We start from the raw sequence: 72,089 nt of genomic DNA on the forward strand, positions 1-72,089 counted from the left end.
TTTTACGTTTTCCTTTTTGTGGAACAGGATATGTTTTTAGATTGGGGTGTAGAGTCAACGTAGTCTATTGTATTCCAAAATGCAAGGAATATCAGCGTTTACTTTACTTGCATCAAAGTTGATTAGAAATAGACCGTCAAGTGTACGTAAGCGTGATAGTGCTACGTAGCTCATGCCTTCTTTAAACACTGTGTTCCCAATATCTATCAATGCTTTGTCTATGGTAAGACCTTGTGATTTGTGAATAATGACTGCGTATGCTAGAGTTAGAGAAAATTGTTCTCTGCATACATACATGACTTTGAAGAGAAGGAATCGAGCTGTTGAGCGCCCTATCCTTTTCACTTCTGAAAGTTTGTCAAAGAGAATATTGACAAACTGAATGTTGTTGTCACGTGGGTATGTTTGAAAGCCAACAACTGTACCCAGTGCTCCATTAACTAGTCCTTGCTCCACGTCAAGGTTACGTTTAAGCATTACTCTACAGTTTAAGGATAATTTTAATATTTTCTCCAAACCAGCTGTGTTGGAGATAGAATTTTCACAGGTATTTAGTCTTGTTGTGGCTTGTTGACACATGGGTAGTGTCATACCATGTACGTCCAGTTTGTCTGTGGAGCAAATTTCAATTATGGGATGCATTTCTTTTTTCAACATTTTTCATTGAATTTGGAACAGCTTGCAAGAGTTGGCATTAAGGACATACAATTGACATTTTTTGTGTTCCATGACATCAGTAGCACATGAGTTATGGCCATAACGTGCATGGATGTGCCAGGTTTTTAATATTGCTTGTGCTTCTTGATATAGTAGACCAACTCTAATACTTTTTAAAATGTTGGAGTAAGTGAGGTCTGCAGATTGGCGCATGTTTGCTGTTAATTCTCTGTATTGGAAATGTTGCCAAAGGTTGACATTTCCTATGATACCAACAGTTTTACGGCAGAGTTTGTGTCCTAAGGTTTTAAAAATAGGTTCACCTTTCACTGGTGTGAATTGAAGAAGATCTCCGAAAACAATAATGTGTTTTCCTCCAAAGAGCTCTTCGTAGTTTGTTTTAAGTACTTCTTGCAATCTGAGGTGAATCAAAGCCAACATTAGGTTGGAGACCATGTTCACTTCATCTATTAGTAGCATTTTCATTTGTTTTAACACTCTGCATAATTCCATTGCAGCTTCTATAGAAAGTTTGTAATATTCTAATTTGTTTTGGTGTTCCACTGGAAGGAGTAGTAACCGGTGTAAAGTGACACCACCTATGTTGTAGGCAGCTAAACCTGTGGGCGCAGTTACAACAGCTGATAGTTTGTTGTTTGTCAGTTGTTGAAGGAACTTGATGATGATTTTAATTAAGAATGTTTTGCCTGAACCAGCTTCACCACTGACGTATAGTGGTACAGGTTTGTAATTTTGGCAGGTACATTCCTGAACCTGTGTGCTGTGTGTGTCTCCTGCAACAGACTGCTCAGCACACAGCACAGTGAGCAGCCATTGTGTTGCAGATACACCTTGAGCATCACATGAAAAGGACTAATCAAATAAATAACCAATTGACACATGTACAGGATCCCCAAATGATCATAGATCATGCGCTGCAGGGACACAGCGGGCCCCAGAAGGCAATCTGTGTGCATCTGTGGCCATGGAAGGGTGTTTGTACATGTGGTTGATCATTGTGCAACTGTGTGTGTCAGTAGGGACATGCACTCAATACATGCATGTGAAATCAAGTGACCCTTAGTGTCCTGTACACATCACATGTGAACATTGCCCATGTGTACACCCCAGCATGTCAAACCACACCAATCCCCTGACACCTGAAATGTAAAGACAACACAGCAACAGGCATTGACCAGCAGAACACATCATGTACATAGTACCCACAATTAAAATGCCAGAGTGCCCAAAACACTGTAGCCCAAGCCAACTATCCAACAAGCCTGTAGGCACCAAAAAACCCTGGAAGAGTCTCCAGTAGATGACTTGAAGTCGCAGAAAATGTCTGATGGGTAGTGTCACAGTTCCGGTGTCCAGACGCAGGAGTGGCACGAACCAACCACCCCCTCCGTGGTCTGGGTGCCTCCAAGGTCAAACTTACACAGGCCTCTGAGACTCCGGCGGGGAAGGAGGGTCAGGGATATGTTGTTCGGACAGGCATTGGTATTCAGGATAACCGGAAAGAGGGGCAGGCAAAATACAAAAAACAACAATTGATAATAACACATACTCAATCAGACAAAACATGTTCTTCATGCACATTGTACCAAAAGAGTCAAATGCAAGCCAAAGAGAGACTTATCTCTGGGGTGAGTGCTGGCCTCCTGCCTGCGCACTCTCAGGTCTGGTAACAGCAGCAGTTCAATGCTGCAAAGAGAGTGTGAGTTACTAATCTGTGTGTGTTTACAACATATACACACAACACCATTCATGCCCCAAAGTAAGTGACTCCTCCACAAACAAACACTCTTGTCTGCTGCTTTGTACCCATACGTTAGCTTGCCCTGTGATGGTTCATACACTGTCAATGCAGTAAGGGAGGCGCACGTGGGCACGCGGGAAATGGAACACCAATGCGTCAAGAATCACACATGATACAATGGTCCCTGGGTGAGCAGCTATACGCGTATAGCGAGGTGCAACTTCAGTACAAGTTGTGTTCTGGCATCCGCAGATTTCAATAGGTAGAGCACGTGTCAATTTGCACATGCAAATTATATGCACTGCACACAGGTCTGTGCATCACTGGGTGTCCTTGTGCGCTGCATCAGTTTCTGGCTAGGAACGCTACTGCGCTAATAACTCTGCTTCTATGAAGCAAGGGGGACCAGAGGATAGCTGCGACAGCCCCTGCGTGTGCCCCTGACAACTTGGAAAGCAACTTTCCATTTGTCCCCAACGCATCTTAGCTGTACTGTGCGCTTTAACAACAATATCTGTCCAAGCCCCCCATCAGTGGTGCTACTTAGCATGCATGTGCAAGTGGCCTGGTGGAAGGTTGGCTGCGGTGTGGCCCCCTTGTGCTGCTCACCTTGCTTGGAGCTCCTGGAAACACGTCTGCTTCTGTTGGACGTCTGAGCACAGACCTGTGCCACTGCTTGCGCACACATGCACATGTCTGCCCCACCGAATGTGGGCAGCTGTTTGTAGTACTATGCCCCATGTCTGCTTGCAAAGGTGGTCTGGAGGCTCATTCTCCTGCAGAAAGGGCACAAAACATATAATTAATGCAGGAAAGTTCCCTGTGTGTGTCTCTTCATGCTGGTTGTGACTGGGCCATGTCAGAGACCTACATCAGAATTCCTCCCACCATCGGTGTGACTTTGACAGGCAAAGGGTGCCGGCCACTGTCTACAGCATGAAGTGCATCAAGCACATGTACAGCAAAGAAAAGAAACATACATCACAATGTATATAAATTAATGGACACATCAATCATGTACCCACCCAAATCTAATACAGACATGCCGTGGATAAAACCCCCACAATCCCCACTAGGGGTGTTAACACAAGTAGTACAGCAGCAGACAGGCCACAGATATGACAGTCCAAAGCCCTTGTGTAAATGACTGCAACACCGAACCATCCTTGCGAGCCCATTGATAAGGGAAGCGGGAGTGGCCTATGTGATTCAGGACCCCAAGCTGCAAACACATACACGAAACAAGCTTGAAGGGCCCAGCTGGAACTGACAGTGGATGCTTTCAAACGCCACAAAGCACTACTCCGTCACATGAATGCACAATAGACAAGCAATTTTCAACTATTTAAACTAATTAAACTAACTATAAAAAAACCTATATTACCTAATTAAACTAACTATCAAAAACAATTTTAACTAACTAAACTAAAATGAAAAATCAAAAATGGCCACATACGACCCGGGGGGGGAGGCACTCAGGAGGGGGGAGGTACAGGGTGCTCCTCAACACCCACATGCGATGATGTTGAGACAACAAAAATAAACCTCCATGGGCTCAAGGCCTACACAGCCCGACCTGTGTGGGAGATATCTCGTCGTCCGAGTCATCCTCTTCCTGAAAAGGAAGACGTGGCACAGGAGCCTGACCATGCCTAGGCGCAGCTTGCCCTCGTCAGCCGGACGGGTGAGCCTGGTTCTGTGCAGCGATGAAACGTAAGTCTCTCATGATACGCGTCACCTCCAAGCAAGCACGTAGCTCAGCTGAGATGGTACGCTCAAGCTGTGCAAACCTCTCCTCTGACCGCTCACTCTGGGACATCAAGAGCACACCCAGAGAGGATCTGAGGGAATCATACTCAACCCTCAGGGCCTCCATGTGTGCCTCTGCGTGAGCAGCAATTGCTTGATGCAAAGACAGCATTTCAGCCCGGCGTGCCCTGTCTGATGCCGCCATGCCCAGCCTGAGCGAGCGGGCCGTGGACTTTGCCGCCCGCTGCTGGAGTTCCACCTGCCTAGCAGGGGGTAGCATGGATTGGGCCACACGCTCCATGTTCTCAGCGATGTTATCAATTGCTGCCCCCTGGTGTTCTGAATTGGCAGCCATGGCTTGCTCCCACTCAGTATATCCCAGTGGCGCCTAGTCACCGCGTTGCTGGGCTTGAAACCTGCAGGTCCCAAGGCGATGACGTCCTTGTTGGGTTGGCACCGCCCGCGGCTGCAGGACTACATTCCCCCGTCGACATTATGCCCCAGGCACATCAGCAACTGGTGTGGAGGGTGACCCTGCGTCCCGATCCATCACAGGCGGAGGTCCCACCACCTTCTGGCCCCTCAGTGCAGGTGTCGCGGACAGAGGAGCGTCCCCATCAGAATCACTCACCCCTGACGAATGGACCCGATGCACAACCAACTCGACATTGTCGTCAGAGTGATCATCTGGACTTGACTCATTGCCAGCCACAGACAAGATGGTCTGTAACACATGTGTGTTCTCGTGGTCTACCACCCCACGACACCCACTTGTGCCGGGTTGCTGGTGTGATATCAAATCTGTATCTGGCATGACAACACCATCCTCTGGCTCCATTGTGTCATCATCTGTAAAGTGGAGAAAAATGTACATTAGTACACATGTAAGAAATACATAACACATACACACACATAGACATCATACATACAGCCAGCACATGAAGCAGACATGTCACACACAAATGTGAACCTTGCATGCATGCCAGGTTACTTTGACATAGCATCAGGGAGTAGGCATGTAGAACAGTGTAACACGGCTCTGAAGTGCGTTGATGCAGTGCAGAACATGTGAACGTTATCCACTATCCACATGAACAAGTACATCATGATGTGTTTCAATTAACTTGAAGGCAGTGCAAGGGCAAGTTCAGGCATCACGTGCAATGTGCATGCTATGTGTTGCATGGCTACAAGCAACCCCCCCTAAGTGAAAATGCAGGGATGCATTGCATGGCAGCGAAAGGGCGACCAGATACCTGTGTATTGGCAGACAGTGGTAGCTAGCATCAATTATATCATCTGAGTCAACTGACAACACAGCACATTATGATGGGACAGAAAGCAGGACACATGATGAACCCTCAGTAGTACAGCCATGTGTGCAGAAGCTGCTACACCAGTTGAACAGAGTCAGTGGGCCTGAAACGGGGGGAGGCCTGTGCCCCACACAGACTGTGACACCCTAAACATGTGTGTGATGCAGGACTGAGCCAGAGTGGGCATGGAATGGATGATCAAATGCAAAGAAATGTAGGTCATCCTGGACACGTACTACAATGATTATCCAGTCAAGGACACATAGGGGCATGCATGGAATACACATGGAGCATGAATGGGAACTCATGTCCCTGCGGAGCATCTGTCATCTGCACAGTCCAAGTGAGACACCCTGCATGAAGTGAAGAGGATGTACCCCACTGCATGTGTCTGGCAGGTTGGCTGGTGGAAACGTGCATGTACACAGGAGTCTTGAACAGGCCATTGCAGTACGCCAACATGATGCACACCTGTGCAATGTTGAAATTGGGGTGCAGGGGTGGTGGAGGGACAAGGGAGCATGTCTACATAGAGTAACCGCATGCATGTTGAGGACACATGCACGTCTGTCTTGCAATGACATAGTCCCAGTGCTGAGAGGAAACACACCCCAGGCTACATGCAGAAGGGCCATTGAGCTGGAACATGGACTGTAGTGGCCGCTGGGTGACAAGCATGTGAGTAGGGTGCAAGTGTGCTGGTGAGGACAGTCCCCGTCTGCTGTACATGTCCACTATCCTGCACAGCAGGCATGCATCAGTGAAGCATTGCATGACTTGCACATGAGAACCATTTACACATGACATGCAGTGGCAGTCAAGCACAACACATAACACAAGCAAAACACACATGTCCTCGACGAACAGGCGACAACACTCACTGGACGGGGCATCAAAGTCATGCATCTCTCCCACTCCTTCGACCATTCCTGTTGGTATGAACTCGCAACGAGTGCCTCATGCGGAGTGAGGTATTTCTCCTCAGGTGGTGGCCCACCGCCAGTCACCAGAGTCATGTTGTAATTAGAGGCACGCTTCTCCTTAGTGCTGCGTTTGAGGTCATTCCAACACTTTTTGCATTCTTGCGCTGTGCGCACCTCATGTCCGAATGCACTCACATCATCCGCAACTTGCTTCCAGTGGGTATTACGATGGGCAGCCGTAGTTTGACAATTCGGCCCCACTAGCATGTCACGGTTGTGTTCCCGCACGTAGTCCACAAGGAAGTCCAGTTCCTGCTTGGAGAAAGGCTTCTTCCTCGACGTGCCGGATGCCGTAGCTGTGTCTGGGGTCCCAGTCTGTACTGCAGGTACAACCTTCCTCCCCTTGGATACTGGTCCAGACCCTGGCTTGCAAGTGCCGCCCTGATCAGTATGGGCCGTGGCGCTGGTGGAATGAGCCAAGGGTGTGGCAGGTGGAACATGGAGTGAATCCCTGACTTGCGTCAGTGGCTGCTGGGTGCCCTGGAATGGACCCTGCGCAGCAACATCCGCTGTGCCAGGGTCCATGACCGGGACTGTCCTGGATGGTAGACTCACAACTGGGGTGGTGTCGGCTGCATCTGCCCCAACACCCAGCTGGTCAGGGCAGCAGATGACATTACTGCCCCAGGGACACATGCCTCAGTCAGGGCAGCCCTGCGTGCACCTATGGTGTGCCTCCTGACCTCCTGGAAATCTTCCATGGACCCTTTAAGTGCCAATGCAGCCTGCGCTGGCAGACCCTGAGCCTGGGTGGTGGTGTCCACAGCTGCACCTGCAGATACCACTACCCTTGGGCCCATGGCAGTCGATGAAATGGACTGCCGGGTCACATGGGCACCAGTGCCAGATGCAAGAGCTGCATCTCCCAAAGCCGCAGGGGTGGTGTCATGACTGCACCAACATGTGGCACAACATCGTGCCGAGCTGGCGCAGCCCTACCTCTTCCCCCTCTGCAGCCACTCTGGACACCCCTACTCCCTGATCACCCCGGCCATGTCCCTGACCATGCCCGCCATGTGGAGTACGCCCAGCTGAGGCGCCCCTCACCTTTCTTGGCCTCCCAGCCATGGCACAAATGGAGTAGTGCCGGCACAGATGGAGTAGTGCCAATGGGAGGTGTACACGACAATTGTCCTGGGCAATTGGAGTGAAGGGGTGGGATACAAGATGTTAACAGCACCCCTGCACCTGCAAGGCTGTATGTGACCCCGGGGATAACGTGACGGGTCACGCAACGCTCAGTTTTACCCAAAACTGCAGTAAAACCATGCATGCAACCCCCAGTAGCCCACGTGTGTGGAATTAACCACCAGGGACATGAAAAACACGTACGCGTGGGACACACAGGCTACTATGACCTCAAAAGCGGGTACGCGATAGACAGGGGCACCCGCAGTGGGAAAAATAGCATGCGCGACTCACCATCAGACTAGCGTGATAATGAAAAACACGCGTAGCCAATACCCCCGCCAAAAGAAGAGATACGTCCTTGATTTGCAGTGAAGTTGTGATGGGGCGCGAAACAACACGAAGTAGCAACACACACGTCGGTCTCCACGAAAGGCACGTACAGTGAACTGCCGGGACCCGCTCACCTTTAATCCGTGCTGAGGGACACGCCCGCGCGTATCACTTCTCTTACGTGCTTAGTCCCTTAACTCGGATCACACTCATTCACACGCCGATGTGTATTTTTTTCACATGCTGAATCACTATGCACCTGTCACGAGGAAAACGTCTGCGCGCGTGATGTCACAGACGCGCTTACGCACTAAGGGTCTTCCCTCGAATTACATGCTGACGTGCAGTTTTTTCACATGCCAAATCACTCTGTATCAAGCTGGCCACGCAAGAACACACGGAAGACCACGCTCCTGCCCAGAAGGCCATTTTCCTGCCCCCCAGAGCCCTGAGCAGCCTCCCACAAGGCTTCTGCTGATGCATGCCTGCCTGCTGCCACCGTGCACTGCCATTTGGTGCCTGCACATCTGCCATCTCCAGGGGTCCAGTTGCTGTGACCACCCCTGCTGGAACAGAGGACTCCCGACTGGTATTCCATCGCTCCACAGCCCAGCCCCAGGACCCAGTTGCCCACCCACACCTGCCTCGGGGGTTGCCATGTCTGACACAACACCTTCCGGCACCAGTGCCAACCCCCAGCCAGAGAGTCAGAGGGCTGCCAGCTTCACTTCCAATGAAGTTGGCATCCTGGTGGAGCGAGTCCTGGGGCAGTATGAGGCCCTCTTCACACCATCGCGTGCCGACAAGGAAGGACGGAGGAGGATCTGGACGCATATAGTGGATGGCATCAACGCAGAAGGGGTGGCACCCCGCGACATCAAACACGTCCAGAAGTGCTGGGAGGACTACAAGTCCAGGACCCTCAAGAAGGCCCGGCACCTCTTAGATGCAGAGGATGCAGTGGGGCACCGGAGCCAGCTTACCAACCAGCAGATGAGGGTCCTGGAGCGCATTCGCCCAGTGCTTCACCACCAGATCCTCAGGATGCAGATCCGTCTGGAGTCGAGCGATAAGTGGCCATGCATTGCTGTGTGAAACAGGGCATGTTGCAGTGTCCTGGTAGTCAGCTACTTGCCTGTATGTGTGACATAGGCCATATATGGATGTGTGTGTGCAGGGACATCATGGTGCTGCATATGAGACCAGTCATGTGTGAACCACATGGATGGTGCATGTGTTACAATGCAACATGTGGAGGAGCATGCAGAATGCACACATTAATGCATGCCTGTCTCTGTTTTTGGACATGGATGGGGTGTGTGAGATGGGTGCTGCTTTCATGGACATGTATGGTGTACATGTCTGTGTGTCTGTATAGCGTGTGTGTGACTTGTACACACCATGGATGCATGACACATGTCCATGACAATGTTCTGATTCACTGATGCAGCCTAGTCATCCCTGTATCCACTGTGTCTGGGGTGTACGAGGTGCATGGTGACATGCGGGCTGCCTGCGGGGCATGCCCAGGGGTGATAGGCTGCCTGCGGGGCATGGCCAGGGGTGATGGGCTGCCTGCGGGACATGCCCAGGGGTCTATGGTGCTTTCCTGTAGTGTGGGTTGCCTGCAGGGCAAGGGGAGGGGGTTAGGGGCACACCAGGGAGGGCCCTCACTGCTTGAAAAAACACATGTGGAACTTTCTGCGCACCCCTCTGAATACACGTACCCCTCTTGCGCTAGCGAAAACGCATGTAAAACTCCCTGCACACCCCAGTAATACACGTACGCCACTCGCACAGGGCCTATCGTGTGTGAAAGTTCCCGCGCAACCCCCAAATACACGTACCCTGCTTGCGCCAGTGAAAATGTGTGTAAAGCTCCCCACGCACCGCAGTAATACACGTACCATGCTCGCACAGGGCCGATTGCATGTGAAACTTCCTGCGCAACTCCCAAATACACGTGCCCCACTCGCGCCATCAAAAACGTGTGTAAAACTCCAAACCCACCCCAGTAATACACGTACTCCGCTCGCACAGGGCCTATCACGTGTGAAACTTCCTGCGCACCACCCAAATACACATACCCCGCTCGTGTCTGCAAAAACGTGTGTAAAACTCTCCATGCACCCCTCTGAATACACGTACCCCGATCGCACTAGCGAAAACACGTGTAAACTCCCCACACACCCCAGTAATACACGTACCCCGGTCTCACAAGGCCTATCGCGTGTGAAACTTCCTGCGCACCCCCTAAATACACGTACCCCGCTCGCACAAGGCCTATCGTGTGTGAAAATTCCCATGCACCCCCCAAATACAGGTACCCTGCTCACACAGGGCCTATCGCATGTGAAACTTACCACGCACCCCCCAAATACACGTACCCAGCTCAGACAATGCCTATTGCATGTGAAACTCCATGCAGACTCCCCAAATACACATACCCTGCTCGCACAGGGCCTATCGTGTGTGATACTTCTCGCGCACCCCCCAAATACACATACCCCGCTCTTACAGGGCCTATCGCGTATGAAAATTCCTGCGCACCCCCCAAATACACATACCCGCTGGCACAGGCCTATCGCGTGTGAAACTTCCTGTGCACCCCCCAAATACACGTACCCTGCTCACACAAGGCCTATTGCGTGTGAAACTTCCTGCACACCCCCCAAATACACACAGGCACCCCATCCACCCTGGGCATGGCCCACAGGCACCCCACACCACAGAGGGGTGCTTTTTCTATGCAATTTACATGGCGCGAGTGGGGTACGTGTATTGTGGGGCGTGCGCAGGGAGTTTTACACGTGTTTTTGCTGGCGCGAGCAGGGTATGTGTATTCAGAGGGGTGCGCGGGGAGTTTTACATGCGTTTTCACTGGCGCGAGCGGGATACGTGTATTCAGAGGGGTGTGCGGGGAGTTTTACACGCATTTTCGCTGGCGCGAGCGGGGTATGGGTATTCTGGAGCGTGCGAGGGGAGTTTTACACGCGTTTTTGTGGTTGGGGGGCTGTATGCTGGTCCACTGGCCTTTGCACCATGTACTGGATTTGTGCGCTGTTCATGGTGCACGGGGCAGGGTTGGGGGTGTAACTGGCGCTGCTGTAGGGTCGCTGCGCCACTCTGCACCACGGCTGGTTATGGATGTTGAAATCCATGAATACGCTGTGCGCTGAAATGGGTTTTGGCTCACACGGCTGGCGCAGGCTCCTGCACGCGAACACTGTGCGCCAGCGCGTATGCGCCACTTGTGCACAGATTTCTATGAATTACGTCCTTAATGTCAAAAACCAAGTGGGTGGGCCAAGGTTTCTTATCATACAACGTACATCTCCGTGACGTCGGACCCAGTACTCTTTCATACCACACATGTTTGCTGACAGATTTGTAATGCTTGATTGTAAAACCTCATCTTTTTCTTGCACTTTTTGTATTGTGTAGCTGACATATTTTGAAAGTGGGTTCCTGATTTAAATGTGTGTACAACTCCACAACATAGAATTGCTAGTTCACTTTCAAAGAGTAGGTGGGATATTTATTCCACATTTTGTCTAAATCTGGGTTCTTCAGAATACATTTGTAACAACCTGTATTCTGATGCTGTTATCTGAATAGGTCTATCATCGTACCTTTCTCCTTTACCAGAAGGAAACAGTAGAGGAAAAGCATGTGCTTCTATACATTTTTCCCATATGCTGATTGGTGATCCTTTGGATTGTCGCATTTGGTACGTTTCTAGTGCATCATCTATGGTGTCACTAGAGTGTAATGGATGAATTGTATAATGGTCTAAAATATTGGATACTGTAGCCAGATCTAGAAGTTCAAATTGACCAGTTTCTGGTCACTCTTGAATTATTTCAGTTGTTTCCCTTAAGTTTTCTTCAATATTTATTTCTTTGTAGTATTCATTTTTGTCTTTTAGATATTGCAAGGCTTGTCTAACTTTATGTAAGTCTACGAGTTGTTTCCAAATTTTTTTGTCTTTTGTAGGTACACCATTTACTAAGACAATTAAATATTGCTCTATTGGATGTTGCACTCTCAGAGTGTGCACATTGTTTTAAAGATCTAATGGTAAATAAACTACTTTGCCACGAATGCCTTTCACCAATTCAGAGGGAGGTAATTTTGATGTTTTTGGTTGAAGGCGTATTATTGCTTGAAATGAGTGCACTGTTTGAATTATGATGCTCTTACATAAATTGAGTTGTTGCAGGGGTTTTGGTAGTGGGAATAATTCCAAGTTATTTTTGATAGCACGTGAAGGAGTTTGGTTGTTGTCAAGTTTTGTAGTGCAGTAACTGCAAAGTATTGAGGGGTCAGTTATTTCATATTTGTTTTCTGCTATAAGGTAGAGAGCTAATTCAAACCATTTGGAATCTTCATTGTCTTCTATTTTGTATGTTACGACTATAGTTTTTATGTTACTTTTATAAAAAGTTCTGCGGCAACAAACACACACATGGTTTGGTACGGATGTAGTTTTAAATTTTAGTATTTCTTTTTTGTATGTGTGTAGTTGAAGGTTGCCATGTGTACAATTGTTGCTAGTCTGTTGTAATACTATTGAATTTTGTAAGTGGCTTTCACTTCCAAAATATTTTTTCTGGATATGGTCGATTTCTTCGAGTAGGTCTTTGGCTGTACCATGTAGAAACATTTTATTTAAATTGGCTAGTGCTAAAGCAGCATTTTTAGCATAGTACAGTTTATAGACTAGATTTGAATGATGTGTTGATATCATTTTGATATTATGGAAGGTGCTTTTGCAAATAGGTCCTGAAATGCAGGTTAATGAATGTCCTTGTAGTCCTGTGTATTTGCGCACTGGACAGGTATCCATATTTTGCAGCACTTTCATTTTGATTTTGTCTTTGCCTTTCACATACTGATTGAGGAACTGGCGTAAAGATTTGAAAGATATTTTGGGAATGTTACACATTGACGTGCATGGCCATTTGTATACTGGACGTTCTGATTCAGTTGAATGGGGAGGTAATTCTAAGTTTTCTGGGGATATTTCTGTAAGCAGTATTTCTTGTTCCATTATGGTATTATTAACTTTTTCATAACCTCGTCCACTGCTATGTATGGCAATTGTATTTGTTTGCTTTTGTTTGTATGCTTCTTCATTAAAGTATGGTTCTGTGCTCGTAGTGTGACTCCATTCACCTCCACAGATACTTAAGAAGTTATTTCTGTTGACATTTCGTTTATTGAGAAGTCTTTTTTGTAATTTAGTCATTAGTTTTGTTAGTGGTTTCATTTTGTTTAACACTAAAATAAATAACTTTCTTTTGAGAAGGATTGCGCTGTCTATCAACGCGTCTAAGATTAATTTCCTACGATAGTTTTTAAGGGTTGAGTTTGATTTCTCTCCTGTTTTTATAAGATTTTGAAGGACTCTGTGATGGAACATTTTTTCTAAAATACTTTTTTTGGTATGCTTAGTTTGCACTATATCAAGATTTATAGGAGCAGTTTTATCTGTAGTAGTAGCTGATTTTTTGTTAATTGTTTTGTGGTTTGTTTTACATTTTATAGAGGAGGCAACGTTTCTGTACTTGAAGCTTGTTTTGTTTTGCTAAATGACTGTATTAGCGGTTTTGTTTTAACTTTTTTTACAAATTCTGCTAGAGATGGATGCATGCTTTGGACACTTATATTTTCATTTGCTCTGCTTCTGCGTTGCTTTCTACGGACTTGATTTTTGGTAGGCATTCTTTAGGGTCTGTTGAAAAAAATAAAGAAGGTATGGGTTGGGGTGTTCCTAATGTATGTTTGCTGTGTGCATGAGTGTGTGAGTAAGATAATAAAGATGTATGTGATGGTGTGTGATTGTGCATTGGGCAACTACATCTAGTTGGGATGGGTATTCTTGAATGTATGTGCTACTAAACTGGGGTTCAGATGATAGCAGAAAGTAAGCTGGTGGTGTGGAGAAGTAGAAATAGTAAATCTAATGGTATACAATTAAAACAGTTGTTTAGTCTATAATATCAACATTCTAGGGGTTGAGTTGGGTTATTTGTGTGTCGAAAAATAAGAAATTGTGTGTCATTCTGCCTGTAAATCTCTATTTAAGAAATGGGGATTTGTAGACAGAATGGTGCACAATCTCTATTTTTAGACACAGAAATAGCATGAATTAACCTTACAGTGTGTTTGAATAATAGTACAAATAATATGGAGGTATTCAACTTACTTTTTTCTGAAATTAGCAGGTTTCTTCTTAGTTGTTCTTTGTACTTCAAATTCGGCTGCTTCTTTTCAGGAGAATGGTCTTCACTGCAATTGCAAAGAAACAAATAAGGAATTGTGTTTGTATATAGCATTGTTTTTAATTTAGACATTGATTTTTTTTAATTGACATTGACCCTCAGCGCCTTCCTCAAAATCATGAAAACTATCTTATTCACATAAGATGTGTCGCACCAGTTGAATACATATCATATGTTCTTAATGCATAAACTGTATTGTAATGACTAACTGTACCAACCAAAATATCATTTGTATGCCTTGTGGAATTCATAATGTACCACTGAATACCACTATTTCTGTAACTAAACTCTTGTAAGTAACAGCGCCTCAATGCCATGGGCTGCTTGCGCAGTATATAAATATAAGTAAATAAATGTTTATATTTTTGTACAAGTATTGTTGTTTGATTTTTTAACATACTGTGTGCATGCAATTTTGTTTGAGTATGTTAATTCTTCATATTGTACTTTAAATATGTTAGTTCAACATGATTTGAAAATGTGTGTGTAAAAAGAAATTAAATAGCAGATAGGTTTGGAAGTGACAGTTGATTTTATGAGATGGAAAATATGACAGTAAATTCATTTTATAGATTATACAAGCTAAAAATCAGTTCATCTTTTTATATGAATCTATAAAAATTGTACATGTACTATATAGAAAATATGCATACCTGTAGTTTGTGTTCATGCATATGGATATGCATGCAGCTGCAAGTAGAAATCTTGGAGACTTGTATAGTATTTCTGGTAGAAGGTGATTTCCAATGATATGACACTTGTACTCAGAGAGATTAACAGTACATTTAAAGTGCTGATCTATGATGACACAGTTAGATGTAGAGGTCTTGGATGTGATTGGTGGATGTTCATGTGACTTCTTAGCTATATCCAATGAGGGAATGGCACAGAAAGTGAAAAGGAAATGGTAGAAGGACTGTTCATGTTACGATATGTCCGCGGACATGGCGGTAGTCCACGGACATCAGGTGTTACATGCAGGGATTTTTGGGTTGGGGAGCCATGCAAATGAGAATGAGCAGAGACAGTGATTGGTCAGGAATGTTTAGTGGGTGTGTTGTGCCAGGAGAGAGTTTCTCAGATACTGTTTTTGCTGAGAGAAGAACAGATAGCTATGGCTGTGTTTCAAAAAACAGATTGTTTGGATTTTGGGAGACTCGTGGATATATTGGTGGAAGGTGCATGCAGAAAGCTGTGGAGTAGCTGTACATCTTGGATACCCACATGTGGAAGTGCACTGGCATGGAGTACATAGAATGAAGTGGTTGAACTTGCTACCTCTCTGTGCTACTTTGGAGACAGAGCAGCATCCAGACATAATTGTAATTCATTGTGGAGGGAACAGTTTAGGACATGTGTCTGGAATTTGTTTGCAATTTGCAATGAAAGAAGGACTTGGGAAGGTCATGGACATGTTTCCAAATTCTCAAGTAATTTTTTCACGGATTGCGCAGATACAAATGTGTCTTTGTTCTTCTTCATTTTGTCCACAAATGGAGAAAGCAAGGCACAATGTCAATAAGGCTGTTTGTGCCTTTCTAAGAGATTTTGGCATGTCCTCTTTTCACAATGAAAATATTATGTTTTCTAGTACATACATTTTTCGCAGAGATGGAGTCCATCTTACTTATGCTGGCAATCAGATTCTTTTGAGAAATGTACAAAATGCATTGCAACCTTTTTTGGATTACAGCATCCAATTTAAAGTAGGTGTTGAGCATTTCAAATTTTTCAAACACAAATAAACACCACTTTTCAGAGCCACCACTTCCTCCCAGATAAAACTGCAATGGTTATGATAGGACCCCAAAATTTTAGACGTCCGCAGACTGTCCGCGGACTTCTAAAAAATACACAGGGACCTGCTTCATTTATATACATGCTATGCCTGTCCGTATTGTTTGCAGGGAAGTTGAAACTGTTCTAAGAACACAGGCTGTGTTCTAAAATGTTCATAAATAAACAAAATGGGGGTGTCCTGTGGACGCTATGCCTGTCCGTATTGTTCGCAGACAAGTTGAAACTGTTCTAAGAAGAAACGCCTGTCCGTAACTGTTTGTTTCACTTGTGATGCACTTTTAATCACTTCAGGACCCGAACAGTGTCCGTAGAACACCAACGCGCATGCGCAAAAAGCAAACCTTACCTCCTTCCACTTACCTTCCCTGGAACTACCATCCCGACTGGTTGCTGTCATCATCCTTCGTTCATCAGTGGTAAGACTTTTTGCTTCACAAACGGAACATTTGGAAAGCCCCTGGTTAATCCGTGCACTCAAGGACGCTCTGCAGCTGTGCACCATCCCGAATCCAGTGCGACTCTCGTGCCGCCCGGGTATTAGCATCCTCCTACTAACATTTCCTTTTTCTTATTTTATCCCTGTCGTTGTGTTCTAAGCTACTCAAATCCTCCATTCATTCTCCACTGGTAAGATCCTGTCCACCTCTTGAATTGTGTCTTAGTTTAAGCCAGTTAGATACTAAGTCTTGTTATATTCCTAGGTGATTCCCGAATTGTGCTACTCTTCTATCCTACGGGGGGAAAAAGCCCAGGTATTACATCAGTTAGTAAGGCTTACAGGGGACAACTGTTACCTTCGTGTTACTCACTTGTTATTCTTCCTTTACAGCCTGGTTCGTGGCGGTGCGCTTTCTCCCCGCCCTTCTGGGTGATCAGTCCCCTTGTCTGGTTAACTACAGCAAGTGGTCATATCATTTTGAAGGTCTTATTCCCTCACAGAGAGGAGGCTTGGGTAGAGGCCCTACCCAAAGCTCTTCAAGCAACTTCCTGGGTTTTGGATACTCCCCGGTTCCACGCACTCATCTCACCGGTGAGTAACAAAGCTGATGGCTTCCATGGCTCCACTCATGCCACCTGGTGCTGCATCTGCCTCAGCACCACCCCCACCCCCTCCACCACCATCTTTGATGTTGTGGATGTTAGTCTTAGCAGTGCACGGTGTTAGCTCGAGTTATGGTTGCTTAGCTTACCATAACTGGCGAATTTCAGGGGTTTTTCGGTTTTATTTGGAACCATAACGTCCCTTTAACCAAGTTTTTTCACTGAATTTCATAGGTTTTTAGTAGCGCAACTTAACCATAACGTCCCTTTAACAAAGTTTTTTCACTGAATCATTTATATGTGTGATGACTGACTGTGATCTTAGTTTAATTCTCTAGTCACAGTATGTGGATACCACATACTAGATGTTACATATCTGTGCTTATCTACCCATGTGTTTACTAATTCTTGAAAACTTAGCCCTTAGCTCCAGCTCAAGCTCCTGATAGTCTTGGACTTATAATTCAACTAACCAAATCTGCCAGATAAATAATACTCGTCTTACTTGGTCCATGCTGTATCCATTGCCTGTGTACATGTACTTTTAAATTGCTCTAATATCAACAAAACTAGAAAATGTATGTTTCAATAAGTATATTTTGTGATACACGGAGTAGTTTGTCCATGAGAAGCCTACCTGTCACCCTTCATAAATTTGTTGCAATACCCTAAATAAAATCCTTGTAAGGATGTATTCAGGATTGTTACACATTAGTGACGTTATATGTAATGTCATCAGTGATGTCATCACTCATGCCATTTCTAATGTCATTTTTGATGTCCTGGGTGTTAGTCTGAGCAGCGCATGACGGGGGCACAAGTTATGGTTACATAGCTAACTATAACTGGGGAATTTCTTTAGTTTTTCAATTTTGCGATGAAACCATAATGCCCTTTTAAGACCGTTTTTTCTCTGAATGTCAAAGATTTTTATTGGAGCAACTTAACAACAACGTCCCTTTCACAAAGTTATTTCACTGAATTTCAGCAGTTTTTATAATTAAAGAAATATCATGATGTTCTAGGATTGTATGAAAGTTATTAATAATTCCACTTTTAACACATATGAAAGAAATCTAACTCTAATGTTTGAAGGGCATACTTATGTGTGTCACTTTAAGCAGCTCATGTGAGGGATACACATCATGCATGAGTTGCCTTGGGCATGCGCTCAACCCACCCTCCACAATTGCCACTGTACCTAGCCTGCAGCTTGTGGCCAATTACTTAATTGTTTGGTTTTTTAGTTTGTGACCTACCCACTTTGTCACAGAAGTGTAACTGCAGGTGTTGAATTGTCTGTTTTGCCACCTTTTCTGCAGCCATTCTTAGAGGGTTTGGGGGGGAGGTTTGGAACATGTATTGATTTTTAGTCTAATGGGGGTTTGGTAAGCCATGGCTGGGCGTGGGGCCACCATAAAGAAATGTAGCAAAAAATTGCAGCCTGAAGGGAAAGGGAAGAAAGAGGGACAAACAGTCAACTTGATGTTAGCTGTAAAAGCCCTCAATAACCATACTGCTAGCGTATTATTTATGTATTTATTTATTTATTGCATTTGTTACACGCCCAGACCCTTAGGTATCACTGGGAGGTTGCAGACAACTTAATAAAACATACATTAATAGGCCATTACAGGGCAGTTACTGTAGAATTTGCAGCAATGCAGTGGTGCAGATCCAGGGACATTAACAACAAGGCATGAAAAGTAAAAGAACACAGTTATTTACAATGCAAAGTGGTACACACAAGTACAGAATTATTTACAGGTAGTATGATGGCGGTTATTATTGGTAGAGGTTGAATAGGTACGTTTTTAACAATGTTTTTGAAACCTGCAAAAGTTTCCTAATTTTTAATGGTGAGCAGTAGGGAGTTCCAGTGTTTGGGGGCTAGATATTTGAAACTACTGCCCCCTGCTCTGGTATTTTTGTAACAGGGCATTGCTAAGAGAGAATGGTTATTAGATCTTAGCGATCTAGTGATTACTTTTTTGGCAATCGCGTGGTTGAGGTAGATGGGAGAATTTTTATGGCGGCATTTGAAGGTGATGCACAGAGTTTTGAAAATTACTCTAGCTTTGATGGGTAACCAGTGGTGTTCTCTTCTAGTTTTGGAGATGTGCTCAGATGTTCTTAGTCCGAGGGCGGCTCGTAGGGCTTTGTTTTGTATAAGTTGTACTTTATTGAGGTTCGCTATGGATGTACCAAGTAATAGTACATTACAGTAGTCAAGCCTTGATAATATCAAAGCCCTGACTAGGGTAATGCAATTTGTAGGGGTCAAGAATTGGTGACTTAGTGCGATAAGTTTAGCATTGTAGGAGGTAGAAGATGAAAGAGCGCTGATGTGTTTGGTCATTGAGAGGTTAGCGTCCAAGTAGACTCTTAGAGTTTTTAGACGTTTCAGTACCAGTATCATAGTACCATCTATGTTGATGGCAGAGTAGTCTGGATGAAGTGCGCTTATTTTAGATTGGGGCCCACAATGAGAATCTCTGTCTTCTCATCATTTAGGCAGAGGATGTGTAATGCCATCCAATTTCGAATTATGGCGTAGATTTTGTTGATAGTCAGAGTATCTTGAGTGTAGTTCCCCGAGAGTGGAATACGGATTTGAGTGTAATCTCCAAAATTGGTGTAGATGACACCCAGGGTAAATGGAAAGGAAAATTCAGCACAGAAAGTGAGTTGCACTACTTCTCTTGTTTTATACACCACAGCCTCATCGTAGTATTCTTATTCCTTCCCACAAAGTACCTCGGGGTGCGAAAAGCCGGCTCTATGTCGATAAAAGTGTGTCTGCGTGTCAGACATGCCAGTTGCAGCATGCCAAAGTCTATATATCTGCAGCCAGTTAGTGTTTTGCATGCAAGGCGACCAGTCAGATGCATGTATACGCTTGAACAAGCCCTTGCCTGTACTTATTTGTCATGCATATTTAGCTATTCTTCACGGAAGGAGGTCGTTTCTATCAATGTCATGGCACATGTTGCAGCCTAGAGACAGTCATGGAAATGGATAAAACCTAATCTGGGAACACTACTCTCTACCCAACACCTTCATTTACGTGGATCAGAGGGTTTAAGGTGATATGGGTGGGACTGAGAGGCGAAGTCCCAGCCAAGGTTGAGCAGCACCGGATTTCCTCAAAGAATCGTATTAAGTGTAATTGGGGCACATGTGCAGGAGGGACTGAGCCTGAGCAAAACAAAGAACATGTTGGGGAGATGAGAATGAATATATAACTGTAATGCAAACTGTGCTCTATGATCTCATTTGCTATACTAATCACTCTAGCAGAACAATGTGTGCAAACCACAGTACATATAGGAACTAATTTTGGAATCTCGCATAAATGCTGCTGTTGGGACCTGTAAAGTTTGCAGTTTTGTGTGCCTAAGTCCCTGCCACTGAATCTTCCTCTTGTGCACAGTGGAGAGCAAAAGGGCAGTGGCAAAATGTGGAGTACACGCTTGTGCACTCCCCTTTTCCGGGCCACCGTGCAAATTAATTAAATGCTCCCTACCATGTACGCATTGCAGGTGGCATTCAAAATGGATTCCTATTGAGTCTGCCAGCTTTTTGCAAGTGTTAAAAGTTGGCGGACTCCATAGAAATCCACAGCATGCACGCCAGCACAGAAAAGCATGCTGGCACAAATGCTGGTGTATTTGTATAGCAGAGATCGAGGGAGTGGAAGAATCGTAAGTTATGACCCGCCCCACCTCCCTGTCATACCAATTCATGAACATGGGCCGTGACGTAAATGAAAGTCTTATGCACAGCTTTTACTCCTTTCATTTACGTTTTGTGATCATCCAAATGAGCTCTACAAACTTATTTGAGCAGCTTCTCAGTGGATGTCATACTTGAGCTGTATCTGCACAGATAAATTAAGTACTCAGTCTCGCTTATGCAAGTCTCCTGAAGTGCTTCTTATGTGTGATAGTGGGTTTTCGGGTTTGTGATCAGATTTAGGAAATTGCTGTACTATATAGACTGGGGCTTTGCGCCTTAACGTTTTGGTAAGGCAAATGTTACTGCTCCCCTGCCTAGAGTTTGTATATTGATAAGGGCCACAGCATCAAAACCCAATGGGGGTGCTATGGTACTTTGTACTGTACTGTAAAATAGCTGAGGATATAGTAATTGATATTCACAAGCCCCTATTCAATTTTGATGGGCTTCAATTCTGCAACAGGTTACCAAAAAGGTGTTTGCAAGCAACAGAACATCATTTCAATCACTGTATGCTCTTGTCCTACGCTACTGTGTGCCTAAGTAGTTCAAGAGGGTACCTTTTTTTCAGTGTTAAATTTTGACAGGTGGCCACATCCCCTTTTCTGGTCTAAGGCCTGCCCATTTTCCCACACCCCGCCCATTTGATATCAAGTGGATATAAAGTTGATATCATTTTTATATCAAATCGATAACAAAAAGCACACTTTATATTGCCCCGAATTTTTTTAATATAATTTTTATAAAAATAATATACACATTTTTAACTCATTTTATACAACCTATATCAATTTAATATAATTTTGATAGAAATTTTATATAATTTTGAAATGAATTGTATATTAATTTATTTAAATTTGATATAAATTGATCAAACTATAAATAGGTATCGGGTGGTTTTAAGGCTACGACAGCACTGAAAGAGAGGCTTACAACAGGGCTAACAGGTGTGGTATCCAGGAAACAACAATTTTTACCTGCTACAGTTATGACGTGGGGAAAAACACCCCCCAGAGCCCCAGGGATTCTGATGATAGTTATACCCCTTATTGTTTAATGGTGAATGATGAGCTAAAGGACGCTTAGGATTTGATCACAAGGCCAGAGAGCTCTGCAAGAACATGGATGTACTCTCTGTTGACAGCGAGCCACTGCTCACTGTCATGGTTGTGGGGCAGTCTATTAACGATTTCATTTGAAACATTAAGGAGCATGTGCTCATAACTGCTGCTAATATGTAAAAGGGTACGTGGGGTGACAACAATGTGGTTCTGGAGCAGCTATTAGTTGTGGTACCTGGACCACCATCCAAGGACGGGCCGAACTCTGAAGACACTAACTATGAAGCTGTGGTTTTGCAGTAGGGTGTGGCTATGAGAACGGTGGGTGACCCCCACCCCACTGGGTCCGCAGGAAAAACAGGGGTCCATAAGGCCAGGATATTGGACAGCCTGTTATCCAGTGGGTATATTTTAAAGCAAACGTTTGTATTTTGTAGAGCGTTAGAACTAGCTGTTGTTATAACCATGCACAGCGGGGAGGAGAGCCATTCTGTGACTTGGATTGATATCCTGGCTATCCAGAGTTTTACCGCCATAGTGGTGAAAACATGTTTAAAACAACACTTTTACAGATCGTCTTTCGGACATCAAATTGATCATCCCTGACAGGTTGCTTACAAATGTTTGGAAATATCTAACACAGATAATTGCTAGATAAAATATGCAACATATGGAGCTCAAAGCGCCTTGTAGAAATTATGCCACTGATACAGCTACTTACAAAACTTAGGGTTGGGAACAGGGCAGAACGATGCCTATCTAAAACATTGTTGTATAGACAATCAGCGATTACCACCCTTTTGAAAATGAAGCAGTTTAGATGCGGGTGTCTGATGTGTGTTAGAAGTATCATTGAGAAAACAGTGAATAACTGACGGAAAGTGATCCATTTAATGTGAAACCCTGTAGGGACCTCGCAAGATTACACAACTGCGTAGTCTCGTGAGATTACACAGCGGGACCAGCGAGAGCCGCGAAAAGGTGTGAGACGACATCCTGTAGGCACCAGCGTTCTGGAGCAGTTTGTGCTCCCAGCGCTCCTACTCACCAGAGACCCAAGACTGCCCTTGTGCCTTAGGGCAGCTCAGGGCACTGTTGTCCAGCACCCGGTGAACTTCCTTGATCATAGACATAAAAGGAACCTTATTCCCAGTTAATTGCAAGTTATTACTCTGACAAATAAAGTTCTCAACTACAGCTTACTGATTCCTCATTTATTATACCACATATTTGGCAACAAGGATCAAGACTTGAACCCGCGCATAATCATGCAAGGAGCAACACCAGACCCGCCGTTTCTGCAAAAACCAGGTAGGCCTGCAATTCCATGGCCACAATGGCATCCCCTGTTCACAACTCACCTGGAAGCACTAGGAGGTGCAGGGTACACAGCAGCAAGGTGCAGAGCTATGATATGAAACACGCTGTGTGTGGAAGGTCAAAGAGTGTTTGCAGGCCTTATGCCTGAAGCAGGGGTGGATGAGAATGACGACGTTTACAAAGAGGCTGTTAGAAGAATTATTAAGCACTTTGCCAGCAAAGAAAATATTGTGCTGCACAGGATGTAATTCTATAGTCGAAAGCAAGAAGCATCAGAACCCGTAGTTTACTACATCACCAAGCTGCGTGAACTAGCCAGATTGTGCAACTTTGGCAATTATGCAGAGGGATTGATCGGTGATATGTTAACAGTCCACACCTACAGCAGAAAAGTGTAGGACAAATGTATTCTGTACAAGGAACACCATCTGGAAAAGGCTATTGAGATTGCGAGGGCTGTGGAAGAAACCAGAGGGTGACGGAAAGAGAATGCAGGAATCTTCGGCCCAGCAGAGGTCCAGGCAATCGCCTTTAGGAACAAGAAGGAGAAACAAGCGACTGACGCAAGAGAACGGAAGTGGGGAAAGAAGGAACCGCTAAAGTGTCACAGAAGCCCCAGCACCAAACACTTAGCCAACCACAGGGAATGTCCAGCGAGAGACAAGACATGCTCTGTGCAAGAAAATCAGACACTTTTCAGTGCTATGCAGGTGGCAAAATAAGAAAGTTACAAACATTAATGCGGAACACAACATAGAAGGGAATACTCATCTGAAGAAGGAGGGAGACCCACAGTGTTAATGCTAACAGCTCACGAGCCAGGAGGGAAAAGCCCCGCTGCGCAATCGGAGTGAACGGCATGGAGACAAGAGTCATGGCTGATTCAGGCTCTGATCAGACCATATTGCGTCTATACAACTACAAAAAAATGATGGCCACTGAAATGGTTGAAGTCCTCCGCACATGCCACAAACCCACCGTATTCAGAGGTGCGTCAGTAGACCTACTAGGGTATATCAATGGAAGAGTGGAGTTCAAGGGAAGAGAGACCAGCACAAGAGTTTACTTCATATATGAAGGCCCAGCAGTCCTGGGGTGGGATGACCAGGCCAACTCAAGATCAAATTAAATCCCAGCATGGAAGATCAAGTATTAACAGTCAACACAGGAGGAGTGCCGGTAGTGAAAGAAGACTTTCCCAATCTGTTTTCAGAAGGGCCAGGGAAAATGAAGAACTTTGTACACAAGATAATGCTCAAAGCAAATGCAGTCCCCGTTAAGCATAAAGTACGGCTGGTGCCAGCGACTGACATGGACATACTTAGAACCAAGCTCAACAGAATGTTGCAGGAAGGCACCCTTGAGGAGGTGGAAGCCTCAGAGCAGCTGAGCCCCATCGTCCTTACCAAGAAGCAAAACTCATAAGATTTGAGGGTTTGCATAGACCTGTACAGCATCAACTTGGAGGTCATTTCAGATAGCTACCCCCTCCCCAGCATAAATGAACTCATCCTCATGATGAAGGAAGCCAGAGTGTTTTCTAAGCTGGATATGAGGGATGCATATCATCAGATTCATCTTCACAAAGAATCCAAACTACTCACAGCGTTCATGACCCCGTTTGGCATATACCAGATCACAAAGATGCCCTTTGGCTTGTCGTCCACAGCCTCAGTGTTTCAGCACTTGATGGACTTACTACTGCGCAACATACGAAACGTATCCTACTTCCAGGACGATATACTGGTCTATGCCGCAGACGAACACACGCATGATGTCACTCTCAAGAAGGTCCTCACCAAACTACAGGATGCCAGAGTCAAGTTGAGATACAAAAAGTGCGTCCTGAGGGCAAAAGAGGTTGCATATCTGGGGTACAAGATTTCTTCTATCGATATAAGCCCCAAACAAAACCTGATGCAAGCCATTGTCAAGTCTCCGGAGCCAACCAACTAGGAGGAAGTGCAGTCAGTTCTAGGACTTGCAGAATAATATTCCAAATCTATCCCTAATTATTCAGAAATTAAACGCCACTGAAAAGTATACTAAAAACAGGCACAGAGTTCACTTGGTTGGAGGCCCAGAAGGAGGCTGTAGAGAACATAAAGGGTTGGATAGTGAAAGCACCGTGCCTACACCCGTTCAATCCAGCGTGGAACACCGTCATCACCATGGAAGCCAGTGCATGTGGTTTAGAAGCCATACTCACCCAGAAGAAAAGGGACATTGAACATGCAGTGGCATTCACCTCTAAAGCCCTGTCTGCAGCTAAGAATATTTGCTCCACAGTGGAGAAAGAGATGTTAGCCTGCACATGGGCTGTTGATCATTTCAGGACTTCTGTATGGGGCACTAAGTTCAAACTGTTCAACAACCATAATCACCTCATTCATATGCTCAGTCCAGGGGGGTAAAGTCTTCAAACCCCATGTTGGCACGCATTGCGGACAAACTCCAGGAATACACATTTGAAATAACCCACATTGTCGGTTGCAGAAATGCTGAGGTAGACTGCATGTCGAGGTTGCCTAGAAACAAGGAGATAGCCACCACATTTCTGCAAGATGAATGCATAGTAGTGTCCATTCAAGACCTCAAGGGCCCTGAATTTCTGGAGTTCAGTGAAGGACACTGGAATGAAGAGGATGGTAAAGACCCCACCATGGTGAGACTTAGAGAGTGGATCAGGAGTGGATGGCCAGAAGAAAGGGCCATACCGGAAGGCACAAGGCCGTATTGGAAAGTGGAAGAAGAGATCTCAGAGGTGGAAGGATTGATCATCCAGGGGCACCAAGTAATACCACCAGAGGGATTGAGAAGAGTCATCCTGTGCAGGGCCCATTCAGGGTATTTATGAAACACCATGATTCCTTAGGGGGAGGAGATCAGCATCCACACTGGTACTGTTAGGCAGAATCCTGGGCAGTTCCCTTAGGGAGCACTACACAAGATTAAGACTACAGGTGAGAGCAATAAATCCCCTTTGGTATCAGTCTGTACCACAAAGATTTAGTTGGTAGCTGTGGCTGAGTAGTTAGACTTATCTCAAGAGGGAGATGAGCAGTATTCAGGGTTTACGCAAAAGGTCTACAATACTATGGCACAAGGAAACACTGACCAAAGCTTTGTATTAAAAAGTAGTTAGATATTTATTTTATACACTTCTAATAAAGCACATGTATCACAGTCATCAAGCAAGTTAAATTAAGTCAAAGGAAAAATATACACACTTCCAAGTTAAATTGTAGACCAAGTGAACCAGAGTGAAAACTGAGCAAAATGGCACAGTGAAAACTAAACACAAGGGATACTCTAACAATTCCTTACAAGGGAGGCAAAGCACATGTTATTTAGAAATAGTTTCCTACACACCCTAGCAACACTTCCCATAAGTTTGTGGACCAGTTTAAGCAAGACAGTGCATCAGTATAGGCAATAAGGAAAATAGGAAAACTGAGGTGCACCACACAGTTCTAGATGAAAATCAGTCTAAAGAAGGCAGGTCTAACAAATGTAACCAGAGTCAAAGGCCTGTGCCAAAGTCAGTTGGTATAGGGCAAGGGCCCAGGAGCAAAATGTTCTCGTAGCTGCAGTCAAGTCTTTGGTTAACGATTTTGAAAAGGTGGATGCAGAAGTGGAAAAGACAATGTTAAGAGAGAGGGGGGCCAACCCAACAGCTAGGTAAAGGATTTAAAACACCTTTAGTGCTACCGTGAAGAAAGGGCGGCCTGGCGGAACAATGTACCTTTAAATGAAGAAGTGGCTCCTGCGGTGGCGTTTGTTCCTGGTAGTTCCTGCAGTTCGGGTTATCCAGCAGAGGAAGAGAGGCTCTCATCGTGGAGGAAGGTTCGAGTTACTGCACTACCCAGGGATGAAACCAGCCGCGGTGCTGCCTGACGAATAAAAGGTACGCTCCTTTAAATCGCGGTCCGGGTGGACTGGTGCCTGGCTATCTGGCCTCCGAGTACAGGGTACGGGAGATTCAACCAAGGCAGGGCCGGAAAGGCGATTGGTAAGCTGGTTGGCCCCAACAGCTCAAGGGAAGAAGGCTCTTGCAGAAGAAGATCTTCTCTCGTCGTGTGGAGAAAAGTGGTGAGACGCTGCAGCAGGGCTTCACCGGTGGTTTAGTCGTTGCAGATGTCTTTGGCTTCTCTCCTCTTTGGCTTCTTAGTTCCAGTGGTGACGTCTTGCTCTCCCAGTCCTCAGGACCCTGCTTTTATGCAAAAAGATTCCCATTCATGCAGCCTAGCTGTCACTCACACAGTGGCGTGGTCATCTTGGCGGGAGACCCTCAGCCTATCAGGATAGAGTGTGACATGGGTTGCTGAGGCAACCCTGTCCAGGGGTCCTAATCCCCCTCCCACACAATGGACCCACCCCATACTCAGTGGCACCGAAAGGAGGGCTTCTCGGCAGAAGCCCGCCAAAAGGACGAACAAACGATCCCTGACCTGGGTTAGGAGTTTAGAGAAAGACATGAGAAAGAAGTTATATTAAAGTTCTGGCAATAATAACCTACCGGAGTTAATATTAAAATACACCGGCGGTATGTTAGAGGCTGTCAGAAAAATTGGTAGCCTCGAACAATGGGAAAATCCCATAGGGAAATATTTGCGGTCGAATATTTACAGTAGTAACTACTGCCACCAGCCAGAAACTTTTGAGAGAGGGGCTGTACGGTACCCTCTTGAAAATGAACATAAGGGAAAAACTATTAACCCTTTCCAGTACCTCCATAGTAAGATGGTTTGTACTGGTTTAGTTCATACCAATTGACTAGTAAAGTCAATTGGGACTTTACATGCCCTGGGAGAAAGTAGTCAGTCCCAGGGTATGGAGTCTATGTTTGGGGGTCGCTACGACACCCCTGTGTCACTGCACTGAGGGTGCTGTGTAACACATGTGAGTAAAGATGGTTTCTATGGGAGTGAGAACATCCCATAGACATTAAACACAAAAATAGCCTAGAACACACCTAGCAAAAAGTGCCTAAGAGTGGGAAAAAGAGCCTCACTCTTAGCAGGAAAAAGAAACAAACCCTTCAAATCCAGCAAATCTGCTGGGGGACTCTATAGGTAAGGCACATTAGCCATAGAATGAGAATTCTCCCTAACAGGTACCACGGTGGTTGGTCAGAGTAAAAGAAGATGACAAAGTAGACAAAGTAGACATGGCAGAAGTAGTGTGGAGGTTGGAAAACAGCAAAGCATGCATGAAGAGTTGGAGTGATGAGAGAAGAATGACCCAAAGTCATGAAGTCAAAGAAGCTGACTGGACCATGTGTCAATGTGTGAGAAGTTTCGCACAACAGAAAGAACCCAAGAGGAAAGCACCCCTTGTAGAAGCCCAGGCAGGCATGCCACTAGAGAGCGAGAACTGGAAACATCTCCGAGAGAAAGCACGGAGTATGAGACAGAAAGAGAGGTGTCGGAAACATCCCAAGAAGAGAGTCAACCACAGGACCCTGGTGGTAGGAAGAATAATCGCCCAAGAAGAGAGGACAGAACACAGGTGAAGTATGATGACTTTGTAATGGAATAAACTTTGCTTGGTTATCAAAGGGAATCATGTAGGGACCTTGCGAGATTACACAACTACGTAGTCTTACGAGATTACACTGCGCAACCCGCTAGTGCGCAAAAGGCACAAGAGACATCCTGTAGGCGCCTGAGCTCCGGAGCAGGTCAAGCTCCCCTCACCAGAGACCCAAGACTGCCCCTGTGCCTTAGGGCAGCCAGAACACTTTTGTCCAACACCCTATGAACTTCCTTGTTCATGGACATTCAAGGAACCTTGTTCTAACTCAGTTGCAAGTTATTACTCTGACAAATAAAGTTCTCAACTACAGATGACTGATTCCTCATTTACTATACCACAAACCCACCATTGGATGTGTACAATGATTACTGCTGAATTTACTTAAAGAGCATCTAAGAACTATATGTCCAGAGCTGTTGTGTTAAATAGAAACACCACTGGAGGTATACATAAGGGAATGTAACAATCTTTTATGTATCACGAAGATATGTGCAAACAGCAGCAACCCACTAATGGACAACAACTGGCAATAGCACTACAAAGGGGGTTTGGAGATTTAAGGTTGCTGGTGGGGCCCTCACTGGGCCTCATGACAAGTTTGCTGGTCTGGAAGTAAGGGTGCCAGTAAGCCACTTGTTTCTGGGCCGGCAAACTATGGGATTGTCTGCCAGAGCCACTGTGCCCGACAGGTCTGACCCTGCCCGGCGCAGCGGTCACAATAAGCAAAGCCGTCACAGAAGCACCAGCACTGTTAACAATGGTGCCAGAACTTCCATGTCCCCATTCCCATCGAGTCATATGGGACTTACAAATTTACTGGCGCATCACTTCCCGGGGTTCCTGCTGGGCCCTTAATGGGGCCCATTGTGACTGAAGGTGGCCAACATGCAACAGAGTTTACATTGCGTTAAAGGACAGTGACTGTTTGACAAGGAGCTTCATGAATTTCTGTCAACCATCTCTTTATTATGCATGTTTGCTTATCGATACAGTGAACAACAGTCTCTCTATGAAGTAACAGCTGATATAGCGAAATTTGTAGCCAAAAGGATAATTGTGCAGCATCTGATAACCTAAACTATTTAATGCAAATCAAATCTGAATAAAAGTTGCTTTTTTAAACGTTTATAATACATCTGTGGTTTATAATACCTAGTTGTGCCTTTATGTTTATTTATGTATTTGTTTATATATTTATATACAGGAGGAACAATGCACTTTTGATCAGAAAAGAGCATAAAATAGATAAGAACTCAGATTTAATGGGAAGCAGTGAGCTTCTTACAATGGGGTGAGTTTGGAGTGAGTTTGAGGGAGATTCTGACCAGGTTGAGGAGGGGACTAAGTGGAACAATGACCACGGTCAATTCATGAGTGGACATACGTAGATTAAGGACAACAACATTGGACATTTTTAAGTGCAGGTAGGCGGTACAAGTCCACTGTGCTCGGGACGTGACCATGATGGATGAAGTGCTAAAATGGAGGCAGAGGAAGTGAGAAACAGAGGCAGGTTAGAGGTGAGGGAAAAAGGTTAGCTAGCAGGCAGATGACCAGGAGAAGACATTTAAATCTGGCCCTGTTTTGCATCATCAACCATCCAGCCTGCTGATGGTATGAGGAAGTAGGTGTGAAGTGAAGGCGTTCAAAGAGAGTCCTGGTAGCAAAGTTAATGATCTTGTTGAGAGGACAGAAAGCAGAGTTGGGGAAAGCAAAGCACATTCTGGCTTAGTAGTCCAGCTTAGAGAAGATAAGAGTGGTTAAGAGATGCTTGGTGGTTTTGAAAACAAGGAGGTGCCTGATTTTCCTAATATTTAGGAGTTTGAGAAGAGCTGCTGGTCCACTTTTGGAGATGAAAGTAGTGAAGTTGTGAGAAGGGTCATAGATGATGTTGAGGTTTCTAGCTGAAGAAGAGTAGGGGAGAGTGTTAGGTGGCAACTGGCTGAGCAGAGGAAGAGATGAGAGCGAGCACTTTTGCAGGGAAGAAGAATACCTCTGTTTTGGTAGTGTTTAACATCAGAGAGTGTGAAGCCATCCAATAATTAATGGCGGAGAGAAAGTTGAACATTTTGATAGAGAGATCATAGGAGAGTTCAGGAAAAGCTAAGATGATTTGGTTGTTGTCCGCAAGGAGTTGGTACGAGAACCCAAAAAAGGAGATTAGTGCCCCTAGAGCAGAATTGTGGAGTGTAATGAGTAGCGCACCCAAAACAGAGTCTTATAGAACACCAACAGTTAGACGAGTGAGTTGAGAGATGTTGTTGCTCCAGGAGACAAAGAATTGGCAAGGTGTAATGTGGATTCAATCCAGGCAAGGGCTTTATCACAAATCCCAAGAAGAAAGAGGGGATTAAGGAGATCAGAGTGATCAACAGTGTCAAAGGCAGAAGACAGGTCAAGGAGAATTGGGATAGATGATAGACTTGAGTCCTTAGCAGAGGCAAGGATGTTGGACACATTCTTAAGTCCAGTTTCCGTGGATTGACAGGAGCAAACACCTGCTTGTAGGGGGTCTCGAAGGTTATGGATGTCTAAGAAACAAGTAATACGGTTGAACACAACCCTTTCGAGCACTTTAAAGTTGTACGGAAGGACAGACACAGGGCAGAAGTTAACTGGCAGATTCAGGTCAGCCTCTTGCTTTTTTAGGAAAGGGAGGACCGTGTTTGAAAGCAGAGGGAAAGCAAGCAGAGTTGAAGAACAGGTTGAAGATTTCAGCGAGGTGAGAGGCCACTATAGGGGCAATAGGCTTGATTAGATGAGGAGAAAGAGCATGAAGCTGTCGAAATTATATTATGACAAAGGGGTGCTGGTATTATTATTATATTATTTGGTATTTATAATGTGCCTATGCACAATGTGAGAATGTAAGTGTGAAAATAAAAAAGTCAACATTTAAAACAACAATGCAGCGATAGTTCTAACATGCGTCGTACCTTACACAATGTGATTAAAAACATAGAAACTTTCTCGAACCCATATCGAGTTGTTGATCCCCACCACAGCCTAGAGTTACACGTATGAAAATATCTTTTTTAAATCAACAAGTGAGGTTAATATACATAATTTATAGGAGCATGTGATAACTAACCATTTCAAGAATTGAAATAATATTTATTTATAAACAGACATATTTAATACAGAAAGGAAGAAGGTTATACTTGTACAAACAGGTCAATGCAGAAATGAACAAAAGATATATTTAATACAAAAAAGGTTATACCACAAGCATTTAATATAAAAGTAGTGGAAATAAACATGCACATTAATACCTTTCCTCTCTCTCTATCTCTACCTGTGGTGTTCCCCAGGGGTCTAACCTCTCTCCCCGGCTGTTCAACTAATACCTGTCACTTTTTGCACACCACATTGCTGCTCTCTGCCCCAAATTTCAGTGCTATGTGGACGACACTCAGATCATTTTCAGGCTCCTTTCTGCCACCTCTTCACCTTCTCTCATCTCTGACTGTCTGTCTGCTATCCAGGAGTGGTGTGCCGCCAACGATCTCTGCCTTAATGCCAGTAAGACTGAGGTTATCCTCATCGGCACACCTGCTACCTCCATTCCTGTTGCTCTCTGGCAGGCCTCTTTTGGCCCTCTTCCTTCTCCCACATGTGAGGCTAAGAACCTTGGGGTCACCTTTGACTCCACTCTCTCCTTCTCTCCTCACATCTCTGATGTCTCTAAGAAGTCACACTACCAGCTGCACTTCCTCAGAGGTATTCTTCCTTTCCTCTCCTTCCCTCAGACGCTCTCTATCTCCAGAGCCCTGATTCTCTCTAGGCTGGACTACTGCAACAGCCTCTTTCTAAATCTGCCTGCTTCTACTCTCCCCCCTCTGAAACTCACACAGAACAGCACTGCAAGACTTGTCCTTGGCCTCAAGCCCAGGGATCTTATCTCTCCAGGACTGACATCTCTGCACTGGCTACCAGTGACTGCAAGGATTAAGTTCAAGACCCTCTGTATTGTCCACAAGGCCTTCTGGGGCCTGGTGCCTCAATACCTCCCACTCTCTCTTCCTAAATATCTTCCTTCTCGAGCTCTTCGCTCATCCGCCTCCAACTCCCTCAGGGTCAGATGCTTCTCTGAGCAACGAATTTGGCGGTAGATCTCTTTCTTTGGCACAGCCTCCCGGCATCCCTGAAACTTGAGGAGAACCATCTCTGGTTCCAGAAGGACCTCAAGACCTTCCTCTTTGCTTCTGCTTTCTCTCATCCTCTCCCCTGATGAACTCCTGACTGAAACTGCACTGGTCACCTGGCTACCCTCGGATCCCAGGCCCAGGTCCCCTCCTCTGCCAGCTGCATACTTGCACTGCCTCCTAGGCAACCCCTGCTCTGCCTCCCAGGAAACCTCTGCACTTGGGGGCAGTTTCTGTATCCCTACAGTCCCCACCAGCTCTTGACACTTGATGTCTGCACTTACTCCTGCACTTGCCACTAGCTGGCCACACTTTTACCTTTGTTTTATTTTATTTTTTTATTCTTTACTGTTGATCCTATGTATTGCACTGCTCCCCCCCCACACTTACCCTTCCTCCTCCACCTGCACTTGCGCAATCTCAATGTCACCTGGCTTTGTAAGGTTGTTATCTTAATCTTCCATTCTTCCCTCTGTTCCCGCGCCCTTGCCTCATTGCGCCTTGAAACACGTGTGTATAGGCACGTTATAAATGCCATATCATATCATACAACCAACTCTCAAACAGTCAGCTAGGAAGGTCGGACCACCTGTGTGGCCTAGATGATTAAGAGGTATGTGTCAAGGGCACTGTGGAATAGTGAGGGGGTGGGTGAAGATTAAAACCAACTTACTTAATAGCCATAGATTTGCCAGTGTCCTTTTTTCAAACACAATGCTGAGTGTCTTTTGTAGAGTAGCCACTATTTTTATCACTGTGTAACAACAATAGACTGTGGTGTGTTGCACGTGTCTCCCTGTTCAAAGGCCTTTATCTCGGCTATGTTTTTATCATTCAGCATTATACCTTTCACTTTCATGTTGGCGGTCTGTAGAAATATGTTATATCTGTAGGTTTAAGGTTTGCAAATGCAAACTCCACAATTTACTTGTCAGGAGCTAGTTTTAATTGAGCGTGAGCGGTTGTGAATGAAGCTATGAATATGTTGGTGTTGTATGAAGTTGTTGGCTACTCAGCAGTGTAGTGCCTGCACAGACAAGACCGTTTCATTATTGATTAACACGCAGCTGCTCATGTCGTATGAATTATCAAATAGAAAAGTGTGCAGTACATTGGGGTCTGTGATGATGGTTGTGTTTGGCAAATGTACTCTTTGCACAAACTTACCCCACAATGAAATAAGTCATTGTTTTTCGAACAACTGCTGGGCAGGGTTGTTCTCGATGTGTTCCATGTGCAAGTTGCAGGCCCTGATGTTTATAATAATCTATGTAGGCCTGTTTAGAGGGATCATCCACACACAAGGCCGGGAAGCCAGAGCCTTCCTATTTTTACTGCAGCAACATATGGATATAGCTACAGAAGAGCTTGAGGGTGATTGTTTCAAAATGCCATATTTTGTGTATGAGCCCCAGTCGATAACCCTGTTTCATAGCTGCCTGTAGCTGGATCGTACAGCAAGTACCTGCCAGCTTTCACTCTTCATCCGTGTGCCCACAGATGGCCTGCTTTGTCTCGACGCATGTCTGGCTAAGTGGAAACATCAGCTTGCAGTCGTATCTACAGGGTAACACCGGTATGGAAACACCTCAGGATGGGTAGACCTTGTCCCGGATCAGACCAGCATACTGGTCTATATCACCATAATTGTTATAGATGATCTTGGGGTCCCCCACAGGATAGGCTTTGTCATTATTCACAGAGGGCCGCAGACAGGTAAAATCTAGGTAGTGTATTTGTTTACCCTCTGAGCTGCAATTATGTACATTTAAAACATTTGTGCGACTGCCATACATATCGAGTTGTTGATCCACACCACAGCCTAGTGTTACACGTATGAAAATAACTTTTTTAAATCAACAAGTGAGGTTAATATACATAATTTATAGGAGCAGGTGATAACTAACCATTTCAAGAATTGAAAAAATATTTATTTATAAACAGACATATTTAATACAGAAAGGAAGAAGGTTATACTTGTACAAACAGGTCAATGCAGAAATGAACAAAAGACATATTTAACACAAAAAAGGTTATACCACAAGCATTTAATATAAAAGTAGTGGAAATAAACATGCACATTAATACCTTTCCTCTCTCTCTATCTCTACCTGTGGTGTTCCCCAGGGGTCTAACCTCTCTCCCTGGCTGTTCAACTAATACCTGTCACTTTTTGCACACCACATTGCTGCTCTCTGCCCCAACTTTCAGTGCTATGTGGACGACACTCAGATCATTTTCAGGCTCCCTTCTGCCACCTCTTCACCTTCTCTCATCTCTGACTGTCTGTCCGCCATCCAGGAGTGGTGTGCCGCCAACGATCTCTGCCTTAATGCCAGTAAGACTGAGGTTATCCTCATCGGCACACCTGCTACCTCCATTCCTGTTGCTCTCTGGCCAGCCTCTTTTGGCCCTCTTCCTTCTCCCACATGTGAGGCTAAGAACCTTGGGGTCACCTTCGACTCCACTCTCTCCTTCTCTCCTCACATCTCTGATGTCTCTAAGAAGTCACACTACCAGCTGCACTTCCTCAGAGGTATTCTTCCTTTCCTCTCCTTCCCTCAGACGCTCACTATCTCCAGAGCCCTGATTCTCTCTAGGCTGGACTACTGCAACAGCCTCTTTCTAAATCTGCCTGCTTCTACTCTCCCCCCTCTGAAACTCATACAGAACAGCACTGCAAGACTTGTCCTTGGCCTCAAGCCCAGGGATCTTATCTCTCCAGGACTGACATCTCTGCACTGGCTACCAGTGACTGCAAGGATTAAGTTCAAAACCCTCTGTATTGTCCACAAGGCCGTCTGGGGCCTGGTGCCTCAATACCTCCAACTCTCTCTTCCTAAATATCTTCCTTCTCGAGCTCTTCACTCATCCGCCTCCAACTCCCTCAGGGTCAGACGCTTCTCCGAGCAACGAATTTGGCGGTAGATCTCTTTCTTTGGCACAGCCTCCCGGCATCCCTGAAACTTGAGGAGAACCATCTCTGGTTCCAGAAGGACCTTAAGACCTTCCTCTTTGCTTCTGCTTTCTCTCATCCTCTCCCCTGATGAACTCCTGACTGAAACTGCACTGGTCACCTGGCTACCCTCGGATCCCAGGCCCAGGTCCCCTCCCCTGCCAGCTGCACACTTGCACTGCCTCCTAGGCAACCCCTGCTCTGCCTCCCAGGAAACCTCTGCACTTGGGGGCTGTTTCTGTATCCCTACAGTCCCCACCAGCTCTTGACACTTGATGTCTGCACTTACTCCTGCACTTGCCACTAGCTGGCCACACTTTTACCTTTGTTTTATTTTATTTTTTTATTCTTTACTGTTGATCCTATGTATTGCACTGTTCCCCCCCCACACTTACCCTTCCCCCCACTGCACTTGCGCAATCTCAATGTCACTTGGCTTTGTAAGGTTGTTTTCTTAATCTTCCATTCTTCCCTCTGTTCCCGCGCCCTTGCCTCATTGCGCCTTGAAACACGTGTGTATAGGCACGTTATAAATGCCATATCATATCATACAACCAACTCTCAAACAGTCAGCTAGGAAGGTCGGACCACCTGTGTGGCCTAGATGATTAAGAGGTATAAGTGTCAAGGGCACTGTGGAATAGTGAGGGGGTGGGTGAAGATTAAAACCAACTTACTTAATAGCCATAGATGTGCCAGTGTCCTTTTTTCAAACACAATGCTGAGTGTCTTTTGTAGAGTAGCCACTATTTTTATCACTGTGTAACAACAATAGACTGTGGTGTGTTGCACGTGTCTCCCTGTTCAAAGGCCTTTATCTCGGCTATGTTTTTATCATTCAGCATTATACCTTTCACTTTCATGTTGGCGGTCTGTAGAAATATATTATATCTGTAGGTTTAAGGTTTGCAAATGCAAATTCCACAATTTACTTGTCAGGAGCTAGTTTTAATTGAGCGTGAGCGGTTGTGAATGAAGCTAAGAATATGTTGGTGTTGTATGAAGTTGTTGGCTACTCAGCAGTGTAGTGCCTGCACAGACAAGCCCGTTTCATTATTGATTAACACGCAGCTGCTCATGTCGTATGAATTATCAAATAGAAAAGTGTGCAGTACATTGGTGTCTGTGATGATGGTTGTGTTTGGCAAATGTACTCTGCACAAACTTACTCCACAATGAAATAAGTCATTGTTTTTCGAACAACTGCTGGGCAGGGTTGTTCTTGATGTGTTCCATGCGCAAGTACAGGCCTTGATGTTTATAATAATCTATGTAGGCCTGTTTAGAGGGATCATCCACACACAAGGCCGGGAAGCCAGAGCCTTCCTATTTTTACTGCAGCAACATATGGATATAGCTACAGAAGAGCTTGAGGGTGATTGTTTCAAAATGCCATATTTTGTGTATGAGCCCCAGTCGATAACCCTGTTTCATAGCTGCCTGTAGCTAGATCGTACACCAAGTACCTGCCAGCTTTCACTCTTCATCCGTGTGCCCACAGATGGCCTGCTTTGTCTCGACGCATGTCCGGCAAAGTGGAAACATCAGCTTGCAGTTGTATCTATAGGGTAACACCGGTATGGAAACACCTCAGGATGGGTAGACCTTGCCCCGGATCAGACCAGATACTGGTCCATATCACCATAATTGTTATAGATGATCTTGGGGTCCCCCACAGGATAGGCTTTGTCATTATTCACAGAGGGGCATAGACAGGTAAAATCTAGGTAGTGTATTTGTTTACCCTCTGAGCTGCAATTATGTACATTTAAAACATTTGTGCGACTGCCATACAACACATCTTGGGAGTCTAGAGGGTCGGGCAGATTCCTCTCTTTAAGAGAAAGTCCTACTTCTTGATTATTCTGCACCATTGTGTGCCATACTGACAACACAAACACCCTGACTGGCTAGGAAAGTCTGTTTCAACAGGGTGTGTCAATACAGCTGTTCATATGTAGTACCCGTCAAAGTATTGAAATCCCTGGCTGGGTAACAATCGGGACATCTATTATAAAAGCAGATGTTAAATTCATAGGCTGTTTCCAGTGCCTAAAACAAGGCAAAGCCATCCAGCCAACATTGCCCATCATATTTCTCACTACCGCCAGTTAGGGCTTGTTGTATAGAGATAGTTTTGGTTTCTGCCACATATAAGAGCCATTGAAAAGACACTGTTGAATAACATTTCTGCTGCCCATGGTATGAATCCTGGGGCAGCAGCACGATTGTTTGAGTTTTAAGATACAGTTGTCAATAAATCTGCATAAAACAACTGCCCAGTGTGATACTTTTAAAAGTATCGACAAATGACACTTGTAACCCATCCTGAATAGGTATTTCATGACAAGTCAATTCAATGATCCCATTCCTGAACAAATGACATGCCTGTTTTAAAATGTTGACATCTTCTTGACAGTAGGCCCTTAACTCATGGCGAAAGTCAACCATGCCTTATACCACACCATGAACTGATCTTTCTCACTAGGTATCATGTACTGAACAAGGTATTGACTCTGGGGTGCGGTTGGGCCTATGTAGCTCTGGTTAGCCGACTTGTTAAAAAGATGTGGAAAGAAGCCTTTTAAACAGGGGAAACTAAAAGCTTTTGGGACTTGCTGAGTTTTATGGGTAGAAAGTTCAAGGAGTCAATAAATCGTGTCTGTAGAGGTACATCAAAGACAGTCATAAACTAGCCCCATGGGTGATAGGTTCCCCTTTAATTTGTTTCAGAACATAGTGTAGCAGTATGAAGAAATAATCCATTGTAGCCTTTGGAATTAGGAGCTAAAAAGGTGTACCCCATGAATCTGATTGTTACAAAAGTGCTAACAAAAGCAGCCACACAGAAGTCCCCCTCAATTTCCCAAGAGCTGTCACCTGTTAGAAGTCGGGCATAAATATAGCTTAGCTGATGGGTTCCATTCTCTTACTGAGCCTCCATGTCATACACAATGCAATAATTGTTTTAATTTTGAGGTCTACCAGTCATCATGTAACACAGGTGTTCATTCGTGTTGACAATGGTTACTTTGTAAACCCAACAGATTAACACTTACACTTGTGACTCTCGGAGAGAAATTTTCAGTACACAATTGCCCCCACCACCGCTTTCTGAATGTGGATGTCTAGACATGCCCACAACATCATGAAGGCATGGCACTGGGGACATTTTGAAGGTTTTCCTTAATCGTTTGACACTCTTCTCTTAAACACAAGCAACAGTGATTCTGACAACTGTGTCTGTGCTTGTTATTGGAAATGCGCTAGCAGGGCTGCCAGAATGGGAATCTCTTGCAGCCTCCAACACTCTGCAAACACTCTGCGACACTCTGTGTCCGGACTGGATGTTATTAAGGAAAGGAGGGTTGATTCAGTAGAGAGCAAAGGCAGACTCTCCGGGTACAGTCACTGCAAATGGGAATCTCTTGCAGCCTCTAAAACTCTGCAAAGACTCTTCATAAACAATAGTATTAAAGGTAAAAATCAAGCTTAAAGAAATATAAATAAGAATAAAATAAGAATTTGAAAATTATGGCAGCAGGCCATTTTGTTCGAGCTAGGGTGCAGATGTGAACAACTTCTGGCATGATCTGGTATTTTCCTGGTAATAAGTAGTCCTTTCCAGCTCCGATCCACATCAGATCTGTTTGTCAGAACTCTCCCTCTGTCCACACCTTTTGAAGTATTCCCCCTTTTCTCTCCTTCCCCCAGAAACCCAATGTCTCCAGAGTTCTGGTTCTCTCCAAGCTGGACTACTGCAACAGTCTCTTCTTTTGTCCCCTTCAACTAATCCAGAACAGGACTGAAAGACTTATCCTTGGTCTCAAGCCCAGGGACCCCATCTCTCAGCCCTAAAATCTCTCCACTGGATCCCAGTTGCTTTGAGGATCAAGTTCAATACCCTCTGCATCATCCACAAAGCTTTCCGGGGCCTGGGACCCCATACATCCAACTCTCTCTCCCTAGATACCTCCTTGCTAGAGCCCTTCGGTCACCTAGCTCTAACCATCTGCAGATCAGATGCTTTACCAAGTAGAGAGTGGGTCGGTAGATCTCTATCCTCCGCAGGTGCTTCCCTCTGCAATGGCATCCTTGCCCCTCAGAGACTTCGGATCACCTTAAGTTCTGGATGCTTCTCAAGACCTTCCTTTTCTCTTCATCCTTCCCTCTCCCCTTCCCCTGCTAATGTCCCTGTCTGTCCTTGACTGACTGCCTGGTTCCCTTAGAGTCTTATAGGGCACCAGGCCCCCCTAGTCTAGTCTACCCCTGCACCTGGTCTCCCCTGTCCCCCCTCAGCCTGCACTTGCTTTTCTGGGCCCCTCCACCCATACTATCTTGACTGGGCCTGCTCCCTTGTAGCCCTTGCAGCCCCTTACCTCGCACTTAGCTCGTGGACCTACCTTCCCCTGGACTCTCTGCTTTACCCTGGCTCTGTCCAGCTGGCCTCCCTTTGCACTTGCTTTCTCACAGGCCCTTTCGCCCTGACCGGCACTTCCGCCCTCCGTTCTCCCCTGCAATTCTCATTACTGCACTTGCATGATCCGAATGTCCCAAGGCCTAATAGGATCAATTGTGCTTTGTCCTCCACCCTTTTGTCTTGTTGCACCTTGAAGCACATTATGTATAGGTGAATTATAAATACCCAATAAATAAATAAAATAAATAAAGTAAAGTGTACAGTGTAGAATCAGGATTATTCAATATAACGCATCTTTTAACAGGACATCTGCGTACACAGTGGTGCCACCGTGTCTAATCTCATGTGTGCTTGTCTCACCAGCTGGTTTCACTCTCGTATAGTTTAACATGGAGAGGTTTTATAAACAGTAATGACTGATTGTTGGAGTTTGGGATTACAGAAAACAATCTGAAGTGACATTTTGAGAATGAGATTAAAGAAAATTATATTTTGTTACATTTTGAGTATGGACTCAAAGAAAATAATATTGTTGAAATGTTTAACATGATTTGATTGCAAATGTATTGCTCAGTTGAAAATTAACTGTAACACTTTTTCTTCATAAGCAAATGAGTTTGCAATGGTTAAAAAGCAGAATTATACTTTAATTTATTCATATAATGATGTAGTGATTATCTGTACAAGGGAATGCAGCATGTTTTCATTACTCGAGGTTTTTTGTACTTCATCTATTTTATATGTTTTCTATTTCTCAACATTTCTAATGCAATGTTTCAATATGCAGTGTTGATAGTCATATTTGTTTTGTAATATCAGAAATAAAACAATTACTCATTACAACTTCATCCTACCGCATGAAGACCGTTTCAGCTGTGAAATAACGCAATGTGTGTTTTATGAAAAAATACTATTTTAGCAGAATTCACAGTTTTAATGCTAGGCTGCATTTAATGATGTGAATTGAAACATCACTGGTTTGTTACAGAAAATTGCACTTTTTATGCCATTTACAGGCATCAATCCATATGCCTGTGTCACTGTACGTGAAAGGATTGTAGATTTTAAATACATTTTAAACCACACAGCTTTTCCCAAGCTTGTGACAAACAGATATTTTTACAGAACATCCATACACAGACCATCTAGTTCATAGCTCACAACAAAAACGTGCAACACTTGTAGTTTTTAAATGTGGCAAAACAAATCTGCAAATATAGTTGTTGCCACTTATTGCAATTGCAATCGGTCTGATCGAAGAACTCATGTCAGGTTCTGACATCCAGTGCCCACTGCACCAATGGTCCCAAGTCGCACACAACATTTATATGAAAGAACTCCCTTTGTGAGAGATTGGTTTCAGTCCAGAGGCACAGTAATAACAATAGAATTACAATTCTGTAAATTTCTAAGCTACCTAAAACTATTTATATCATCCATCAATGCCATACACAATGTACATATTTGTGCAGCAATATTTCCTTTTTTGTGCATCAAACTTTGGAACTCAATGCACAATATCCTGGGGGTTTTAAATATATTGTGCATCAGATATGTTAAACACAACAGTAATTTGGCTCATGCTGCAGCTGTTCTCATAAAGTTGTTCACATATTCATGACAATCGCTGTAATTAGAGTTGTGGAGTGAAGCAGCAGAGTGACAGCTGCAGTCTGTGTAGAAACCCTGGCATTGGTCTTGAGTCTTTCTACAGACTCTATTGAAGGTGGGGGAGGAGCATTTTCCCTTCAAGAACTCACTGCGGCTGCAGAGCGGGCCACGGAGTGGGGCAGCAGAGTGACAGCTGCAGTCTGTGTAGAAACCCTGGCATTGGTCTTGAGTCTTTCTACAGACTCTATTGAAGGTGGGGGAGGAGCATTTTCCCTTCAAGAACTCACTGCGGCTGCAGAGCGGGCCACGGAGTGGGGCAGCAGAGTGGCAGCTGCAGTCTGTGGCAGTCCGTGGCGTCCCGAGCTGTCTGGACGCTGCAGCGCAAATCATCAGCGAAAGTGAAGGTAAATGTGTGCACGCATTAATAACATTGTGATTTGAGGAGCCACTCCTTAAAATCAATGTGGGTGACTGATTAACCTGCTTCTCCTGCTACGGATTTGCTTTTGAGCTCCATTCATATAATACAACTTGATCATCCTTTTATTCCCAGTCCCGTATCACTTCTTTTGAACAAACTATATTTTCTATCTATCTGTCTGGACTTTATTCGACTGACGGCGCATGGTGAATGTATAGATAGACACTCCAGCGCTTTGTTTGAAGTGACGGTGGACGGGCGGGGATGTGCATTAATTTGCTCTTCCTTGGCAATGAAAGCGACTTAAGGCGTCCTGTACTTCAGTCGGCGCTGAATGATTGACCTTGATTCTTAAGCCTTTTGAGCCCTTTAATCTCTTAATAGCGAGCTCTCTCGCGAGTGGAAAGGTGATACTGGTTAGGCAGGGACTGTGGGCGTTCTGCCTTTGACCCTATTGACTGTCATCACATTACTACCCAGCCTTTTGTTGCGGAAGCAGTGACTTGGACTTTTAAAGCTCTTACAAGTGAGCTCCTTGCGTGAGTAGAAAGACGGCATTGGTTAGGTGGGGACTGTGGCCGTGCCGCCTTTGACCTGCCTGACCGCAAATTTATTACTAAACAGCCGGCTTGTGAACGCGCTTCTCATCGACGTCTCATTGACCATAATAAAAACACAGAGCCTAAAATATAAAGTCCATCGAGGCATTGACCACCCGAATGAAGAACTAGAACCTATGGAGTGCCTCAGCGGGGATGGACCTAGGGGCACCTGAAATAGAGGACTCTGCTGTGAGCGGTAACACAACACTACAAGTCAATAGATCTATCTTTAGGTCACCACCTTTGAGAAAGGGTAAAAGTACGTTCTTTGGAAAGCAATGCATTTTCCCTATTGAAGTACAGAAACCATTGGGGTTGGGTTTACCCCAATCATTATTTCTGCTCAGACAGACCTAGAGGCAACTACACCTAAAGGCGCTCATTTAAAGCAAAACCCATCCTCAAACAGGGACTACACCTTAACGGCTATGACTATCAAAAATACAATCTTGAATTATTTATCTTGTGAACTTGATCAAAGAGGAATAGGTGTAAGTAAAATGATGGCGAAGGAGAAACATGTATTAGCCAAGCACCCGCCACTGGACTTGGTCTAGGGTGAGCCAATTATATACATACCAGAGGAAGATTTGGTGAATTTTGATATTCTGCCAAACTTGGATTCATCCATTGAATTGATTGCAATTTCAGTTCTGTTGGAGGTATCTCGAGTTGCTAAAATCTATCAGGAAAAATTAGCTGGGACAGAGTGAGATGGTATTGAAGAAGAGAGGAGGGGCAAAGTGCCCTTAGAGGGTCAGCACAATTTTTCAACTATGACAGCCCTCAACTTTGTTTTGGGCTCACTTGTGAAGATTTTCAAAGATATTAGATCCAAAGTTCAACAACATTTGGGTCATCCGCTGGAAATTACAAAGGACCTCGAAATTAACAATACTGCCCTGAAAGCTTTAAAATCAGCTGTAAATGACTCCATTAAAGAAACTCTGGCGGAATCACGTCAGCAATTCGCAATTCATTCACAAAAACTTGATGCTTTAACCTCTAAATGGGAGGTTGGCAGGGTAGATATGGTCAATCTAAAACAGAATTTATTGCGAGTTAATACCATTCTACTTGAAGACCAAGGTCCGAGGTGTTGCAAGTGTGCTCAAGCAACATTGGTTAACCACAAACTGGATGATACTCCACTTTCTGCATCAACGATGGATGAATTTATCTGCCTAGCCCAATTGGTTGAAAGCGAAGAGGCTCTTAGACCTCAGGCAGATGAGGTGGTGGAGGAAGAGGCTTCTATTATAATTGAACCAAGCTCCCAACCCCAAAAATGGTTTAAGAAAAGCAACAGGAAGTCAAAGAGAAAACGAAGAAAACAATTGAAAGGTATAGCCTCAGACTCAATCATAATAATTGAAGACCCCGAAAAAGATGTCTTCTTATCAAAAGAAGTATAAGAACAAATGAGGAGCTACTAATTGCTTTATCCGAAATCTCAAACGAAAACAAGCTGAATTACCAGAGAAAAAGAAGAAGAAGAAAAAAATATGGAAGAGGTAGCTGAAGGGAGGACGGATGGCAATAATCCCCCGAATGTAGTACTGCCGCCCTCCCCGCCATCCATCATAGCCAATAAGGACCAAGAAGTAACAAAGCTTACAGTGGGAATTCAAACGGACCTGATTAAACCCCCGCTAAGGATTGCTCCCATTTTTTTTAAAAGCAGCCAAACCTTCCATTAAGATTACGCCAATCTTCCTTAAATCTAATATAAAAGGCGCAGCAAACGACAAACCACTATCTGTTGTAACAGGAGGTCAAACGGACTTGCCTAACTTAAAAGAAATTGAGCTTTATCAACCAAAGGACGAAAATTCATCTCCTCAGAATTTTAAAACCGCACAAGAAAAAACAAGATTTCCAGGAGCAGTTTGGTGAGAGAAAAAAACGGAAGAGAAATAAGCTTCTATAACCCGGTCTTTCCATCAAGTAGGGGAGCAGAAAACAACTAAGTCTGAGATCCCATTACAGTGTCTACCTTTATATTTGTCTCGCTCTACCCCTAACAATAAAGGGTCAGCTCTGTTGAATCGATCAGCTATCTTGACAGAGATCAAGGCAATCTCAAGCTTAAAATACTTTACAACGGCGGACATTGAGGTAGTTGGATTTTCATGCCTCCCTAACACTGATACTGCAGAATGTGTTGAAATCTATGTTAGGATGGTCCTCTATCCTGCATGCAAGTTTAGAAAGGTTACGTAGAGGATTTAAAATTTCTGAAACACATCCGGAAGGGATCAGTCCAAATGCTACTTCCAAGAGGAATATGGATCAAGGTTCTTATCCTCAGCAAATGATGAAAGACTCAATCTCACCACCAACAGCCTTGGAGATGGTCCTTCAGATTGTCTCCCAGATTCTGCACGAACTGGGTCTGGTTGATCAGCATCCCTAACTAAATTGAAGATTAGAACCCTCTCATGGAATACGAGGGGTTCAAATTTGTTCTGTTATGAGGCAGTGAAATGTCATATATTTGAATCATATGATTTGATTTTTTTCCAAGAAACTTGGATGACTATGTCATTTGATAATGATGGTTTTTCAGCTTATCATCAACTGGCTAATGTGGTGGAGGTGGGGCACCCCACAGAGTTTTATCTATCTTGTGTAGAAATGAGGATTTTGGGGGTTCCATCCTACTCTGCAAAGAAGCTTTGAGGATCATGATAATTAGAGCAGTACTAAGGGATACCGAGGGAGAAAGGGGGGTGGTTACTGGTAAATATTTACTAGAATCTGGCCCAATTCCCTATACCTGTCTTTGTGCAGAAGTTATGGGACATCCTAATTATTTGTACTACTCAATATCCAAGAGACAATATAATGATCATGGGAGATTTTAATTCTCACTGTCTCAGGGATATCTCAGGGATGTCTCCCAGATTCTGCCCAGTGTAAGCGAAAGATAGAGGATGGCAGAATATGGTGTTGCTTCATGACTGATTCGGGATTGCTGGCCTTGATTGGTAATCTGGATGCATATATACCAGCAGCACCAACGTGGAGAAGGGGTGCTTCATGCTCTACCATGGACTATGTTTTTGTTACTCAGAATCTGTTTGAAATCTGTGGAAATCATAGAGGAAAAGCTGAGTGATCACGCCATGTTGGTTGCGTCCTTTGAGATCTCACAGAATCTGAAAGATATACGTGTGACACATCCTTTGATTTCCAATGTGGCGGGAAATAGGTTGGATTTGGGAGGGGGGACAAACCCTAAATAACAGCTTAGAGAGAATCACTAATGACTGGACAGATCAAGGTCTTTTATTCCACTCTAACCCTGCTCAATATATGGAATTCTTATGGAACCTTGACTAACCGGACTTGCGCCCTGTAATAAACAACAAAAACACACAGAAATTGTTTTGATATTGAAACTTTGGAAAAAAAGAGGGAAAGAAGTAGAAAGCTCTATGCTCTAAAAAAATCAAATAATAGTATAGCTCAGTGTTTTCAAGGGACCGGATCTATTAACAATAATTTTAGGAACTGGATGAGATCCCAAAGGTCTTTATGACTCCAGAAAGATGGAGAAGATATGTTAAAGACAGTCTTCCTTAATAACTCACATAATTTGTGGTCCCTGATTAATAAGAAATCAATAGAGGGATAGGGACGATTATACAGGAACAATCATGGATTGATCATTTTAGCAATACCTATGGCCCTCCAGAGATCAGAGAACCTAAGATTGTTCTTACCACTGATTGGTCACTTAATTATTCCTTGGAAGAGATAATAATCTTAATAATTAAATCTTCTGTATCACGGGTGGCTGGCCCTAACAGACTTTAGAATGTGATCTTAAAATCTAATCCTGTACTTTGGACCATGGTGTTAAAGGCACTATTTGATAACATAATGAAGTCAAGAACAATCCCAGATTCATGGAGGAGTTCTGTGATTGTTGCTATTTATAAGTGTGGTGATCGCTTGGCAGCTGCCAACTACCGCCTAATATCCTTATTGGATGCGGATGGTAAAGTCTTCATGGGTCTTGTTCTTAGAGACCTGGAACATTGGGCAAAAGCCAAACATATCATCCCCAAATTCCAAACAGGTTTTCGTAGAGGCCTTTCTACTGCACGTAACAATCTGGTCCTCAGTTGCTTGAGCTCAGAGAGCAATGTCAAGCGGGGAAAACCCTCTTTGGGGCCTGGGTGGATCTATCCCAGACCTTTGACACGATAAACAGAGATCGCCTATGGGGCAAATTGAAGAGCTGGGGGGGTCCCAGATAATTTATTTGCTATCCTGATAGAACTTCACCATAACTCACATCATCTGCGTGTGAGATTATCTAGATCAGAAGATTTGTCGCAGGTGATTCAAATACAGAGAGGTGTCCGCCAGGGTTGCCTGGTGGCTCCCTTCTTATTCAATCTTTATCCGATCTGTTTCGGTGCTTCCTAGCCTTGCTTCTGCCAAGTACTAAGATCAGAGACACTAGGATATCTTGCTTTGCCTACGCTGATGATATTGTTATTCTGGACTATACACAAATCGGCCTTCAATGATTAGTGGAGGCCTTGGGTGAATATGCTAAAACTAAAATAAACCCTGAAAAATCCAGAATAATGATATTCAAGCGGCCACAGGCAAAGACAAAATCATTCACCTGGAAAATTGACAATCAAGTAATTCCTCTGGTAAAGGAAATAATGTATCTGGCTCAGTGATAAGTGATTGTCCCACTAAATTGGAATTAAATAACATCTTAGAAACAGAAATGGTGAAGCTAGGTTCCCACATGATTACTATTCATAAGAAATACTGTACAATTTTTATCCTTCCTATTATAAATATTATATTGCGAAGGTGGTCCCGACTCTGTTATTTGGTTTTGAGTGTAATCCTTAACATTTTGGAATCAATTGGGAAAGGATCGAAGTCAAACTTTGGAAGACAATTGGCAGGAAAGATTTCATAATTATATGGAATTTTCCCTCCATGTGTCAACCCCCAAACTTTTTGCTGCTGTTTTACACCATGATCTAAACTTTGCCAGAGAAGCACAGCCCTCAGCTGCACTCCTCTGAGATTTTGCTCACTTCTTATGGGGAAACTGACATGCCCTTAAGACAGTCAGTACTGGGAGACTTTGTTTCCCTTAGTCCTTACCTCATGGTGCAGATTTTGTGCAACATGTAACAAGTGTACACTGTAACTTACTTTACAGCACCCTTGGGTCTCTAGTCATTCCAAAGGCCCTAGAAACTCTCACTGGACTTTTTATGAACTTTGCAGATGTGTCCTGGACAGGACTGGTGGCAGCTATCGTTTTCATATATTTTTAATCCTTTCTTGCCATGTTAACCGCGCGCACCACGCTTGGCACGAATATGTGGCCTGGCTCCAAAATGGCCATGCCACGAGGTTCTTTGTCCTGTCCCTTGGCAATCTTGCCCCTTCACCTTCCCCAGGTCGAGCTGACCCGGGTCAGTCCTTATTTGGTCATGCACTTTCCCGTAAAAATCACTGCTTTCACGGGCTTCTGCATGTCTGTGTGTTTGCCTCCAGGATGTGTGCTGGGATGTCTGTTCCCAATACACATCCTGGGTGCCAGAGAGTCTGGAGTGTCCTGAATGCTTGGAACCACTGTGGTCCATGATTGGTCCACGTATGGAGTGGGTGTTTGTGAGTAGATCTCCCATTGGGTCCTCTCGGTTTTTGCGCGAAGGGAACTTTGGATAAGAGGAGGCTGAAAACCCCACTACCATTTCAATCTCCTGAGTTCACATGAAAAAAGGATAAGGAGCCAAGTATCCTGCAACAAGAAGCCGAGTCGACGAACTGCTGGTGACCCGCTGGAAGGTTTGGCACCCTGAGCCCGCTGTCGTCCTGTGGGACCCCTCTGCATCTGATCCTCCTAGAAGGTCTGCAAAGACACTTTGACCCATTGGAATAGTGGGATCAACTATTCTCTGCACCTTCAACAAACCCTGCAAGTAAGCCTCTTCGGAAGTGTCCCTGGGCCAACCAGTGGGCTGACCGGCTTACACGAGACGTTTGCTCTGATACCACGGTTGTTTCGAAGAGGCCCTGGAAACTTGGTAGACTGCTTGCTCTGTGTCCACGGCACCCTCACACCGAATTTTGTACACTTGGCATTCCCAGGTCTGGAGTGAGACGAGTGCGCCCGGACCGGAGTAAATGCGGTTACCTTTTTGCCCTGCTGTGGCAACGACCTGTGCAGGTTCACTGCATTTGTGACCCCCTCGCACCTGAAGCCTGCTGCAGTGGAATTGGGGCAATTCCTCCTCCCGGAGCGGAGAAATCACCACTGTCCCATTTGGGAATTCCTGCTGTATTTCAGAGCCTACACGGTGTTGAGACGTCCTGATTGTCGCATTCGAACCTGCCAGTGAAGTGGACTGTACTGGCGAAGTTTGGGTCTGCCTGCGTCGGGGACCGGTGAGTAATCCTTCCCCCAACCGGTGGCCCCTAGTGCAGGAGCCCATTTTTATGCACGAAGTGGCCCCTGACGGCCCCTTCCCTTTCCACAGCTATTGCAAAATAGTGACTCCATCTCGCACTCTCAAATTGCCTCTGCCCTCAAGCGGAGGTCCTGCTTAAATAGTGTTCATCATCACCTCATCCACCTTCCTAAACTGCGAGAGACCCCTGAAGAGACCCTATTTTGTCCATTGGCACAAGTGCGTGCATGTACTATTGAGCATAAGGCTACTCTCTTCGTAGGGCTTGGACTGCCTCTTAGTTAGGTGTATTCTTGATGTAGAATTGGGTCTAAAGGGTACTTGCACTGCCTGTTTTCCTCCCCATCTAGGTGGTCTGCATATTTTGTGCTTATAATCCCTTAGACCCCCATGGTCTTGTATATATATTGTGTTGGTTGTGATGTAATGGTTTACTTTAGTATTACTGTGATTCTTTGCTATCGTCTGTTACAAAGGCCTTGTAATAAATGTGTCTATATTTTTAATATAACACCTGTCTGGTGTAATTTGTAAGTGTCCTTGCTTTGTGTGCTCATTGAGGTCTTTCACTCACCCTCACCCCTTTTGAAACTTAGGGCCTCAATACACGGTGGGCGGTAACCATGGCGCTATTAGCGCCACGGTCGCCACCGGTATTTTACCGTGTCCGCCTTGGTGGAGGGCGGAATTACCACCCTACTCCAATGTGAGCGGGGGCGGTAATTCCCCATTCACCAAGGCACTTCCCCATTCCCATTTTTGCCCCCATAGGGCATAATGGGAATGGGGAAGGCGCTAATTATGGTACTGCAAATTGCGGTACCGTAATTAGCTCCAAGGTCCCTTTGCGGCACCCTACTTTAACGGCTGGATAACCAGCCGTTAAGGTCGGGTCCCGCAAAGGGAACTCATAGTAAGGCGGTAAGGGTTTACCGGTACTGGTGCCCTTACCGGTACCGGTAAACACTTACCGCCTAACGTGTAATGAGGCCCTTAGTCTTGACCGCCTGCCATAGCTACGCTGATTGGTCTGGCTTGTCCAGAGGTTACCCTGTTCCAAGAAACTAGGCTGGCCTTCTGAACCTCTGCCCCTCCAGGTCAGAGTTCAGAAATCCTTCGTAACAAATTCTTGTACAGCGGTGAGTAGGACTGAGAGTATCCAGTGTTGCACACGAGTGAAGGCATTTCAAGTTATTTCAACCAGGACACATAGTGAATTGTTGTGGTATAACTTTAAAAAGGCCATAGTCCTATCTAACAGTATGGAAACAAGTACCTTAACTTTAAATGCTTCTAAATCTGAAACATTGAGAAAGATGTGTGCTGAGAGAGATGTCCCCTCTCAAGGCACAAAAGTAGAAATGATCCAGAGAATCATGGATTGGCAAAAAGCTCAGCTAAGAGCTGTAGCTTTTGAGGACAGTGCAGAAGGAGGTGGGGCTGCTCTCACTGGTAGAACTGATGGTTCTGCCGCTGCATTGATCCACAGCAACCATGAGGACATGGAGGATGTAAGGTCTAATGTTTCCTCTGCCAGTGCTGATGGGGAGGCCATACTTGAATTCAAGAAACAGGAGCTGCTGTTTAGGCAGAAGAAGCTTGAGTTCAATATGACCAAACTGAAAATAGAGCAGGCAGAAAAACAAAACGACAGGGATCATCAGAAGGAACTGGTCAAGCTTCAAGTTGCCAATGGATCCAAGGGTCCTGGACATGGGTCTGGGGCCTCCTCTCATCCAAGGTTTCCAAAAGATCTGCTCAGTGTGTACGAGGAAAAGAATGACATTATGGACTGGCTGAATACATTTGAGTATGAATGTGAGGTTCAACAAGTTGACAATGCTGATAAAATTGCCTGGTTACTTAGCAGACTACCCCATTCTGGCTGCAGTGCCATTATGGAAATGTCAAAAGCTGAGAGAGCAGATTTTGCAATGTTGAAGCAAACTCTCATCTTAAAGTTTGGAAAGACTCCTGCCCATTACTTAAAGAGGTTCAGAGAGTATAAAAAGAAAGAAGGTGGTACTTTGGTATCTTATGTAACTGAATCCTTAAAAAACTTGAGTGGCCGGGTTGAAGGTTATAAAGTTTGTACCTTTGAAGGTATGACAAGTCTTGTCATGCTGGAACATATTTGTGCATCTTCTTCCCCTCAGCTTAAGCAGCCTTGTTAGATTAAAAGGAGATAGATCCTAAGAAACTAGCCATTGCAGCAGATTTGTGGGTGTTACATAGAGTGTCCCATAAGGACAAGACTCATCCTGGTAAGAAGGAGGAAGGGAAAAAGTCCAAAGATAAGGAGGGTGGGGAAACTGATGAAACTTCCTCCCATAAGGGCCGCAAAAAGAAAAATAAGGGTAAGACACAAGAGAACTTACAGGGTAGTGGAGGTCAGCCTCCAAAACAGAACTCTGGTTATAATAAGCCTCCCTATGTAAACAGACCCAATGGATCTTGTTTTGCTTGTGGAGCAACTGCCCACGTGTAAGGTTAAACCCTTGGGGGTCCACTCTGCTAATCTGGCCTTCTCCTCCTATGAGGAAGAAGAGATTACAGGGGCATCCTTCCCCTCAGACTCCTTCCCAAGTGGGATAGAAGCTGAGGTAGTTTTAGTTTCCCTGGGTTCCTGGGAGCCTAAAGTCTCAGAGGCTTATGCTACGATTCCAGATAACACCAAGCACTATTTTAAAGACAGTGTGCTGATCAATGGAGTAGATACTCCAGCTATTAGGGATAGTGGATTCAGTCGAACTGTAGTGGATTCTACCTTGGTAGACCCAGAGGAAGTTGCCAGAGCTACTCTGATGCCCACTAAGTTGGCTGATGGTCCACCTCTCATGTTCCCAGTAATACCTGTAAATCTTACTATCAATGGTACAGCCGTCAGGATTCCAGTGAGCATTCAGAGGAGTGTCCCAGGAAAGGTCTTGTTGGGCAATGATCTCAGAGCTTTAGGGCTTGTGGGAGACACTGCTGACAGACCCTGCACAAGGTCTCAAACAAGGGCAGCACTGGCCAAGACCAATGCCCAGCCAAAGGGGAAACCCAAGGCTAAAGGAATCAGAAAATCAAAAAGAGGGAAAGAAAATATTCCCATTAATTCACCTACCACTGAGGTGGAGGTAGTTGGTCAATCACCAGGACCTGACGAGGAGGTGGTGATGCCTGAAGTGTTTCACCCCAATGACCTTCCTGAACTAAATGATTTATTAGTAGAAGGTGGTCCGGACAGGCCTGCTCCCAGTTTGAGGGTGAACCCCCTGGGAAGCATCAGATTTATTGGGAAGGTGGGCTCCTGTATAGTGAGCCCACAGAGTCTACAGACGGAGACCATAGGAGGTTGGTGGTTCCCCTTGCTGTAAAACCCTTCCTCCTGCAGCTCGTGCATGAAGTGCCCCTTGGTGGTCACCTTGGAATTAAGAGGACCAAGCAAAGGTTATCCATGCACTTTTACTGGCCCAATATGGGGGTGCAAGTAGAAAGTCACTGCAGGAGTTGTGCCTCCTGCCACTTATCTGGTAAGAGTGGCTCAACAATCCAAGCTCCATTGGTACCACTCCCAGTTGTGGGGGTACCATTTGAGAGGGTAGGGATCGACATTGTTTGTCCCCTTGACCCCCAAACATCCTCGGACAATAGGTTTATCCTGGTGGGGGTCGACCATGCCACCAGGTATCCTGAGCCATCCCATTGAAAACTGTGACTGCCAAGTCAGTTACAAAAGCTTTACTTGGCATCTTTACTAGTGTTGGCTTCCCTAAAGAAGTTGTGTCTGACAGAGGCAGCAACTTTATGTCAAAGTATATGCAGGCTGTGTGGAAAGAATGTGGGGTCACCTACAGGTTTTCTTCCGCCTATCACCCCAGACCAGTGGTCTGGTGGAAAGGTTTAACAGGACCTTGAAAAGTATGATTGGGGCTCTGGAAGAACCTCAAAGAAGAAAATGGGTTCTTCTATTTCCATGGTTACTGTTTGCCTACAGAGGGGTACCACAAGAGGGTGTTGGCTTCAGCCCCTTTGAACTTCTGTTTGGTCACCCTGTAAGGGGACCCTTAGCCATAGTCAAGTAGGGATGGGAGATGCCCACTCCCTCCATCACTACTAACGTAGTAGACTATATGCTGGGGCTCAGAAAAAGGATGGAACTCCTGATGGGACTGGCTAGTAATAAATTGAAGGCAGGACAAGCCCTGGTGAAACATTGGTATGACCAGAAGGCTTCCCTCATCCACTTTACACCTGGTCAGAAAGTCCTGATCATGAATCCCATAAGACCTCGAGCTCTACGGGATAAATGGTCAGGCCCTTACACAGTGGTGGAGTCACTGGGTGAGGTCAACTATTTAGTGGACCTTGGAAGGCCTGGACAGGCTCCAAAAGTGTTCCATGTACACAGGCTGAAGGCTTTCATCCCAAGAGTTGAATTCGCAGCACTGCTATTGGCTTCAGATGTGAAGGAAGAGGAGTCTGAACCTCTTCCTGACCTATTCAAAACCAATCCTTCAGATAGCTCCATTGAGGGTGTCCGAGTGGCCCCTCACCTGATTTATGATCAACAGGCTGAGGTGAAAAGTTTGCTTAGGCAATTATCCCCCCTGTTCACACAGTCCCCTGGTTTGACACCTTGGTGCAAACATAACATAGACACAGGAGACAGTGTACCTACCAAATGTAGGGGATACAGAATGTCAGACAAAGTAAGGTTTTACATTAAGACAGAGGTCAACAAAATGTTGGATCTTGGGGTGAATGAACCCTCTAGTAGTCCTTGGTCCAGCCCTGTGGTTTTGGTTCCAAAAGCAGATACTTCTGAATTGAGGTTCTGTGTGGATTACAGGGCTCTGAATGCTGTCACCAAGACATATGCCCACCCTTGCCAAGAACAGATGAGCTGGTGGATACCTTGTGTGCTTCCAAGTACCTCAGCACGTTTGACCTCACTGCAGGCTATTGGCAAATAGCCCTTGCAGAACATGCCAAGGAGAAGACGGCTTTCTCAACTCCAGAGGGCCTTTACCAGTTCAGGGTAATGCCTTTTGGGTTGAAGAATGCGCCTGCCACTTTCCTGAGGCTTGTGAATCATGTTTTGGATGAATTCTGTCTTGCATATCTGGATGATATAGCAGTTTTCAGTGCCACCTGGGAGGACCATGTGAAACACCTTGGGATAGTGTTACAGGCTCTTCAGAAGGCCCACTTGACCATCAAGGCCAGTAAGTGCCAGATTGGACAAGGATCCGTGGTTTACCCTGGCCATGAAGTAGGTGGAGGGAGGATACAGCCTCTACCCAGTAAAGTACAAGCAGTACAAGACTGGCATACCCCCACTACACAGACCCAAGTGAGAGCCTTCTTAGGACTCACTGGGTACTACAGAAATTTCATGGCAGACTATGGTACCATAGCTGCCCCCTCTGACTGCCCTCACTATTCCAAAGAAACCCAAGAAGGTAACTCGGTCTGAAGAGTGTGAGGAGACCTTCAATGGCATAAAAGACTCCTTGTGCCAGGCCCCTGTGCTCAAGGCCCCTGATTACCAAATACCTTTTATTGTGCAGACAGATGCCGCTGACACTGGGATAGGAGCTGTACTATCACAAGTAAGGACAGAGAGCTCAGATGGTCCACAGTAGAGAAAGAATGTTTCTCTGTTGTGTGGGCCCTAAGGAAGCTGAGGCCCTACCTCTATGGGATCCACTTCACTGTGCAAACTGACCATAAACCCTTAAAGTGGCTAATGAACATGAAGGGAGAGAATCCAAAGTTGCTTAGGTGGTAGATAAGTCTGCAAGGCTTTGACTTCAATATTGAGCATAGGCCAGGTGTCCAATATAGCAATGCTGATGGGTTGTCCAGAATGTTTATGTAACGCTCACCTGATTCCCGTAGAGGCGCCGGTCTTGACTGGGCGTATACCGTATCTTCAAAGGTGATGTGTAACACACGGCTGGCTCTTTGGGCTGGACCTCTGTGCACTGTATGTTGACTCGAAGGGTAAGATGTCTTAGGTAAGTGAACGCCGTGCTCTCCATCTGCCTCGGGGCAGGGTGCTGTAACCAGTTTCTTCACTGGATAAGGGGAGCAGGCCTCTTGACTTCAGAGGACTGCTGTCCGTCGTTTACTGCACGAACGGTAAGTTTCGAGTAATTCTAATGTCTTTAAAAGTCTTTAGTAATGATGTCTCTTGTTTTTGCAGGGTTCCGGCGATGGCGGATGACGGGCTGAAGTGATTTGAAGATGGAGCCCGTGTGATGAATGGAAGCGCCTGGAAGCACGTAAGTAAGCGCTTGTTGCCTGCTTCACGATGCGCTCTAACTGTCTTTTTATTTTGCAGGTACAAGTTCGGAGCGGCTGCAGGGTGCCGGAATACCCACTGGGTTAGATGTGGAAAGGAGTAATGGCACGTGAGTATTAAAGTTCTCCAATGTCTTTAAACGCACCTTGTTTTGTCTTTCAGATGCGGGATGCAGCGCCGAAGGCCTCCGGAGCGTGTGAAGAGCTGGTAAGCTTTTGTCTTTCAGATGCCGGAATGCAGTGCGAAGACCTCCGGAGCGCACAAAGAGTAGGTAAGCCTTTGTCTTTCAGATGCCGGAATGCAGCGCGAGGCGTTGGTGACAGCCGATGGACCAGGTAAGTGAAGCGCTGTCACTGAAGACCGTAATGCTAACCTGTTCTTTCTTGTCTTTATAGGTGTTGCTGAAGACTGGATTCAGGATGGTAAGCCTTTTTCCTTAGGCCCAGGATCAGATGCAGAAGACACGATGAGCGTTCTGCTGCAGAGGATGCAGAATAACGCAAAGCAAGATTCATCCATCGGGTGTGGTTTAAATAGCCTCCTGTAGTGCTTAGGTGTCTCCTTCCACAGCCACGCCTAGGTAAGAAAAGAGTTCCTGCTTTCCAGAAGAGTTCCAGTGTTTTGAACCTAGGGAGTGGCTCCTGCCCCACCCAACAGGAAAAGTACTTCCAAACAGAAGAGGATCAGAGGCTCAACTGGCAGGCAAGTAAGCAGCATGGTCTGCTGCAGGTAAGTCCACCCAAGCATTATGAGCCCGGCGCTTCCAGCGCTGGGACTGGGCATATTTATGAGCCTGGTGTCACTGGCGCCAGGACTGGGTCCAAAAGGTCCCAATTGGGACTGGTTGGCACTCGGAACCTGGGTTATGGATCTGCTTCCAAGGGAGTTGGGAAAACCCTGACCTTTTGGAAGCAGAGATCATGACAGTACCCCCCCTCAAGGCCCCTCCCAAACCGGGCTTCTCCGGGGGTTTTGGCTTGTCAGGAAATGTTCGGTGAAATCTTTTGATTAGGCGAGGAGCGTGGACATATTCAGCAGGTTCCCAGGATCTCTCTTGGGGGCCGTAGCCTTTCCAGTCAATTAGGTAAAATAGTTTAGATTTGGAGATCTTGGAGTCCAGAATGCTTTTGACTTCAAACTCGAGTTCTCCATCAACTAGGATGGGTTTTGGAGATTTAGTTAGTCGGGTTTGAGGTTGCACGGGTTTTAATAGAGAGACGTGGAAGACCGGATGTATCTTCATGTGCGGGGGCAAGTCCAACTTGACCGCTACTGGGTTTACTATGGTAGTGATGGAATAGGGACCAAGGTATCTTGGGTTGAATGTACGTGGCCCTTTTAGAGGTAGATATTTGGTGGATAACCAGACTTGATCCCCTACTTGATATTGAGGGGCTTCCTTCCGATGTTGATCTGCTCCTTTCTTGTATTGTTCTTTAGCCCTTTGAAGGTGAGAAACAGCTTCCTTAAAGGCTTGGGTGATTGTAGAATGCAGGTAGTCTACTGCTGGTGTTTCAAGATCTTGGAGGGGATCCAACTCCGAGGTTCGAGGGTGACTGCCGTATAAAAGAAAAAACAGGGTTTTCCCAGTTCCCGAATGGACAGAGTTATTGTAGGCATATTCGGCTATCCAAAGGATGTCTTTCCAAGTTTTTTCAGTTTGTTGCAGCATGCAGCGTAAATACTGTTCCAGAGTTTGATTGGTCCTCTCGGTTTGTCCGTCGGTCTGAGGGTGGTGACTGGTCGATAGTCTCACATCAATTTGAGCCGACCGACAGCACCTTCGCCAAAAATGAGAAATAAATTGACTACCTCGATCCGAAATTAGAACCGAAGGAAAACCGTGCAGTCGGACGATGTTTTCGAGAAATTCTCGGGCCAGAGTTGCTGCTGTTGGCAAGCCTTTGAGCGGAATGAAATGCGCCATCTTGGAGAATAAGTCCACGATTACTAGAATCGTATTATATCCGGAGCATGGAGGTAGATCGGTGATGAAGTCCATAGAAAGCGTATGCCAAGGGCGAGGTGGGATGTCAATAGGGCGTAAGAGGCCTGCTGGTCTTTCCTTTTGACTCTTGTTTTGGGCGCATACTCCACAGGACATTATAAAGTCTCTGATATCTTTTTTCCAAGATGGCCACCAGAAGTAGCGCTTGATCTTTTCTGAGGTCTTGGCCATACCGGGATGTCCTTCCATTAAAGAATCGTGATAACAAGAGATTACTTTTTTCTGTAAATCTGTGCTGGGCAGGTATAATCGTTCTTGGAAATACAATAAGTTGTCCTTTACTGCAAAGTCCTTTCCCTGCAGATGCCAATTCTGTATGTCTGCTGGAGTTACAAGTTGCCTGGCTTTATCCTTAACTTCCTCTATGGATTGTGTGGCGATTACACCCAGAATTCTTTGTTCGGGAATGATTGGTACAGGTTCAGGGTTGATCAAGTGTTCTTCCACTCCCATCCGAGAAAGGGCATCAGCTTTACCGTTTTTTGTACCAGGTCGATAGATAATTATGAAGTCAAACTCGGCAAAGAATAATGCCCAACGGAGTTGTCTAGAGGATTGGGCTTTTGCGGTTTTCAAATATTGCAGGTTTCGGTGATCCGTAATCACAGTAACGGTGTGTCGGACCCCCAGCAGATAATGCCGCCAAGCCTTAAAGGCAGACTTGATAGCCAGAAGTTCCTTGTCAGTAATCGTGTAATTGATTTCAGGAGGCGAGAATTTGCGGGACCAAAATGCCACGGGATGCAACTGATTGGTTACCGGGTCCTTTTGTGATAGAACTGCCCCCATGGCAAGGCTTGAAGCATCAGTTTCCACGATGTAGGGGAGTTCGGGGCGAGGGTGTTTTAAGATTGGTGCAGAGATAAATTTAGTCTTCAAATCCTGGAAAGCTTGTTCCGCCTCGGTAGACCATTCAAAACGTTTGTTTTTCTTTAACAAGGCAGTGATGGGCTGGACTATTCGAGAAAATTCGGGGATAAACCTGCGGTAAAAGTTAGCGAAGCCTAACATGCTTTGCACACCTTTTACGGAGGATGGTGATGGCCATTTGAGAACTGCATCGACCTTCTTTGAATCCATACGCTCTCCGCCAGGTGATAATATGAATCCCAAGAATTCAACTTCAGTCACGTTGAAAACACATTTTTCCAACTTAGCGAAAAGTTTGTGTTGACGCAATCTTTCGAGGACCATTTTCACGTGTTTCCGATGTTCAGATTCCGATGAAGAATAAGCGAGGATGTCGTCAATGTAAACAACAACACACACATCTATGAGCTCTCTGAGGACATCGTTCATAAAATATTGAAAGGCGGCCGGGGCATTGCAAAGTCCGAAGGGCATGACCTGATATTCAAATTGCCCATATTTGGTGCGGAAGGCCGTCTTCCATTCATCGCCCTCTTTTACTCGTACCAAGTGGTAGGCTCCTCTAAGATCCAGCTTTGTATATATGCATGCTTTTCTGACTTGGTCCAGGAGTTCAGGGATCAAAGGTAACGGATATCTATTCTTGACAGTGATCTGGTTCAGGGAGCGATAATCTATACAAGTTCTAAGGTCTCCTTCCTTTTTTGGAACGAAGAACAAAGCTGAAGAAGCAGGGGTCTTGGAAGGACGAATAAACCCATTTGCCAGGTATTGATCCAGGTATTGTCGAAGGTGAAGGTTCTCAAGCTCGGTGAGGGCATAAATTCTACTACAAGGAGGAGTAGATCCAGGTATCAGGTCTATCTGGCAGTCATAAGACCTATGAGGAGGTAGAGAGTTAGCCTGGTCCTTCCGGAAAACATCTTGGTATTCTAGGTATTCGGGAGGTAACTGGGGAGTCTCTGAAGAAATTGCTGCCAGTGCAACACCAGGTGGAGGGTGACAAGTAGAGACACATACTGGAAACTGGACCGTTCTTGCTCGCCAATCGATCAGAGGATTGTGTTTCTCTAACCAAGGTATTCCTAGAATAATCTGAAACTGAGGAGCCTTGATCACATCGAACACGATCTTCTCATGGTGTCCATCTTGACTTACTAGCGTCACTTCTTGAGTGGTATGCGTTACTGGTCCAGAGGCTATCTCCGTTCCATCCACCGTAGTAATGACGTCCTTTACAGCCTTGGGACAAAGAGTTAGATTCATCCTCAAAACCATTTCATGATCCACATAATTGCCGATGGCACCGCTGTCGACGTAAGCTTCAATTGCATGTAATCGATCCGGATTATCAGGGCTAATGAGGACCATAGGTATCACGAAATGCGAGGTCACGGAACTGGTTTTCACGCTCGGCAAGAGGACCTCTATTCTTGTCGGGCGAGGTCGTTTCCCTGCTCAGAGTTTGTAACTTTGGTAACTGCAGCTCCTACTGCCTTCTTGGCAGGTTTCACCGGACAGTCTCGAAGAAAGTGCCCTGAGTTTCCGCAATAGAGGCATAATTGCAACTGTTTTCTCCTTTCCCGCTCCTTTTGTGTTAGAGGACCTTTCAGGCCCCCTATTTGCATGGGTTCCCCGGAGTCCACTCCTTTGGAAGGAGTTGGCGGTTTGGAAAATACTCGAGCATCAAACTTGGAACGATCGGCCTTCCTGTTCTGCAGTCTGTGATCAATTTGAACGACTAAGTCTATATAGTCCGAACAATCTTGTGGGGGATTCACTACTTGGGCTAACACATCTTTGAGCTCTCCACGTAGACCTCTATAAAACAGCGTAATCCTTTTGTCCTCAGGCCATTGAGTTTCCACTATCAGTCTGTTGAAAGACGCAATATAAGCCAAAAGGTCTTGATTACCTTGTCGCAACGAAAGAAGCTCATTGTCCAAGGCCTGCCCCTGTGAATGTCTTGCGAACAGTTGTTCCATACTGAGCTGAAAAGCTTGAAAATCATGGAGGACCGGATCATCTTGATTTACTAGAGGGATCGACCAGTCTGCCGCATTGCCACAAAGGTACGAAAGCACGAAAGCTACTTTAGCTTGATCAGTTGGAAAGGCTGCTGGCCGGCATAAGAAATGCAACCGGCACTGATTGATAAATACTGCAAACCTCTTTGGGTCACCAGAAAATCGTTCAGGCGGAGCCAGAGGTACATTCCCAGGTAGGTTGATCTGCACTGGATTCATAGAGGATGTAGAAGGAAGATTTCCCCCAGATGCGGGTAACGGGGTCTGTCCGGCTTGTGACTGTAGCAATTGTCTAGCGAGATCATCTGTTCGCTCCTTGGAAATAATCAGTTCCCTTCTTAAAGCGTTCGTTTCCTGACGGGCTGCATGCACTTCTGCCCTTAGTTCCCCAAGTAACTGGGCAAGCTGGTCGGTATCCGAGGTTTCCATAGCGCCTGGACGGGAGTTTTGCGGTAGGCTTTGCGTTCTGTAACGCTCACCTGATTCCCGTAGAGGCGCCGGTCTTGACTGGGCGTATACCGTATCTTCAAAGGTGATGTGTAACACACGGCTCGCTCTTTGGGCTGGACCTCTGTGCACTGTATGTCGACTCGAAGGGTAAGATGTCTTAGGTAAGTGAACGCCGTGCTCTCCATCTGCCTCGGGGCAGGGTGCTGTAACCAGTTTCTTCACTGGATAAGGGGAGCAGGCCTCTTGACTTCAGAGGACTGCTGTCAGTCGTTTACTGCACGAACGGTAAGTTTCGAGTAATTCTAATGTCTTTAAAAGTCTTTAGTAATGATGTCTCTTGTTTTTGCAGGGTTCCGGCGATGGCGGATGACGGGCTGAAGTGATTTGAAGATGGAGCCCGTGTGATGAATGGAAGCGCCTGGAAGCACGTAAGTAAGCGCTTGTTGCCTGCTTCACGATGCGCTCTAACTGTCTTTTTATTTTGCAGGTACAAGTTCGGAGCGGCTGCAGGGTGCCGGAATACCCACTGGGTTAGATGTGGAAAGGAGTAATGGCACGTGAGTATTAAAGTTCTCCAATGTCTTTAAACGCACCTTGTTTTGTCTTTCAGATGCGGGATGCAGCGCCGAAGGCCTCCGGAGCGTGTGAAGAGCTGGTAAGCTTTTGTCTTTCAGATGCCGGAATGCAGTGCGAAGACCTCCGGAGCGCACAAAGAGTAGGTAAGCCTTTGTCTTTCAGATGCCGGAATGCAGCGCGAGGCGTTGGTGACAGCCGATGGACCAGGTAAGTGAAGCGCTGTCACTGAAGACCGTAATGCTAACCTGTTCTTTCTTGTCTTTATAGGTGTTGCTGAAGACTGGATTCAGGATGGTAAGCCTTTTTCCTTAGGCCCAGGATCAGATGCAGAAGACACAATGAGCGTTCTGCTGCAGAGGATGCAGAATAACGCAAAGCAAGATTCATCCATCGGGTGTGGTTTAAATAGCCTCCTGTAGTGCTTAGGTGTCTCCTTCCACAGCCACGCCTAGGTAAGAAAAGAGTTCCTGCTTTCCAGAAGAGTTCCAGTGTTCTGAACCTAGGGAGTGGCTCCTGCCCCACCCAACAGGAAAAGTATTTCCAAACAGAAGAGGATCAGAGGCTCAACTGGCAGGCAAGTAAGCAACATGGTCTGCTGCAGGTAAGTCCACCCAAGCATTATGAGCCCGGCGCTTCCAGCGCTGGGACTGGGCATATTTATGAGCCTGGTGCCACTGGCGCCAGGACTGGGTCCAAAAGGTCCCAATTGGGACTGGTTGGCACTCGGAACCTGGGTTATGGATCTGCTTCCAAGGGAGTTGGGAAAACCCTGACCTTTTGGAAGCAGAGATCATGACAGTTTAACCGACCTGAACAAGGGGTGGATTAGTTCCCCCTGTCCTTAGTCTGGGGAGGGTGAGTGGTAGGAAAGATTTCATAATTTTATGGAATTTTCCCTCCATGTGTCAACCCCCAAACCTGTTGCTGCTGTTTCTTATGGGGAAACTGACATGCCCTTAAGACAGTCAGTACCTGGAGACTTTGTTTCCCTTAGTCCTTTCCTCATGTTGCAGCTTTTGTGCAACATGCAACAAGTGTGCACTGTAACTTACTTTACAGCACCCTTGGGTCTCTAGTCATTCCAAAGGCCCTAGAAACTCTTGCTGGACTTTTTATGAACTGTGCAGATGTGTCCTGGACAAGACTGTTGGCAGCTATCGTTTTCATATATTTTTAACCCTTTCTTGCCATGTTAACCATGCGCACCGTGCTTGGCATGAATATGTGGCCTGGCTCCAAAATGGCCATGCCACGAGGTTCTTTGTCCTGTTCCTTGGCCATCTTGCCCCTTCACCTTCCCCAGGTCGAGCTGACCCGGGTCAGTCCTTATTTGGTCATGCACTTTCCCGCAAAAATCACTGCTTTCGCGGGCTTCGGCATGCCTGTGTGTGTGCCTCCAGGATGTGGGCTGGGATGTCTTTTCCCAATACACATCCTGGGTGCCAGAGAGTCTGGAGTGTCATGAATACTTGGGACCACCGTGGTGCATGATTGGTCTAAATATGGAGTGGGTGTTTGTGAGCAGATCTCCCATTGGGTCCTCTCTGTTTTGGTGCGAAGGGAACTTTGGATAAGAGGAGGCTGAAAACCCCACTACCATGTCAATCTCCTGAGTTCACACGAACAAAGGATAAGGAGCCAAGTATCGTGCAACAAGAAGCCGAGTCGAGGAACCGCTGGTGACCAGCTGGAAGGTTTGGCACCCTGAGCCCGCTTTCGTTCTGTGGGACCCCTCTGCATCTGATCATCCTAGAAGGTCTGTGAAGATGCTTCGACCCATTGGAATAGTGGGATCAACTAATCTCAGCACCTTCAACAAACCTTGCAAGTAAGCATCTTCGGAAGTGTCCCTGGGCCAACCAGTGGGCTGACCAGCTTACACGGGATGTTTTATCTGATACCGCTGCCGTTTCGAGGAGGCCCTCGAAACTTGGTAGAATGCTTGCTCTATTTTCCACGGCACCCCCACACCGAATTTCGTACACTTGGCATTCCCAGGTCTGAAGTGAGACGGGTGCGCCTGGACCGGAGTAAACGCGGTTACCTTGTTGCCCTGCTGTGGCAACAACCTGTGCAAGTTTGCTGTATTTCTGACCCCCTTCCCCCTGAAGCCTGCTGCAGTGGAATTGGGCCGATTCCTCCTCCCGGAGTGGAGAAATTGCCACTGTCCCGTTTGGGAATCCCCACTGTATTTCAGAGCCTACACGGTGTTGAGACGTCCTGATTGTCGCATTCGAACCTGCCAGCGAAGTGGACTGTACTGGCGAAGTTTGGGTCTGCCTGCATCGGGGACCGGTGAGTAATCCTTACCCCAACCGGTGGCCCCTAGCGCAGGAGCCCATTTTTACGCACAAAGTGGCCCCTGAGGGCCCTTTCCCCTTCCACAGCTATTGCGAAATAGCGACTTAATCCCGCACTCTCAAACTGCCTCTGCCCTCAAGTGGAGGTCCTGCTTGAATAGTGGGAACGTGTTCATCATTACCTCATCCACCTTCCTAAGCTGCGAGAGACCCCTGAAGAGACCCTATTTTGTCCATTGGCACAAGTGCGTGCATGTACTATTGAGCATAAGGCTACTCTCTTCGTAGGGCTTGGACTGCCTCTTAGTTAGGTGTAATCTTGATGTAGACTTGGGTCTAAAGGGTACTTGCACTGCCTGTTTTCCTCCCCATCTAGGTGTCTGCATATTTTGTGCTTATAATCCCTCAGACCCCCATGGTCTTGTATATATATTGTGTTGGTTGTAATGTAATGGTTTACTTTAGCATTACTGTGACTCTTTGCTATGGTCTATGTTACAAAGGCCTTGTAATAAATGTGTCTATATTTTTAATATAACACCTGTCTGGAGTAATTTGTAAGTGTCCTTGCTTTGTGTGCTCATTGAGGTCTTTCAGTCACCCTCACCCCTCTTGAGACTTAGGGGCCGATTGATGGAACAAACGTGCGCCAAAAATCCCAGCGCAAGCAGGCGCAAGCGTGAGAAAGCAAGCGCACGCGGTTGCATGCGATTCAAGGAAGGCGCAGCGCTACTTTCCCAGTGGATGTGCGCCAAATCCATGCATGGTGCACGCTGGCGCACATGTTTCCAAACAGCGTGCGCTAAGCGCACAGCGAAAGCACACATAGCGCAGCGCACACAACAAAAGTAGGTGGAACAGGGGGGCATAATACGCGAAATGGGGAATAACGCGTGAAAAAGAAGGTGTAACGGGGGAAGTACTGCTGGGAAGTACACGGAACGCCCACACGCACGTGAACCACACGTATTCATGGAATCGAATAGGGCAAACCCGCGCATGGGCAAAGACACGCACAGGCCTAAACACGTCCGCCACACGAAGGCAAGCGGTAGCGTCCCTGCGCATTACAAAAGTGTGCACAAATAAAAAGCACGCTTATACTGAGTGGGGTATGTGTATTCCTGGGGTTCGCGTGAAGTTTTACACGCAAAAGGGCCCTGTGCAGAGGGGTACGTGTATTTCAGGAGTCCGCGGGAAGTTTCACACGCAATTTCAGCAGGGTACATGTATTTCGGGGGAGCGCAGGAAGTTTCACAAGCGATTATAGCAGGGTACGTGTATTTCGGGGGTGCACGGGAAGTTTCACATGTGATTTCAGCAGGGTACGTGTATTTCCGGGGTGCGCAGGAAGTTTCACACGCGATTTCAGCAGGGTATGTGTATTTCGGGGGTGCGCGGGCAGTTTTACACGCGAAAGGGCAATGCCCGTGCGCGATACGTCACAGACGCGCTTACGCACTAAGGGCCTTTGGTCCAATGAAATTGCGTACGTGTGCTGATGCGCTTACGCGCTAAGGGCCTTTCCTCGAATTACACGCTGACGTGCAATTTTTTTTCACATGCCAAATCACTCCGTATCAAGCTGGCCACGCGAAAACACACAGAAGACCACGCTCCTGCCCTGAAGGCCATTTTCCTGCCCCCCAGAACCCCAAGCACGCTCCCACCTGCCATCTGCTGCTGCCTGAATGCATGCTGCCCACGTGCCCTGCTATTTGGTGCCTGCACATCAGCCATCTGCAGGGGTCCAGTTGCTGTGTCCACCCCTGCTGGAACAGAAGACTGCCCCTGCCCCCTTCCCACGCACTTGCGCGATCTGAATGACACCTGGCCTAGTAGGATCGTTTGTCCACCCTCCCTTTGTTCCCCCTCCCTTGCCTTGTCGCGCCTTGAAACACTTGTGTATAGGCGCATTACAAATGCCATATCATATCATATCATACGGAATACGGAGGGCAGCACTGGAATCATTTTGGAGACATCTGTCACTCGTGCTGTCGTTGGGGGGCACCAGCCCTGGGATCCCACTATGAGATGCTCTTCTGGGATCACAAGGAGAGCTGAGTGCAGTGTGGTCAGCAAGCAGGTGCCCATCCATGATGTTGGGAGGTGCAGAAATGCTTGCTGGCCACAAAGCCAGTAGTTGTTCATTACTGCTGCTGTGCCTTTCCTGAGGTCTGGGATGTATAGCAATGTGTCACACTTGCTGTTGGCCCCCAACAAAATGCTTCCTTCATTGTGAAAACATAGATCATAATCTTCTTGCTTCTGCACCTTCACTTGCTTTTCCATTGCCTCGATCCATGTGAGTTTGGCCATGTGCTCATTTAGATATTGCCTTCTCACAACATTCAACCTTGTGATTACCTCTTTCCCGAAACCCACAAGTCCTCCTGCCATGCAGCTCATGGTAGTCTCCTGCCACCTGTCTGCCATGACCTTCACACCTGCTAGCTTTAGTTAGGGTCTTTGAAACAAAGCACGCTTTTGGAGTTCTGGGCACATTGCAGTTCATCAGGGTCTATCATCTCCAGTCACACGCTTCATGTCTGAAAAGTGCTTCGCAATCTAGACAGCATCAGATGGACCAAGCATTGAGCCTCCAAAATCAGAGTTTCTTGTGGCATTAACACTTTGGGGGCTCTCGACACATGTGGTATCAAGGAACAAATATAAAAGCTCCCATTAACCCGTTTTTCCCCACCGAGTTCATGTCTGCATACCATCTGCTGCTCAATTCTGGATGCTGGAAATCTTCTATTATATCTAAACCGAGCCCTCAGTACTCATCATACTTGACTCTTCGCACCTGTCTTTTAAAGCGTTTCAATGCATTAACATGTGGACCACTAAAAGAAAAACGAAAATATGTGATTATGTTGGAAAACACATTAGAAAACAATGATAACATAAGTAATTGGGCAAACGTTCCCATATGTTCCTTGGTGGCAAATCTATCATTAGTAATTGCATTAGGCTCTATTTTAAGGACCACAACAGCGGTATTGTTCATTTCGGTTAGCATTGGCATATGTTAAAGATCCATTAGTAATATTTACATTTCTAACCCCCTTTTATATGTCCACTCCATATAAAAATACATCCTAAATATATACATAATTCAAACATAGAAAGAGCGAACAAACCAGCTACAAAGTGAATAACAGAGGTATATGTGGAGGAAACCACAATTATAAGAAAGAGAGAAAGAGAGTGAGAGAGAGAGAAAGAGAGGGCGAGTAAGTACAATGTTGTGCAAATAATGCATAGCAGTGGTGTTTGTATATCGTGGAGTAGAGCAGTTGCAGGGTCACATACAAAGAAACAAGAAAATAACCGTCACTCAATATTCAGTTGCACATGTTTCTTCAGAAATATCAATACATTCAAAGGGTCAGAATGTGTCACAGTTTTTGCACCTTCAATATTTACTCACTTGAAAGGAGGGTACAGCCTGGGTTGCCCGTCGAACATCAGAAAAATTCACCCAATAGCGCAACTCCTGAACTTTCACTGCAAGGGGAGTTGCATACACGACTTAAAAGGGGTCATTATATCTAGGCTCACTGCACCGGCAGGCAAAGTGTTTTACATACATTAAATAAACGGGAAAGAGCTGTAGGTGAGGTGACATTGTTGGTGTATCAGATGCAGTGCTGGTTGTTTCTTCTTCACTCTTTGGTGGTGCTATCTGTTGAGAGATACTTTTATTGCTTTTGTTAAGGCAAACAACTTCCAAATTCGTCCCTTAGAACAGAAACAGTCCTGTGAGCATCAAATGCTATTCTGATTGGAGATAGAGGCGTGTGCATTCACTGCCACATTACCACCTCATGGGGCAATAAATGGTGATCCATACAGGGCTGCATGCGCAAGCTAAAATGTGCAAGGGGTAATCAGTGCACCCGGTTCTTCTATAAAGTGGTGCAGAGATTGAACAATTTAATTTTCATTATACCGTTGATCCTCTCCACAATTCTGTTGGCCTGGAGTGGTAAACTGTGCACATTCAATGCTTGATGCCCAGTAATGCTGTTACTTCCTTAAACAGCTCATTGAAAAAGTCTGTGCCGTAATAAGTCCTTAATATATCACACATGCCCCAAGAAGGGAAGAGCTCTCTGACCAAACACTTGGTCACACACTTAACATCTGGATCTGCATAAGAATCTGTCGCCACTTATTAAGAGAAAGGACATATGATCACGATCAAATAGCAAGACCCATAACACCTCTCCTCCATGTCCACAGAGTCTATGTGTAATTCGCAGAACTTCCCAGTAGGGCGGGCAGGGTACCTCGGATAGATCTTAATGTAAGGCCAGTCCTGTAAGTCTGATATGTGGTGCAGTGAATAACCATTTTAGTTAATGCCTCTCACAGATTGAGGACAAACCAGTTGTCCTGTATATCTGCATTGATATGTTGTTTTGACACATGGGATGGATGATGCAGCTGGTCGAATGCGACCAGCAGAAATGTGAGTAGCATAACTGCTTTGCCTGATGTTTCCTGTTGGGAAGAAGAGGACATTCAGTGAGCCATAGGGAGGGTGAAGGCCTCTGCAGCCCCAGGTCCTGATGGCATTCCTCTGATGCTCCTAAAGCAGGACCCAGAGGTATGGTTCGGTCCTTGTCAACCTTATTTGAGAACATTTATCAAATGGGAAAGGTACCTAGTACTTGGCAGCATTCAATTGTGATACCTATCTATAAACAGGGTGACAAAACAGACCCAACACATTTCAGACCGATTGCCTTACTAGATGCATCTAGCTAAATATTTGCTTCCTTACAGTTGAGAGATTTTTCCCAACCGATAAAAGCTGTGAATCGTCTCTCCATATATCATGTGGGCTTTCAATATTGTATGGGGACTTAGATTAATACATCAATAATCTTGCAACCGTCAGCAGCTGTAAAGAAGGGAGTGGTGGGCATGGTTTACATGGCATGCCTTTGACACAGTAAGCAGGAAAACTCTTTGGCGGAAAATTCTGCATTGGTCCGGATCTTGGCGCTGCTGCACAGCAATTGTTCTCTTAGTTAGGTTGACCAGGGAGGGACCCACCTCAGCACCAGTTCTTACTATTGTGGGGCTCAGAAAGGGGTTTGTGGTGGCACCCACCCTGTTCATCCTCTATATCTCAGACTTGGCTGCTTTGTGGGAGTTGGGGCGTTACAAACCCAGTAAAAATGGGAACACTAAAACTTGACTGGCTCACCTTTGCAGATAATATCATTATTTTCGACAAGAATCCGATCAGACTTCTAAGAAAGTTGGCCCTTTTCATCACTTTGCCACCCTAAACAATCCAAGGTTGCTATTTTTTCCACAAAAAGACAGCCAAAATCCTTTGTGTGGAAGGTGGATGAGCAGCCCCTATAATGGGTTTTGTCTATGAGATACTTAGGCTACAACTTGGCAAACAATCAGTCCAGGGGGGCTTGAAGGCCCTCTTTAGGGGAGATTTTATGCCTCTCCTAACTAAAATGAAGATAGTTTATTCACACTCGGTAGTAAGGTACAAGTTGGGCCTTACTTCTCTGGCAGCAAGAGGCCTGTAGAAGAAGTTGTCAGAATATGCCAAATTTATTTTTAAATCCACCAAACAATGCCATTTACCAATGTCTGGGTGACTTGTGAACTTTTCAATCAGCATCTATGCTGAATGACTTTAAGGCCACCATGTGCAGGATTTTGCTCCTGATATATTTGTCAGCAGAGAACCTGAAGGCTATTCCAGAGGTGGTGTAGAGGAAATAGTTTGTTGCTGACTGGGCCGAAAACCTAGACTTGCTGGGAACTTTTTCTCTTTACAGGGAATATATAAGCTTCAGAAGAAGGAGAGCTGATTCCTTGATGTATGTTTCATTTTTTCCTTGTCTGAAAATATGTGGTGTCTACTTGCACTTCTGTTTCAACAATTACCCACCCTTAAACGGAGGAGCAGGTGGGACATCTCAGTAATGAATACCGGATGTAGGTTTTGCATGGACAAATCAGAGGAAACACTGAAACACATTGTTCCATACTTGGGCTCGGTGATTCTATCAGAGATGTTCCGGGTTAGGCTGTTGTGAGGAAATGTGGTGAAATTGATTCTGGCCTTGTATGATTTTTTATGTGTATTTTTAGGGATATTAGATGCATTTTAGCTATATGTTGATATTACTGTTGTTTTAAATCAATTGAAGAAATGTAACATTCCTAATTTAGTAAAAATATTATTTTGATTATACGATTTACATGTTTTGTTGTGAAAGGCTTATTTTTGTAAGCTAAAACACAAATAAATGAAAAAATACTTCAATCCCCTTTTCAACCATAGATACTTCTCTTTCTGTGGGGCACAGCCCTGTAACTCAATCAGTTGTGCAATTGGTAAGGAATTACAGGAGGCGGACAGCTGCTCTTGGCTCTGTGCTACCACTGAGTATTCCTAAATATTAGGCACAGGGAGATACGCTGCTTGCTTGGCCACCTCGCCCGCAGCAGCGTTACCAAGGGAGACCTTGTCTGTATCATTGGTGTGGGTGGTGCATTTCACCGCTGCTGTCAGGTAGGGCTGGGACATTGCTTCAATCAGGTTGTCTAACAGTGCTGCATGCTGTACTGGAGACCCATCAGCCCTCCTAAACCCCCTCATATTCCAATGTGCAAGCTCAGCACGCACCATGGTGATCACGCAGGCCAAGTCTGAATAGATGTTTACACAGCACCCTTCAGATGCTAGAAGTGCCTCAATAAGTGCTATGAGTTCCACCATTCGGCCCGAATAGTGCATAGGCAACCATTTTTGCACTAGTACCTCATACACTCCATCTACTAGGTGGTCAACTGCTGCACCATTATGACCCAGGCCAGTCCCGTGGTTGATGGTTGCTGACCCATCAAAAAAAATGATCTCCCCCCTTCGAGTGGGCTGTCTTTTGCTTTTGCTATATCGTCTTCTTCTCCCTCAAATGTCAGTCATTTCTTGCAAGGTCTTCATTAGTGCATAATTCTGTCAGAAAGGTGGTGGGATTTACTGTTTTGCACCACACTATATGAATGTTTGGGCTGGACAGGATGACCTCATATGCAGATGCCTGCTGCCTGGTTAGCAGCGATTTGGATCGCTCATGTATAGCAAATACTACATGCTCCACATACAGTGTCATGGAGCACTGCATGACAATTGTGGAACTTTCTCAATTGGAAATGCAGCAGCAAGCACCTGTTCACATGGGAACTGGCCCTGCATCACTGAATCTAGCACTCTGCTATAGTAGGCCAGTGGCTGGTAGCCCATCATGCTCTTCTGCGTAAGAACCACAATCATCAGTTGGCCATTGGAATGAGAGAGCAGATAAAACTCTTCTGTGTAGTCACGGGTTGCTAGCACTGGGACAGTGGAAATGACCTCTTTCAGATAATTAAAGCAGGTAAGCATGTCTCGGACCATGCAAGTTTGTGGTTGTTCTTTTGAGCCTTTTTGAGGCCCTGCAACAGTGGCCAGGTGTAGGCGGCATAGTCTAAGATGCACTCCCTGCAGTAGTTGCATAACCCTAGGAATTTCTGCATTTCCTTGACAGTCTTAGGTTGGGGGGCACTGAGCACAGATGCAGCACGGTCGGGTATAATTTAATTCCCAATGACAGATATCAATGGCCCCAAATGGAGTACTTCTCAGAGGTAGTATTGCAGCTTGGATTTGTCTACTTTGTACCCCTTGTATGCTATCAGCTGCAAAAGGGTGACGGAGCCCATCCTGCACTGTTGCTCACTGTCACTACACACTAGCAGGTGGTCTACCTGCTGAATGATGGTACTATGCAACTGGATGATCCTTAAATCAGCATCTAATATTATGTTGAAGAAACTTGTGGACCCACAGTACCTCTGAGGCAATCTTGTGTGCTTGAAGTGTATTTCCCCATGCATAAACCCGGTGAGGTACTTTGAGTCGTGATGCAAGGGTATGGATACAAAAAGCATTCTGGAGATACACCACAGTGAAGTGGGTTGCCTCATTAGGGATGCTGCACAGAATTGTCATAGTTTTTGAACTACGGGAAATTCTGCCTGTACAATGTCAGTTAGAGGGCAGAGATCCGGTATCATTACCAAACATCTCCTGCCTGATCTCCCACTATGGCTACACGCAAGCTTTTTATGTCTCCCACCGCTAAAGGGATCCCAGCAGTCTGTTTCAGAAATGCGTATATCCATTTATCGGACCCAGA

The sequence above is a fragment of the Ambystoma mexicanum genome, chromosome 5q, assembly GCF_040938575.1.
Source record: "Ambystoma mexicanum isolate Mex_15411 chromosome 5q, UKY_AmexF1_1, whole genome shotgun sequence".
NCBI classification, from domain to species: Eukaryota; Metazoa; Chordata; class Amphibia; order Caudata; family Ambystomatidae; genus Ambystoma; species Ambystoma mexicanum.